We start from the raw sequence: 72,089 nt of genomic DNA, 5'->3' as shown, positions 1-72,089 counted from the left end.
AGTGCATATGTGTTCCAAATTACACTTCTAATCATTTTTGTGGTTTTCGTTTTACTTTTACTATTATCAACTACAAATGGTAAATGCAACTAGATTAAGCTAAGAGTTAATGCTACGGGTTGTTCAAATGGTTTAAAAGGCACTAGGTAAGTGACTTTCGCCTAGGTGATCAATTTACGGGTAATTGAATCTAAGACACGATTGACACAATTGGGGAGTATGATATAACCGTTGCATGGTATTACCCACTCTACACCTCTCGGTGGTTCGAGTGATTTTGCCCGAATTGACTTTCTCAAGACCAATTAGGTATGCAAATTTGCACAAGCAACTACGGTTCAAGTTGGGTATTACTCTCTCGAGGTTTAACCCTTTAATTAGGGCTATCAATCTCTTGAGTACGCCCCAATTCCTTGTTGGACCAATTTCGGAAACTTAGGTTCTCTTTCTCAAGAAGAGCCTTAGTCAACTAAACACAAACTAGTGTTTACAACCACTAATTCAGCAATTAACCATGAAATTGGCCCAAATATCAAACACCCATAGTTAATCTAGCCCTAAAATATAAGACCCATCAATTACCCACACTAGGGTTGAGCCACAACCCTAGATTATGGATCTAGCTACTCATAATTAAAGAAGAAAAGCAAGAAATAGATGAAGAACAACTCATATTAATTCATCACTAAGGTAAATAACAAGATTCAATGATGAAAAGTAGATAAAATTGCCCAAAATAGCTAAGAATCTCGAACCCACGAGCACAACTGCTTAATTACAAAATCTGATACCCTAAAAATGGGAAAAGAAGCTATTTATACTAAGCTGAAATTCTGAACAAAAATGCCCCTGCAGGGTTAGTGCGGACCGCACAAAATGGTGTGTGGCTGCACTAGGGCTCTGAACTTGAAAATACAGCTCTCTGAACTTGGGCAATGCGGACCGCACATAATGGACTGCGGCCGCATAGGCTTCAATCCTCAAATCTGGCACCTCTCTGATCTTGGGTTCTGCGGACTGCATTAAATCAAGTGTGGCTGCATTGCCTTCAGTGCAGACCGCACAAAACCTAGTGCGGCCGCATTGCCTTCAGTGCAGACCGCACAAAACCTAGTGCGGCCGCATTGCCTTCAGTGCAGACCGCACAAAACCTAGTGCGGCCGCATTTCATCTTTGCCTGGAAATCAACCTCTCTGAATCTCCTAGTGCAGACCGCACAGAATGGTGTGCGGCTGCACTGGGCCTGCTTTGACTAAGCTTGTCTTGTCTTGGCACTCATGCAAGTTTCACTCCTTTTGAGCTGATTTTTGACATCTTGTCACTTTGTTGATCAAACCTGCAATCAAGCACAACTTGTGAGCCTTTTGGGAATATTTTGTACAAATTTCTAATCAAAACTTAAGCAAGAAGGAGTATAAAGTGTATTAAAATCCCTAGTTATCAGTGCTCCACTTCCTCGACACCTTCATTAAGTTGCTCCCTCTACTCAATAACCTCACCAGGTTGCTCCCCCTGCTCGGCAACCTCGTCGGTTGTACTTTCTGCACTTGTGGGATTGTTAGAAGTAGAAGAAATAGTAACAAGGTTAGGAATTATAACATATTTGCTTTTGATGACCTTCTTCTTTACAAGATCCCACAATTTGTACCCGAACTCTTCATCTCCATATCCGATAAATATGCAGGGAACAGATTTATCATCCAGCTTTGTTCTCTGCTCTTTTGGTTCATGTGCAAAAGCTCTACAACCGAACACCTTCAGATGCGAGTAGGACACCTCCTTGTTGGTCCAAACTCTCTCTGGGATGTCAAATGCCAACGGAACTAATGGACTCCTATTGATCAGGTAACAGGTTGTCTGAACTGCTTCACCCTAGAATGACTTAGGCAATTTAGCCATTCTGAGCATGTTTCTCACCTTCTCCACAATGGTGTTCATCCTCTCGGCTACGCAATTGTATTGTGGGGTTCCAGGAACTGTCTTTTCATGTCTAATCCCATGACTTGAATAGTACACTTCAAATTCCATTGAAGTGTACTCACCTACATTGTCACTTTGGAGACGCTTTAGCTTTCGACTCGTCTCCCTTTGTACTAGAGCATGAAACTTCTGGAAAACTTGAAACACCTGATCTTCGGTTTTCAAAATATAAACCCATAATTTTCGTGAAGCATCATCAATAAAAGTAACAAAATATTTGTTACCTCCCATTGATTCAATTTTCATTGGGCCACAAATATCAGAATATACTAAATCAAGTATATTCAATTTTCTTTCAGACAATGTCTGAAATGAGACTCTATGATGCTTACCAAATAAACAGTAGTCACAAGGTTTTACTATTGTACCTTTGGCATAAGAAATGAGTGATTTCTTGGCAAGAATTTGCAATCCCTTCTCGCTCATATGACCCATTCTTTTGTGCCACAAATCTGCAGAAATCTCATCTTGTGCCGCGTTCAATTCACCTTGGCATATTTCTGCATTTGTTATGTACAACGTGCCACGAGCAACTCCCTTTGCAATCACCAATGATCCCTTAGTGAGTCTCCACTTTTGATTTACAAAATAGTTCTCGTATCCATCTCGGTCTAAAGCAATTCCCGAGATCAAGTTCATCCGCAAATCATGTACATGCCGCACATCCTTTAGAACCAATGTGCATCCGACATTTGTCTTGATACAAATGTAAATAATCCCCGCAATCTTTGAGTAACTTGTGTTAGTCATTCTCACTGTGCTGAAATCACCTGCTACATATCTACAAAAAAGATCTCTTACCGGTGTGGCATGGTAAGATGCCACTGTGTCAATCACCCATTCCGACTCTGGACCTGACAGGTGCATGCATTCCTCTTCCTTATTTATAAAGAGGACAACATTATCATTGTTTTGCACCATGGCGTCTGTGTTGTCGTCATTCTTCTGGCCACTGGTTTCACCTTTGCCCTTCCTTGGATTTGGGCAATCTCTTTTGAAGTGACCTGGTTGATCACAGTTGTAGCAATTTCTGGCTCTTGATTTGGATCGGTTCTTTGACTTCCCACGAGCTCCGGATCTACCATAGTTGCTCGAACTCTTTTGATAACTCTTGCCTCTACCTTCTGTGATGAGAGTCTATCCTTGATTTTTAGGCTTCTTTCTCATCTTCTCATTGAGTAAAATAGCCGATGTGACATCTTTCAACTCAATAGTAGTCTTACCGTGCAGGATAGTTGTTGCCAAATTATTGTACGAAGATGGCAACGAGTTCAATAGTAAGATGGCTTTATCTTCTTCCTCGATTTTCACTCCTAGGTTGGCAAGTTGTGTGATTAGTCCGTTAAACACATTTAAATGTGACAAAAAATTCGTACATTCACCCATGTGCAGGGCGTATAACTGCTTCTTCAGGTACAATTTATTTGTCAGTGTTTTGGACATGTATAGGCTTTCCAAGCTTGTCCAAATTCCACGTGCAGTCTCTTCATCAATGATGTTATTTATCACATCATTTGATAAGTGCAACCTGACTGCACTAGCAGCTCTTTCATCAAAGTCAGCCCAATCCTTAGCTTTTATGGTATCGGGCTTTTTGGCATCAACATCTAGTACCTTGTGTAATCCTTATTGGATGAGCAGATCCCTCATGCTTCTTTTCCATGTTGAGAAACCGTTATCTCCGTTGAATTTTTCTACTCGTACTTTACTCCGGATATTTTTATTTTTCACCGAGTATAGTACTACAGATAGTAAATAGTATTTCAGTGAATGAGCAGAACCTGTGCTCTGATACCAGTTGTTGGAAATAAACCCCCTACAAAAATAATATTCACGGTAAAAAAATGGAATAATAATGTAGTACCGAGATACGGTAATTAACAAGAATAAAAGAATAACAATGACACCAAATTTTTACGTGGAAAACCCTTTTGAATAAGGGAAAAAACCACGGCCTTGAGAAGAGCAACTGATATCACTATAGCAATGAATTTTATACTTTGTAGGTCCGAGTAAAATACTTAAAAGACCACTACAACACTTAAAAGAAATAACCCTCTTTTGATATTCTCACCTCACTACAATATCACCCACTCTCTATTTTTTCACAGACTATTTTCTTATACCCTGTCTGTGAAACTTCACTCTTTCTTTCTAACTCTCAGATATATTTTTCCTCTTAGATTGGTGTGTCAAAAATGAGAGCTGAAGCTCTCCTTTTATAGGCAGAATCTCGTCTACTATGCTTGACATTTTTCTTCGTACGCCTGCCATATTTAACAAATGCAGAAGGGAAACATGGACTGCTAATCAAGGAAGAAAATTTTCTTCCTTGATTTATGGGATGGACCCCACAAATATTTTCTTCCTTGATTTATGGGATGAGCCCCACAGTTGACGTTAACAGAAAAGGCTCAATAGTATAGCGCACGACTAATCCAAAGATAAATCGTACTTATCAATCGCAAGCTTCGTAGGCCAACTGAAGACCGAATAAAGTAGTGCAAGCCCACCTGAGATCTATCCAAGACTTGGTTGATGGCTACTTCCAATTCAAGTGTCACTTTATCTTAACACAATGGGTGAATGCAATTTATGCGGCAAGGGGTGAATGCGATTGATAATCGCAAACAGTGATGCGATTTATGTTGAATGTGATTTGTACATCGCTATTTCTGAATAATTACAATTGAAGAATTGTACATCGCTATTTCTGAATAATTGCAATTGAAGAATTGTACATCGCTATTTCTGAATAATTGCAATTAAAGAATGCATTTTATAAATCGCAACTATTTGAACACGTTTTATAAAAAGCAATTAAGGAATAATCGGTGAACGCGATTTATAAATCACACTTAGCAATACAATTATAAATGTCAATGGATGAAAGCGATTTATAAATCGCAATTACGAAATGCGATTGAAAATCGTAGTTACCCATCAGTCAAGACAGGGGCAATTAACGTCAAAATGAGATAAATAGGAAACATACTCACGACATGATATGTGATGATCCTAATTTTGCTTTCCATTGTACAGATAATCTTAAACCAGACATGGAAATATCCCTCCAATTATCCTCTCTTTATCATTAATCTTGAGTTTTATCTTGCTGTTCTTGTTTCAAGTGCTACTACTTTTATATTTGGCCATTTGGAAACATCATTCTTCTTGGTGCTAAGCTTTTCTTAGTCTTCCCCATGTCAGCTTGACTTGACATATCACTCGTGCTAGAGAACTTGAGAAATCAAAGCCAATGAGTCTTGAATTATGCTGTCTAAAGTAGACTACTTTTAAAATTGGGAAACTAGAAGTATACAACATTTTGAACACAAACTAATTAAGTATACAACATTAGTTAAGGTATCTAAATTAAAAGACATGGCAACTTTAAGCGGCTCTCTATGTATTTAACCTAAATTTGAATGTTGGTTACATACTTCACTCCAAATGGCACTTGAAAGTATGTCATTAGAAATTTCATCTCAAATCTAAAAAAAAAAAAAAAATCGTCCAAGTGAACCCTTAAATGAAACTGAACAAACAGTGTCTTCTCAATTTAAATTTGAGTAATATTGTAAGACAATAGTAAAAAAAGCCATACCATTTTTATATTGAAAACTTAAGTTGAGACGCTGCAAGCGAGCGAAGAAGCATTTTTTAACTAGAAAATATATGCATATATATATAGATATATATACTAGATGTCGTTGGTCCGTGCTAGCACGAGCCCAATAAATTGTCTTGCACTACCTTTGATCCAAAATGTCTTTGAAAGTTAGGATTTTACACAGATAGACAGTCAATTCACTAATTACCTCTCCCACATAAAATAAAAATAAAAATAAAAAAATTCTCCCACTTAATTTACATATATTATACACTAATTATACATTATTATACTTATTGTACATGAATTACGCATATATTATTAATTCCTGAATTTTTTTGTTTAAGCGAATTGGTTAGTGACTATTTAGATTAATTCTTCTCCTTAAATTTTTGCACTCGTGTAGAAATTCAATTAATAACATTACTAATAAGATTATTTGACATAATCGTTATTTATCTCTCTTAGTAAATTCAACCAAGCATGGACAAATGATTGTTATATCCTTTATTAGACAACATATGTAACTTTAAAAACAAATTAATATCTTCTTAATTTGTACCTTTTAAATATTTTGAATTGTTAATTATTATGACTTATAATACTTATATGTAATTTTTGAATTGTTAATTATTATGACTTATAATACCTTTACGTAATTTTTAAATATATAGTTTTTATTTTAAAAAAATTAAAAAATTTATAAGTTTGTAAAACTGTTTTTGGAGTTTTTTAAATTTTTGAAAAATTCCAAAATTCATCTTGAAGTGAAAATTAAAAATTTTATGGCTAAACTCCGATTTCAAAATATATAACTCACGCTGCGTTTCTTTTTCATGTCAATAAAGGAAACCAGTATAAAATTTTGAGTTTTTTCCTTTTTAATTAGACAACACACAAGTCCGTTCAAATTTCAAAATATTCATAACTTGAGCACCTAATCTTAACTTTGACGATAAAAAGTGTGAAATTTAATGATAAAATTGTTATGAATTATTGGATTTACCTCCCTTTGACTATTAAATTTGGTATTGATTATAAAGTAAAGATTGATGTTTTTTCCTATTATACCAAAACAAATACATGCTATTTTATAAAAGGAATTTTTACCTCCTATAACAAAGGTACCTTATTTATTTTAAATAAATACCATTTAAAAAAAATTATATTCTATAGATACCTTTTAATGTTTATAGCAAAATATCTAATTTTGGTTACCTCCTACCCCTAAGCCACTAAATACGCTATTTAGTTACACTATTTTCTTTCTCTCTCTACTTTGATACATCCCATTCTCTTCCCCCATCCCATTAAGATTTCCGCTCTCCTCCTCCTTCTAACGGCATCTTCTCTTTGATTCACTTTATCTAGGGTTTTTGATTGCTCTAGGTTTTGATATTTGTAGTGTAATTTTTCCTGAGTATATATTTTCTTCTTTGATCGTTTTGGGGGTCTTTTAATTGTTCTATCGGGCTACGATGAACTGATTCTTTGGTTTTTAGTATTTGAATTCTTCTATTAATTCAATTACTTATGGCAATCAAAAACCCTAGATCAAGAAGAATAAGGATATGGTCAAATTCAAGGTTCGCTGCTCCAAGTACCTCTACACACTTTGTGTGTCCGACTTTGAGAAGGCCAACAAGTTGAAGCAGTCACTTCCTCCAGGTTTGAGCGTGCTGTCACACCTCCTTTTTACCTACACCCCCGGAAGGGATGTAATATAAGGGAGTTTTTTCAATTAAAGGACAATCGAAACGGGATTTGTTTATTTAGAGATTCAGAGTCGCCACTTGGGATAATTTATGGTGTCCCAAGTCACTGGTTAAATCCCAAATCGAGGAAAAGATTGACTCCGTTTTTACAGTCCGCGAACCAGAAATCCGGGTAAGGAATTCTGTTAACCCTGGAGAAGGTATTAGGCATTCCCGAGTTCCGTGGTTCTAGCACAGTCGCTCAACTATTATAATTGGCCTATTATCTGATTTTAGTACATGTTTTAGCCTATGGTGCAATTTTAACTTTATTAGCCGTTTTTAATTATTTTTAAGAAAAATTGCAACGTCATTTAAAATATGTCTTGAACCACGTCACATAAATGCACCCGTGGTCCTTGACATACTTTAACATCGTTGAGATTTGGATTTGGGTCACATAAATGCGCACCCGAATTTAGGAAAGTAACTTTATTAAAATATCGCACCTAAAGCAACTACGCGTTTTTAACTTTGCGAGGGCCATGGAAATTTACTAAATGGAACGCCTCGAATTTTAAATAATTTTAAAGACATAATTAAAGAGGGCTACGCGATTTGTCATTTTACTTGGCGCGGCGCGCCTCGATTCCATTTTTAAGAGGTTATTCAAACTATAGCTTGAAGGGCCATGAGTTATGAGATATCTAATTATGACTCACCTCCAATCTATTTGATGGGCTTAATTAATTAACACTAGATATAGTTAAAGGTTCCATTCAAACTAACTAGGAAGGCTTATGTGAGGGAAACTTAATTCATTACATAACGGGCTTGGGCCAACCCAATTTGATACAAGAAAACACTTTCCGAACTGGGCCTCAAAGTGAGCCCAAATTCTGAGCCTTGCAGCTGTTGAGTCAAGAACCAATCATCGAATCCCTACCCCATTTGAGGCAGTCAGTGAATTCAACATGAGCCAAGGAAGGGACTGGTGCCTGTACAAGCAAGCTTGGGAGTCATTTTAACTCATCATTAACCAGTTAGATAACACCCAAATATGATCCGATCATGGAAGCACTCGTGATTTCCAATTCCAATTACTAACAATAGGCGATGGAATTTAACAACTTCAGTCTCATAACATCACAGTTAATCATATTGCTCCTGTATAGAGGCTACCATATCTAGTGATTTTAGTCATTCAATCATCTAATTAAGTGGGTTGTTGCTTAAAGTTATATGCAGAACTTCATCGTTGATTCAACTAAATGAACATGATGTTTAAGCTTTCAAGCAGATTCGAAACTAACTGTCATGACAAAGTCTATTTATACATCATTGGTTTTCAAGTTACCGAGCATTCGACCCAAATTGAACCTCATGTCTATTTCAAATCAGACTCACCCGCAAGGAGCATTGTCATTGGCCAATACACAAACATGAATATATACAAACTAAAGTTTTCAAATAAAGACAAAATTAAGCTCCTACAATAAGAACAAATGGCCAACATGCTTCAAGTCTTCCAGATTTTTATATCACAAGGTTTTTACATTGAGAAGAGTTAAATAAGTACCTGAGATCACAAATAAGAGAGGGTAAGAAGATCAGCAACGCAATAACAAAGAGTAAGGGTTAGCAGCAAAGCAGATCAACAGAATCGACCATCAGCTCCAAAAATCGAATTTCAAACCCAGAAGTTGAAATAAACAACCAGAAACCAATTCGACCCAAACAATGGACTAGGAAAACTTCAACCCAAGCTGATTTTAATCCATTTCTAAGGTCGACTAGTCAGGATTTGTTGTATCATCAGGAAAACTTCAGAAATTAGCCAAAGAATGGAACAGTACCTTTTCTGAGTTTTTTTCGTCTAGAATTTTCAGAGATTTTTTAGCCCTTCCCAGTTTCTTGGGTCTGTATTTTAGCTCTTGAATCCCTGTCTTGAAAGGCAAGATAGAGATGCCTTTATAGGCAAGGCATTAGGGCAGGCCTTAAGAGTTCATTTTTGCCCTTTGGTCCCTTTTTAATTTTTATTTTAGCTTAAACACCCCTAGTTTAAATTCTTTTTTTGCAAAATAGTCCCTTCCCCAGCTTCTCAGAAGCTTCCCAAACAGTTACACCCTAGATTCCCTAAACCAATTAGCTAATTTACCCCTTAACCCTTTGAAAATTACTTCAGAAATCCAAACGGGTCAAATTGACCCAAAGATATAGACCAAATTAAATGGGCTACATTTTCGAGATGGGTCAACAACAAACTAAAGCCCAATTCGTACATTAACATCCCTAAATTCTATGAGCTTCTGAGAGACAAAACCATCCAAGTACTGGAACAATTTTCAAAACTAAAACCCTAAACTAAATTACTACTAACTGACACAAATAGAGGGAATTAACTGAACTACTAGATGATTAACTAATTAAGAAAGTATCCCGAACTAATCATGCATGAATAACAAAACTCCGGAACAACTAAACAAAACCAAGAAGAGGAGATGAAGCAGAAACACAAAAGAAAAGATAAATAAATAAACAAAACGAACAAAGAAGATACCTAACACCAGCCAGGAGCCGATTCGACAAACTTTGAAGGGCTTTTCAAATTCCTGACCGGAATAGCCCTTAATCGTGTGTTTTCATGTGAAAATACGTGAATAAAGCCCATTACAGTCTAAAATATTCAACACACTCGTTGATTTGGACTTTGGGATTTTAGGGTTCTTCTTTTCAGATCAAGATTCGAGAAGTTCTGGGTTGATTCGAGGCAAACGGAGTGGGGATTTTGAATGAGGGGCTCTTGATGGTCATGCGGTGTTATTTTGGGAGTGGTTGGGGGTGGCGCCGCCACCGGATGGTGGGGGGATTCTGGGGCGGCTACTAGGGTTTGGCGGGCAGGATGCTGAGGATGGGGGTTGGGAACGATGAAATGAAGGGGGGTAGGGTGGCGTTTGGACATATATATATTAAAACTCCCCCTAGTTCTGATCTGTTGGATTAGGCAATATCAACGGCCCAGATCAATCTTGATGAAACAGTGTCGTTTCGCTTGGGGGGGAATCCAGACCAGGTCAGGCGTGGGTTGGGCCGGGTATTGGGTGGTTATTACTTGGGGTGGGGCAATAAAATCGGGTTTGAGCCCAGATTTCTTTCATTCTTTCTTTTTCCTTTTTCAATTGACAATTCTTTACTTTTCCCAAAATCAAAATAAATCCTAAATTAATTAATAATAATTTTTTCAAACTAAATTAACCTACCCAAATAGATTAATCACTCATCATGGTACTTACATTAATTAATTAAATCCCTAATTTTAAAGAACAATTACACAATTCAAAATTAAAAAGTAAAAATGCAAAATGAATTATTTTTGTGATTTTCATTTTTTATAAAACAAACTAATTTGCTAATTAATCTAAAAAATGTAAAATTAAATCCTAAATGCAGATGCAACATATTTTTGTATTTTCATGAATTAAATGAAATAAACGTGCACAGACAAATGCAAATAATTAACAGAAAATGCCACGAAATTCAACAAAATTGCAAACACTGAAAGAAATTATGTTGTTTTGAATTTGTTGGAGTAATACATATAGGGCAAAAATCGCGTGCTCACGCGTGCAAGATCTTTGAAGATGGAAGGACTATTTGGCTACAAGGCGAAAATTAGGGTTTGTTCTTAAGCAAAGACGACGGAGTTTGGGGCTGAGCAACTTGATTTTCTGTTAATATATTTTAATGTATTTTCAACGTATCACACTGTATTTTCTTATATTTCATTGTATTCATTGTCTTTTTTTTCATTGTAATTCAATGTATCTCGCTGTATTCAGTGTATTTCATTGTATTCACTGTCTTTTTTATTGTATTTCAATATATCCCGTTGTATTCTATGTATTCATATATTTTTTTAATTAATATAATTTATGTATTCAGATGCATTATATAATTTCTCTGAAGATAGCTATATTTTTGGGATTTTTTCTAGTTGAGAATCTTTTTTATAAGCGAAAATACAAATTTTGTGTATTATAATTGAGTTTGTTGAGTTATATTAGGAGTCTATTATGTTAATTGATACATTTTCCGTTTAAAAACAGTATAATCCTCTTTTTCACGCCGTGAATACAGTCGAATACAGTAATATGTCCAGCTGTAATTCCATGTTTCACGCCATGAATACAGTCGAATACATTCGAATACAACAACTGATTAGCTGGACTTCCCTGATTCACGCCTATTTTTACTACTGTGTTCATGAATACAATAACTTAAATACATCAAATACATCATATAACCACAGAAAAAATATTTATAATCCGTAATATAGCAAATAATATCTATAGATGGCTAATTACTACTAAAAAATAGTGTTTTATGAAAATTTCTGTTTATAAAACCACAAAGCCCATGAGTTATAAAATTTAGAAGAAAGAAAAAGTGGCACGATGTTTAATTCGGTGAATGAACAGAAGAAAAGGGTTAGATGAAATTAAGAATTTGGCTATTACTAAGTAGGTCCCACAGGCCAGAGGATGTACTTTGTGAATGGGTGCAAGCCGTATAGTAAAAATTGCACGGACGCCTTATTTGGTCGCTCCCATTTAACCTATACCCATTTTTTTAAAAACTTTTAACTTGTACCCACTTTTTAAATAATTTCAGCCCTTTTCTCCTCCTCCTTCTCCTCCTTCGTTTTCTTCTTCTTTCTTATGTTGTTGTTGGTGTTGCTATGGAACTTCAGTTTACAGGATGTGTTTACCAAGAACTTATTTATGTGTATACGAAAGTGTACAGATATTCCTATTTATGTATATTAGCAGCCATTGTAGGACGGAAACTAGACTGAAAATTCTTTTGTATCAAGATATCAAGCTGTAAGTCTTCCCAAAGCCTCTCCTGGGTATTTTAGAAACCAACCATATTCTTTTAGAGTTAGTATCCGACTGGTTCCAATTAGTATTATTTATAACTTGTACCCTACATTATACTTATTGTGTTTTCTGAAAAAATATATATTCAGATCTTCTTTACAGTTTATGGTACATTATACATTATGCTTTCTCATGTAAACATGACAATGTCCGTGGTAACCCAAACCCCCAAAATCTTCACTACGTTAACTTGCTTGCGTAACTTGAAGCTGCTATTGGTTCCGGTTCTATTTTTCTCCAGTTACAAAATAAAAACTTCAGCTATAGACCTGAAGTTTCCAGTTACAACACAAAAACTTAAGTTCTAATTTCCAGTTACAACACAAAAACTTCAGCTCTATTTTCCAGTTACAATACAAAAACTCAGGCTCGACTACTAGAAGATGCACAAAAATCTTTAAATACCGAAAGAAGGCCTTGGTCGGCAAGACGGCAAGACAACGGCCAGCTGCTTCCAATTTCAAGAAACAATGCAATAGAGCTCACCAAAAGAAAATAGCTGCGTGCGCTTATTCCCTCTTATTAATAGTTAGAATATGTTGTGGGGTGGGGGGTGTGGGGGTGGAGAGAGAGATTTGACCGCTATAAGAAAGGTGGTAGAGTAATTGATGTTAAACGCGCGATAATTAATATAGTAAAATTGACAACTTGTTGTCATCTCAAGACAGTTTGGCCGAGTGGTCTAAGGCGCCAGATTTAGGCTCTGGTCCGAAAGGGCGTGGGTTCAAATCCCACAGCTGTCATTAAGTTGTAGTTTTTTTTCTTTTCCAAAACCTGATTTCTAATGTTAATTCTTTTCCATACTGTTTTGAATTATGATTTTTCATACTCCCTCCGTTTCGGTTTATGTGAACTCATTTGACTGGACACGGAATATATAAATTATTGCATAAAGGTAAATTGTTTCCAAATAGGGAAAGAGGTCATTCTTTTTTGCACGGACTAAAAAGGAAATAAGTTCACATAAATTGAAACGGAGGAAGTATTATAAAGCGACTAACCAAAGCTGATCTATCGTCCGTAAACAAAAAGGCAATACTTGTTTAAACAATAGATTCGTGATAAGAAGGGGACCAGAAACTTGTTCGCTCGCACTAAGTGTCATATGCTTATAATTTACGTGAAATTTTTTATAAGTTCAATCAATGCGTAGTTTCATTTGCACTGCAGTTGACCACATTGTTTCAGAGAATGACAAGAATGATTTAGATATATATTGGAGGAATACAGACATTTAATTGGGTATTTTAGATGCATTACTAAGTGTAAGATATTCATTATGTTACATAGTGTGTGTGTGAGTGTATTGGGAAAAATTGTATTTATATATGCAAGTGACATGTTGAGATACGTGGACTGGTCAAATAGTCAAAGAATTATAATTAGTCAAGAGGCACGGACAACAGTAGAAACGAGCAAAGGCAAAGGAAGAGGCACTGGAGGACATTTGAAGGATTCAGCGCCCGTACCTATTTAAATCATTTATCAAAAGGAATGGATCTGACCATAATAAAGAGCGCAGATACGGAATTCGACAGGCATTAAATACTGGATACGCTAGAGAATTTGTATTGATTACAATGATTGTGTAACGTAGCATTTAATGTCTTTAATTATTCATAATAGCCTCATTATGATTTGGAGGAAACGCATATCTTCAAGATACCTATAAAAGGGAGGTATCTGGTCACTTGTAAAGGGGTGACACAATCGGAATATACTTTGATTTACTTGTTTTTCTCCTGATTACACTCTGGTTACTCTAAATTACTTTCTTCTACATATTCTTTTGATTATCAGTAACCCGCGTTCTTCTAAATTCTAATTTTGACTGAAATTTTTTTTTTGATTAAACAAATTGGTTCCGTTACCCGGAATCTGATAATCTATTTTCTTTTCACTTGACCTTCCTTGTTACATCAATTATGTCAAATAACAATGATAACACCCGAGGAAATCAAGAGAACCAACAAAGTCAGAGAGGCCCACAGAATATTAACATTCAAGTTCCAACTCTGCAGGACTCTCCACGACAATCTCGTGAGGGTACTCCTAATGGATCTCAAATAAACGAGTATGCTCAATTTGAAAATGTTGAAGTCGTTGATGAAGCTTTGCAGAAATTAATTATTGCTCAGGTCAACAAAGTTGTTGAGGCGCTTGTTAACCAGTTACCTGTTGCAACACCCACACCTTCTCCAAATAATAACACGATAGAAAACCCTCGTTCCGGGCTTGTTAACTCAGGCAGCGGTGGAACTCCCAGTAAACCGCAAGAGAGAGAACCAGGTAATGCAATTAATTCTGATTTACAAAATTTAGTACTAACCCTGCAGAGACAGCTCAAGGAGCAAAGTGAACGCATAGAGCAGATAAGCGGGGTATCGCCCATAATCAAAGGGGTAGACATGGACAGATATTCGCAACAACCCTGAAAGCCAAGTGCTGCCCCACTCCCAATTCTAAAAAAGTTCAAAATGCCTGATATTCCAAAGTATGATGGAACAACAGACCGACGAGACCACGTGACTGCATTCACAACGGGCATAAAAGGCAATGATTTGACTAACCAGGAGATCGAATCGGTATTAGTCAAGAAATCTGGTGAAACACTCACCAAAGGAGCACTAACATGGTATTCCCTTTTACCTGAAAATTCTATAAACTCTTTTGCTGAGCTTGCAGATTCTTTCATCAAGGCACACTCGGGAGCCCAAAAAGTGGAAAAAAGAATGGAGGATATTTTCAAAATTAAGCAAGGAGATTCAGAATTGCTTAGAGAATTCGTGGACAGATTTCAACGCGAAAGAATGACATTGCCGCGTGTACCTGATAACTAGGCAGCTATAACTTTCACAAACAATTTGAATGAAAAAAGCTCGGAAGCTACAAGGAGACTCAAGGAAAGCCTTCGAGAATTCTCAGCTACAACGTGGAATGATGTTTATAACAGGTGTAGCACGAAGTTGAGGATTGAGGAAGATACTGTTCCCCGATCTCAAAAAGAAGAAAGTATATGTTTAAGACGTGTAGAGAACAAAAAAAGATCCGGTAAAAACAGGTACGAGCCCTATATGGGACCTGCGGGGAAAGACTCGCGGTTAAAACAGGATAATCAAAGGCATGATCACAGATCAAGAAACAGAGAATCAGGTTCTTCATCAAGATTTAGGAACGAGCGAAACAACTATGAGTCACGGGATGATGATAGAAATTTAAAAGCGAGATTCGGAGGTTACAACTTCAACGTCAGCACCTCCGAGCTCGTAGCTGTTTTGAAAAGCATGGGAGATAAGGTTCGATGGCCAAAGGAAATGAGATCGAATCCAAACAGGCGCAACCCTGACCATTGGTGCGAGTTCCATAATGATCACGGGCATAAAACAGCAGATTGCAGATTTTTACAAAGTGAAGTTGATCATTTATTAAAACAAGGATATCTTACTGAGTTGTTCAGCGAGAAAGGCAAGCAAGCTTACATGAAGAACAGACAGAAGCCTCCAAAGCCACATTTTCCCAAAAAAACTGTTAACGTTATAAGTGGGGGTGAAGACATCAATGGTGTGTCATATATTGCAGCTAACAAAACTTCCAAAGTAACTATTACCCAAGGGAAATGGGTGCGGCATGTTCTAGAAGAAGGAAATATTATATTCAATGATGCAGATACAGATGGCGTATTAATCCCTCATAATGATGCACTGGTAATATCTTTAATTGTGCATGATACTAGTGTGAAACGAGTTTTGATTGATCTAGGTAGTTCCGTGAACATTATTTTGCTAATAGTGCTACGTGAGATGCAAGCTGAAGATGGAGTAATACCAAAGGCGCATACTCTATCTGGATTTGATAATTCCAGTGTCGTCACAAAAGGAGAGGTAACACTCACCACTTTTGCTGAAGGAGTCGTCAAAGATACAAAGTTCCAGGTAGTAGACATGGAGATATCTTACAACATGATTCTGGGGAGACCATGGATCCATGAAATGGATGTTGTTCCTTCAACCTTACATCAAGTTATCAAATTTCCATCGCCATGGGGAATTTGTCAAATTCGCGGAGATCAACATACGTCCAGGGCTATTAACTCTGTTGCAGATACAAGCACGAGAAGTGGAGGCAAATAGCAATCACAGAAGGCAGTTGAGGACATCACAACACAAACCTCAACTGAACAAACCCGAACAGATGTAGACTCAAGGCCTGATACCATTCAAGAACCAGAAGAGAATGAAGATATCAAAACAACGATAGAGGAATTAGAACCTGTCGTGTTATTCGCTCAATGGCCTGATAAAAAAGTCTATGTCGGAGCTAATCTTGACCAAGGAATGAAAGGTAAGTTACTTGAATTTTTGAAAACTAACATGGGCTGCTTTTCTTGGTCCCACTCCGACATGACAGGAATACCACCGGAGGTGATGACTCATAAACTAAATGAAGATCCGTCATATCCTCCTGTGATGCAAAAGAAAAGAAAGCAGGGAACTTTCAAGAATCAGGTGATTCAAGAAGAAGTCCAAAAATTGCTAAAAATTGGTTCCATTCGAGAGGTAAAATATCCTAACTGGTTAGCCAATACTGTTGTGGTTCCAAAGAAAAACGGTAAGTGGCGGGTTTGTGTAGATTATACATATCTTAACAAAGCCTGCCCTAAAGATTCTTTTCCACTACCACACATAGATCAGTTGATTGATGCAACTGCAGGTCACGAATTGTTAAGTTTTTTAGATGCATATTCAGGTTATAATCAGATTAAAATGGATCCGGCAGATGAAGAAAAAACTCCATTCATAACAGACAGGGGGACTTATTGTTATAAAGTAATGCCCTTTGGTCTAAAGAATGCATGTGCAACGTATCAGAGGTTAGTTACCAAAATGCTTCAGGAATATTTAGGAAAGACAATAGAGGTATATATAGATGATATGCTTGTTAAAACTTAGTACTCAAAAAATCACATATCATACTTATCTGACACATTTTTAATTTTGCGTAAATTTAATATGAAGTTAAATCCCGAAAAATGTGCATTTGGCATTGCATCAGGCAAGTTTTTGGGTTTTCTTGTTTCTAACCGTGAAATTGAAGTAAATCCTGCACAGATTAAAGCCATTGAGGAAATCCCTGACATACTTTCAAACAAGAAAGAAGTTCAAAGATTAACAGGGAGAATTGCGGCCTTGGGAAGATTCATCTCTAAATCATCAGAGAAGTGTTTTAAATTCTTCTTAGCTCTTAAGAAGCAAGATCATTTTGAATGGAATGAGGAATGTCAACAAGCACTTAGGAATTTGAAAACGTACTTATCAAATTCACATTTGTTGGCAAAACCAAAGGCTAGGGAAAAGCTACTCCTCTACCTTGCTGTTTCGGAGGTGGTGGTAAGTGCTGTTTTGATCCGAGAAGAGCAAGGTAAACAATCACCTATCTATTACGTAAGTAAATCTTTGTTAGATGCAGAGACGAGGTATCCTCAGTTAGAAAAACTTGCACTTGCGTTAATCATGGCATCTAGAAAGTTAAGACCTTACTTTTAGTGTCATCATATCGTTGTGGTAACTACCTACCCTTTACGTAACATATTACATAAGCATGAGTTATCAGGTAGGTTAGCTAAGTGGGCAATAGAGTTAAGTGAATAAGAAATTGCATACCAACCTAGAACTGCTATAAAATCACAAGTATTAGCTGATTTCGTGGCTGATTTTAGTCAGGGAATACAGTTAGAAGCAAAAAAAGAATTACAGGTGTTCAATGGAGCTAACCCAGGAACCTGGACTTTATTCACTGATGGCTCATCTAACGTGAGAGGAGCAGGTTTGGGGTAGTATTGGTACCACCTACGGGTGAAACCATTCGGCGAGCTATTAAATGTCATTCCATAACTAACAATGAGGCAGAATATGAGGCTATGATTGCAGGTTTAGAACTGGCACTGGAACTTGGCATAAATCAGATTATAATCAAGAGTGATTCAGCTTGTAGTTAATCAAATGCTGGGGACTTATATAGCCAAGGAAGCAAGGATGCAGTAGTACTTGGAAAAGGTACGGGAATTGATAAAATAATTTCAAGATTGGAAAATTAGACAAATACCCAAGGACGAAAATCTTGAAGCAGACGCCCTGACAAATCTCGCATCTATGGCTGACGTGGCAAACGATGCAAATGCCTCAGTAATACATTTATTTCATTCAATTCTTGATCCTGATGCGAATGAGGTAAATTTTAATAACTTAACCTGGGATTGGAGGAACAGAATTGTTGCTTTTTTGCAGTATGGAACCGTCCCTGATGACAAGAAAAGGGTTTATGCGCTTCGAAGGCAGGCCGCTCGGTACTGCTTAAAACAAGGCAATCTATATCGTAAAATGTTCGGTGGACCCTTAGCAAGATGCCTTGGACCTTCGCAAACAGAATATGTAATGAGAGAAATACACGTGGGTCATTGCGGGAATCACGCAGGTGGAAGATCACTAGTAAGAACCTTAATTAGGGCAGGTTATTACTGGCCTAAAATGAAAGAGGAGGCAGAAAGTTTAGTGGCCAAATGTGATAAATGCCAGAGGTACGGTAACAATATGCATATACCTGCGGAATTATTACATCCGGTAATTGCGCCATGGCCATTTATGAAATAGGGAATGGATATCGTAGGTCCATTACCGCAAGCAAAAGGACAGGTAAAATTTTTGCTTGTTCTCACTGATTATTTTACTAAATGGGTAGAGGCAGGTGCATTCAAATAGGTGCGAAAAAAGGAAGTCAGAGACTTTATTTGGTGGAATATCATATGTCGATTCGGCGTACCAAAGGAGATCGTATGTGATAATGGTCCTCAGTTTATTGCAGCTCAAATCACGGAATTTTTTCAAAGCTGGCAAATTAAAAGGATTACGTCAACACCTTATCATCCGGTGGGTAATGGACAGGCAGAATCAACGATCAAAGTTATTATCAACAATTTAAAGAAACGACTAGAGGAATCAAAAGGAAACTGGCCTGAAGTGTTACCTGGAGTTTTATGGGCATATCGCACAACTGCAAAAACAAGTACAGGTGAAACACCGTTCTCATTGGTTTATGGAGCTGAGGCTTTAATTCCAGTTGAGATAGGGGAACCAAGTACACGGTTCACACAGACGACACAAGAATCTAATGACGAGGAGATGCGGGTCAACCTAAATTTACTCGAGGGGCGGAGAAAAGTTGTTTTAATAAGAATGGCAGCACAAAAGCAAGTCATAGAACGATACTACAATAGAAAAACGCGCCTCAAGTTCTTCAAGATTGGGGACTTCGTGCTTAAAAAGGTTTTTCAGTCTACAAAGGTAGCTAACACAGGGAAATTAAGTCCAACATGGGAAAGACCCTACATAGTGCGTGATGTTGCAGGAAAAGGAGCATATGAACTGGAGACAATGGATGTCAAGATACTACCTTCGCATTGGAATGCTGTTCATTTAAAGAGATACTAATTCTAAGGAAAACCCACGGTCAGGTATAACCATTTTAAATTTCATTCTTAAATTTTTAAAATTTTACTAACGATTTTAGATGATAGGCAAAATGCTAACCCTTACTAAATGATGAGTCACGATCTGTAAGGCACATGGAGTAACTTAAAATTCCTGGCCTAAGGTTACAATTATTCTGATAGAAATGCAAACGGGTTATGCAATCTTCATCTATAATTGTCCCTCTGAGTCCCGTATGTTTTTCCTTTTCAGGAAACGGACCAAACGAGAGAAACTATCAAGTGCTCGAGGTTTCACATTTCAACACTCAAACACTTGGGAGACTATATAATATACACGGACATAGGCAAAGCAGATTAAGGTAAAATCAAGCCTGAAAGAGTGAAGTACATAGTAAAAGTTATAAATCCACAAGCTAAGGCCAAAGAAAAACCTCACTATAGTTAGGGCAAAGGATGTATACTAAAACGGGTTATAAGGAAAAACCTCGTATCTATTATTCTTCTTTTGAATCTGTTACAAGAAAAATAGTTACGAGAAAGTTATAGATGTAATTCAAATACATGTAAAGTTTTATTCGGAACTAGACAAGGTTCAAAAATAAAATCTTGTCAAAGTTATTTTAGAGAAACATTTGTATTCCTATTTCTTTTGTCGTATGATAATACCATTATGAAGTTGATACGTCTTCTTCATTAAGTATTGGAATATAAAAGGGCCCTCTTTTATAAAACTCATGTTTAAATTAATCATGAGGTTAACAGAAACATTAAAAACGAAAATGCAAATTATTCTGTAAGTCCTTAAAAAGAAAGGCGAGAATAAAGCAAGCAGAAGTTTAAGATAAAAAACTTCTTAATATGTAAAAAAATCTAAGACTAAGTTCGAACTTAGTCATAAAACTACGAAATTGATTAGATTGCCCCATTAAAAGACTTGGGGACTGACGTTTCTAAAATCAACCCTCAAATGAAGTTAAGGGTTTGATTACAATCTTCCAAAATCAAAACAAAAATAAAATCATTTGAATGATTAAAACTGGTCACTGAGAAGTTTGTGGTATTGAGGCAAGAGCGTCGATAGCAGCATGCTCAATTTGGGCAGGTGCATCAGCAGGCACGGCTTCAACTTGGCTTGCAGCAATGGGCTCGATCGGGTTTGAAATAGTCATGATACCCGTATCAGCTTCAACATTCATGAGAGCTTCAGCCAATGGAACTTCATCCACGGGAGAAGGGAGGTCCTGAGTTTATTGAGCCTTTTCAATGGTTTCGTTGATTTTAGCTAACTCCAACTCCAGGTTAAAGTTTTCTTGGCCAGTTTCAAGTAGGGTATCACGGCGGGAATTCAAAAAAGCCCAACTTGCTTCAACAACAGATTTTTCTTCAAGAATCTCATAATCCTTTTTCCAAGCAGTGATCTCATTTTTTAGCTCTTCATTTTCAGCCAAGGCGGAGCTGTGAGAAGCTTGAAGAGAGGTGTGGGAGCATTCTAAAGCACGCACATTATCAGCAAATATTCTGAGGTCTTCCTGTGCTTGAGTCAAATTTTGCACAAGCTCCCCAGCGTAAACTTCCTTTTGGTTTAAAAGAGCCTTTAATTCTCTGATCTCTTCACTAGCTTTAGATAGTTGCTCTGAGATGGAGGACTCGAGACGCTCTTTGTCTTTCTCTGCTTGGTGTGAAGAAGCTTTTGTAACCGCCAATTCTGAAGTTAAAGCCCGTACTCGCTGCTCTAAGGTATTTTTGCTCTCTTGTAAGCTCTCTATATCAAGCTGAGCACTCTCAAATTGCCCCTTCCAATTGGTTGCTTCCAATTGAGAGTCGCGTGCTATCTTCTCCAAAGGGGCAAATATTTTCATCAATTCTGTGTCGATAAGATTGGCCTAAAAAGAGAAGAAATAAGAATCCCAAAGAGGCTCCAACCATACATCCGCCTGACCTAAAGGCTGTCCTCATTCGGAATTTCAATAGTTACCCGCCTCATAGCGACACTTCTACTTGAAGAGTCCGTTTCAGTATGATGAACTATAGGAGGGGGAATAGTCAAAGGAGGAGCCAGAGAAGAGGTAAGAGTAGTAGAAGAAGGAACAGAAATAGCTGGGGCCGGTAAAGAAGGAATCACAGGCACAGGTAATGAAAAAGACGATAAAGGTACTTTGTCTAAAACAGGCCCGACTTCTTCACGACCAAATCCACTGACGAAAAGTTGGTCGATAGACTCACGAGTATAATGGGGAGTGACGTCATCATCAAGAATTATTATTGGGGTTTCAACAGGTTCGGTAAGAGAAACCGAAACTTCAGCTTCGTCATCGGAAACGATGCGTCTCCTAACTCGTGGCCTCGTTACCAAGGAACTCTCATTTTCCTCTTCTTTAGAATTTTCCTCTTCAGCAGCCTTCCTTTTCGCAGAAGAGGAATCCAAGACTATTTCTCGGGCTCTCTCTAAAGAGATACGGGTTCCCGAAGGAGTACGAGTCCCCAAAGAGACACGAGAGGCTGCAACTGCTTCAGTAGTAACCCCTCGAATAGCAAATCCTGACAAAAAGAAGGATAAAAGTTAAAACAATAAAAGAGAATAAAGGCACGAAAAGAACAAAATGTGAACTCTTACCTTGAGTCATTACCTTCCAACCAAAGCGGTTAGAAAGTGTTTTCCAAGATCTACCGTCCATTGGCGCGATCTTCAGCAATTTATCTACCCAACCACGGAAATTGGGAACATCCCCCACAACACCCATGGTTGCTAAAAAAAGGGGGGGAGGTAAAATTAGAAAAACTGATAAACTTGAAAGAAGAAGGTACGAGAGGGATAAAAGACCTACGTGCAAAATTCCACTTCTCAGGGAAGGGAACATTATTTTTACCCACTAAACCAACAGTGAGGGCAACAACAAATCGCGCATACCAGCCACGATTCTTGTCATCTTCAGGGCTCACCAAAATCCTCTTACTCCTGGCTACTAGTGTAAAAATACCATTACGAAAAAACCTAGGTGAGTAAAGATGAATCAAGTGAGGGAAAATAAAAGGAGCTTCAGCTTTAGTGGCTAAATGCCTCAAACAGGCAACAACCCTCCATATGATTGGGCCAATTTGACCCAAGCAGACATTGAAGAAACGGCAAAATTCAAGAATGACTGGGTCGATTGCTGGTCTAAACCCTAAAGTAAAAGGGTAAATGTAAACAAAAGAGAACCCAGTTAAATAGGAAGTAATTCTCTTATTCGGATTAGGGATAATAATGGAAAAATCATTACTCCAATGACAGTCCTTACGAACCACAGAAGTCAAAACCTCTGTAATTTGAGTATGGTAAGCATCAACACGATCTAAACCTGGTTTCTAAGAGATTCCATGTCATGGTAAAAAGACAATTCTTAAGGGACTATCTCATCTACTAAAAGTTCGCGTAAAGGATCAGAATGATCTTTACCCCTAGAAGAAGATTTGTGAGAAAGAGAACCTCTGGTTCTAGAGGAAGGACCAGAACCAGAAGAAGGCATAGACGAACCACCTCGAGTAGATCCTAAACTACGAAGTCTACCTCCCCTTCTGTGCCTAACAGGGGCATTGGGGAAGGAGTCAGTAATGGAAACTCTCTCAAGGTTAGGGCTTGGAGAAGACATATCGAAGAGGAATGATCTAAGGAAGAAGTAAACAGAGATTTGGAGAAATAAGTGTTCAATAAGCTTTATGTGATAAAGAACAAGGAAAAAAAATTATATTTATACCGATAAGTAACCGCCAAAGGCAAAAGTGCGGAGGTGGAAAGATCATAATTATGATAATTGGCACTTCATTAGTAGTGGAACCGTAAAAACCTTGAAAAAGACTGCAAAAACTGCAGAGCCAATGAAAATTGATACGTGTACGAAATATTAAATGGAAGTGACAATTGATGCGTCAATTTTATCATAGCATTAATAGTGACAAAAATTCTCGTTTAATGAAATCCATTTCCCAAATATTCAATTGATGAATAAATGGAAAGTGTGGGGGGGGGGACTATCTGTATTGGAAAAAATTGCATTTATATATGCAAGTGACATGTTGAGACACGTGGACTGGTCAAATAGTCAAAGAATTATAATTAGTCAAGAGGCACGGGCAGCAGTAGAAACGAGCAAAGGCAAGGAAAGAGGCACTGGAGGACATTTGAAGGATTCAGCGCCCGTACCTATTTAAATCATTTATCAAAAGGAATGGATCTTGTAAGCACGTGATTTTTGCCCTATATGAGAATTACTCCCAAAAAATTCAAAAAATAAAATAATTTTTCTTGGTGTGCAATTTTTGTGATATTTTGTGTAACTATTTGTATGTTTGTCTATGCATGTTTATTTGTTAAATTAATAAAAAAATACAAAAATAGGCATCTTTTGCATTTTTAGCATTTAATGTCCAAATGAACAATTTTATGCTTAATTATTACTTAATTGTGTGTTAATTGTTATTGGAAGTTAATTTGCGCTTTTATAACTTAATTTAGTTCTTAATAATAATTTAAGTACTTTTATAATTTAGTTTTAGAAAAATAAAAGAAGAAAAGAGAACAAAAATACAAAGAAAAATCGGATTGGGCCACTTCTTCAATTTCAAACCACAGGCCCAAATAATTGCCCAACTTTCCCCATGACCCGGTCCGTTTCAAACCGGGTCGACCCGGTCCGCTCCATTAACCCAACACCCCATCTTCATTTTTGTCCAACACAAAACAAAACCAAAAAAATAAAAAATAAAAGGTGAATTATCACTATTAATAGTTTTATTTTTTGTTTTTTTTATATAAAAAAAAATCCGAAAATATTTTATTTTATTTTTTTTTTTTTATTTTTTTTAAAAAAACATATATAATAATTTCGGGAATGATTTTAAAAAAAAAGTAAAAGAATGTAGAAAATTTAAAAAAATAAAAATAAAAAGTTTAAAAAAAAAATTAAAAGTAAAAGAAGGTTGGAATTAAAAAATAAATATAAAGGTATCTGAAAATTTAAAAAAATTTAAAGTAATTGAAAGTAGCATTTTTAAAAGAAAAAGAAAAGATAGTGGTTTGTTTTTTAAAGAAAAGTTAAATAAAGTGAGATTCTCTTTTAAAAAAAATAAAAAGTGGGATTTTAAATAAGATAAAGTAATTAAAGTTGGAATTTTAAAAATAAAAGTAAATAAAGGTGGGATTTCTTTTTCTAAAAAAATAAAAGCAATTTGTAAGTGGGATTTCTTTTAATTAAAAAAATAATAAAATAATAAAAAACAAATCTGAAAATTTCGAAAATTTTGCTATAAATAGAAGAGAAAATTTAGGAAGAAGGGTGGAAAAAAAGAGAGGAAAAACTAGATAGAGAGAAGAAAAAAAGAGGGGGCGGAGTGAGAAGTATACACCCGATATACATTCTGGATACACTGAATATACAGGGGCAGAATTCATTTTGGAGAGTTTTGAAGTTGAAAAAGAATAGTTACTGCTTCATTGCCTCGCTTAAGATCTGAAATAGTCAGAACCTTCCTACCTTTTACTTCTTCACTATACTTGGAGTCGTTTATAGTCTCCTGGGTTTTCTGTTATTCCTACTGTTACTGGTCTATTCCTGTGTTGTTGGACTGTCGTTGTTGTGCTGCATTGTTACTACTGTTGCTGCTTCTCATCTTCATCTTCTCTTGTTTTCCAATACCAGGTACACGAATGTAATACTAGTTATTGCAAGCTAAAAATGTGGAAGCATGAATACATATGAAGAATCGAATTTTGAAGTTTTAATTTCGCTTTTTCTCTGTTCCTTTTATTGATTGTATTTAGGCTATTTTATGTATTATTGAATAATAATTGGAATAAGAGAAAATAACATAAGTTAGTCTTTAATGAATCGGCTTGGCAAAACGGGTTAATTCACTAGCTACGAAGGTTCTAAGATTATCAACAGTAGGTTAATCGTGAACAAGTACTTAAACTTAGCTAAGACATGAATTTGAACTAAATTTCGTGAATTAGGTATTAAGGCATGATTTGAGTTCAAACAAAATTAGAAGAACGTTTAAGTCTAATAAACTTTCTATTAAGCTTTAGTAATTATGGTTAAATCCAGTTTCAAATGGTTGTGAATAATTAATTCCAATAGTTTTTTTTATATATAACAATGCGAGCTTCAATCTAACTATATTTGATTCTTTTGAATATTAGTTGTCGAATTTTTATTTTATTTATAATTTCGAATTTTTTTTAGTAAAATTCTTGTTCATCAATATTTGTATTAATATAGCAATTAGTATGCCATGCTTTCTTAAAAAAAAAAAAAAAAAAACTCGTAATTAATTAGGATTTTCTTTATTTATTTTAGAGACTAATTTTAATAGAAAAGATGTAGTCGCTTTAGGATTTGTCCATTTAAAATAAATGAGATGAGCCTCGCCTAGTAAAATGTATAGATTGCGGGGCCCTCACAAATGTATGTGTTAATTACTTAGAACTCGGGATCGGCCGCTTAGCGAACTTCACGGCCTTTTCTCAAAATAACCATGCGCTAGTCGCTTTAGGCGCGTATTTAATAATGTTATCTCCTTAAACTCGGGTGCACATTTATGTGACCCAAATCCAAATTTCAACCGAGTCGAGATATGCCAAACAACTACGGGTGCATTGATGTAACGTGGTTCGAGATATGTTTCCACGACGTTGCAATTCTCGTAAAATAATAACAATAAGTAAGAAATCGGTAAAAAGATAAAATTTTGCACATAAGTTCATATTTGTATAAAATCAAATAATCAAGCCGAATATAACAGTTGAGCGACCGTGCTAGAACCACGGAACTCGGGAATGCCTAACACCTTCTCCCGGGTTAACAGAATTCCTTATCCGGATTTCTGGTGCGCATATTGTAATATGGAGTCATTCTTTTCCTCGATTCGGGATTAAAATTGGTGACTTGGGACACCCTAAATCTCTCAAGTGGCGACTCTGAAATAAATAAACAAATCCCGTTTCGATTGTCCTTTAATTGGAAAAAAACTCCCGTGCACCCTCGCGGGTGCGGAAAAAGGAGGTGCGACAGCTCTGGCGACTCTGCTGGGGACTAGACCCAGAACCACTGGTTCAGGGTTCAAGAATTCGAGCTTAAAATAACTGTTATAGTTGGCTTTATTTATTATCTGATTTTTACATGATATATGCTTAATGTGCTAAATGATGCTTTTACCGCTTTAATATTATCTGAATTGTGTATATAAAACTGCTACGAAACCCTTCTTCTTTCTGAGTCTTCTAAATTTATGGTGTACACGTGCGCGTGGCCCACCTTTCTGTTAGAAGTCATACCAAATAAGACGAAGTTGGGACAAGTAACTAGGCCGGGCAGACTTTCGTGCTCCCGGTACGTTGCCCCCATTTCGGCTCAAGCTGTCCACTTGGGTAAGCCAGGGTTAGAACAATATGCCTCAGGTTTTTCACTTAGAATAACTCAGCTACATGCCGGATCCCTAGTAGGAACGTTTGTTTGCATCACGTGCATTTGACTTTGGAGGCTCAACATAGGGGTTGGGTCTGTCTAGGACAGGTGTACCAAAAATGAAAATGACCATCCTGATGCATTTTACTTGCTCCTACTTGCGAATTTATTTGATTCGGACTTGTGTGTTGACTGTCTTTTGAATATCAAGAACAATATTTTGAAATGAAAAAAGAAATAGCGGTTAGGGAATTGATTGTTTATTTTTGAAAAAAAAAAACTCAATGCCTAAATATTGTCAAACCTCTACCGAAATTTCGAGAAAATGAAAAAAAATGTTTTATTAGTTTGTTTTACTAAAAGCAAAGAAAAAAAAGTCGTTGTTCTGTCTTATTTTTTTTAAAAAAAATATATATAAAAAATATATAAAAAGGAAAATAGTTTGTCTTCCCCTGAAAATGACAATGAAAAAGAGTCTTACTTTTAAAATAGTTTTATTTATTTGTTTCTGAAAAATTCAAAATGAAAATGAAAAGAGTCGTGCTTTGAAAGTGGTTTTGTTATTTGTTGCTGAAAAAGAAAAAAAATCCTGATTTAAAATAGTTCGGTTAATTAGCCCGAACTACGCGGGTTTGATTCTCACCGGATGTGAGATACGTAGGCAACCCTCATCGGGTCCAACCCCCTTTTTGCTAAAATAAGCCAAAAACCAATAAATAAATAAAAACGTGTCAAAATTTTAATTTTGTCATAAATAAGTCGGGCAGTGTCCAGCCTCCCCTTTTGCTAAAAAATAGCCAAAAAAAATATGTCAAATTTTAATTTTGTCATAAAGAAGTCGGGTGACGCTGTTTTATCAAGGCATAGCCGAATGTTCCCGAAAGGGACGCCGGAAGGCTGACTTTGCATAAACAGCCACCTTTGGGTCATTTTTTAAAAATTTGGTCCAGTTGACCCACACAGCCTTAAAAAATCTTCGTCCCCAAGGCGCTGAAGGGCCGTGTTGCAACACCTGGTTTTTATTGTAATTTGAAAAAAAAAACAAAGAGTCGGCGGTCAGGTGAATACCGTTTGAATTTTGTCATAATAAGCCGAGCCAGCTTCGGCCGCGTCTTAAACCGTTCTTGCCGAAATAGCCTCAGAGTATCTTTCAGTTGTCGAAAGGCTATTTTCGTAAAAGAATGGACAAGTGTGTAAAGTGTCATAAAATAATCCTCTCCGGCCTCAAAATTTGGAAGGGGCCACATTTGCAAAAATAACCGTTTGGTTGCATTTGTCAAATGGAGAAAGGAAGCTGGCCGTTTGTTTTGGAGTTTGTAAAACTTTTGATTATAATATGTGGGTCGTTTGATTTTCAAGTTTGCAGGTCATTTTTAAACATTTGAATCCCAATATGAAAATTGAAAAAATAATAATTAGTATTGCTTATCTTTTACTGGTCCGAACTACGCAAGGTCTGATTCATGCGGGGCCATGATACGTAGGCAATCTCTATAAGATTCGACCACCACAATAAAATATATATAAGAAAATAGAATAAAATAAAAGTGAATAAAATTTTCAAGAAAGCTGGGACGACACAAGCAGTCGAGCAAATGCATAATAGAAAGGGGATATTTGTCTAGGAGCATTGCATCTCAACGTGTAATTATATATGTGTTAAATTCTCAAAACTAACAAGTTTGTTCATTTTCAGAATTCAAGCAGTTAGTTTCTTTAAAGAGTATACTGGCATATTATCATTATCACACGAGATCAAAAGGACCAATACCCGAAAGTATGTCTATCCCAGATGTTGACACAGGTATTGAGCTAGAGGAGATGGATGTCGGGAAAATGAAAGAAGAGATGTTTAAACTCAAGCAGCAAATGGCTGAGATGTACCAAGCCTGGTCTACAGGACAGTTACCCCCATCTTACCCAACTAACCCTGCTCCATCAATGACCCAAACTCAGGATAATATTACCACTGAATTATCCCCAAATTTCCCCATTTACCAACACTACCGAGGAACCACCTCTCAGACACCGCAGTCTCCACCTCCGAAACCAGTTTCATACTTTCCTCCACCTGTGACTCCTGTTTTCGTAGCACCTCCCCCGGCTACATTCCACAAATCTCCTAGTGAAGCCTACATTCCAGGCCCAGGACACCCAATATTACCCCCCGGAGCCCACCCTCAAAGCCTCCGAAATCCATTCAACTACTCCTCGTTTTGACCTCCCAACCGAAAGTGACAAGCCAGCCAAAAATGCTGAACAAGAAGAGATGTTCAGGAAGGTCAAAAGTCTAGAACAATATTTCTGAGACATGAGAGGGTTAGGTGGGCAAGTCAGTGTAGCATACAAGGATTTGTGCTTGTTCCCAAATGTACAATTACCAGTTGGCTTCAAGATGCCTAAATTTGACCTATACAATGGGCACGGCGATCCAGTAGCCCACTTAAGGGGTTTCTGCAGCAAGATGCGAGGAGCTGGGGGAAAGGACGAATTATTGATGGCTTACTTCAGTCAAAGTTTAAGCGGATCAGCTTTGGAGTGGTATACACGCCAGGACCATGGGAGATGGTACACCTGGGATGACCTAGCACAGGCATTCGCACACCATTTCCAATACAATCTGGAAATCATCCCAGATCGACTATCTTTGACAAAATTTGAGAAGAAACACAATGAAAGTTTCAGAGAGTATGGCTTCCGGTGGAGAGAACAGGCAGCAAGAGTGGATCCTCCTATGAAGGAGAGTGAAATGGTAGACTACTTCCTCCAAGCCTTGGAACCAACTTACTATGCCCATTTGGTTTCAGCGGTAGGGAAATCATTCAACGAGGTAGTGAAGATGGGAGGTATGGTGGAAGAAGGCCTCAAGACAAATAAAATTATGAGCTATTCAGCAATTAAGGCAGCTACTCAAGCTATTCAAGGCGGGGTAGGAGAAATCGGAAGAAAGAAGAGAGAGGAAGCAGCGGTAGTTGATTCAGGAATTTGGTCGGGACCCAGAGGTTCACCGCCTTACTATAATCAACAACGACCTCGCCAATCAACTTACCACCACAATTCATCCCAACACTACTATCACCCTTCGGAGCCTCATTCTTCCATTAACCAAGCCCAAACATACACTCAGCCTCCGGTTCGCTCACAATGGCGCGCGCCGGCTCCCCAGAACACACATACACCATTGCAAAACACCTATTCACCACCAAGAGCCTACAAGAACCCTCCAGGGGCAGGTTTCCGGGGAAATCAGGCTTTCAGAAATGAAAGAATACAAAGAACATTCACTGAGTTGGGGGAAACCTATACTGCCGTGTTCCACAAATTAAGGCAGTTAGGCTTGTTGAGTCCTGTTGAGCCCAGATTGCCAAATCCCCTTCCCAAAAATATGGACCACTCGGTAAGCTGTGAGTATTGTTCGGGGGCTCCCGGACATGATACCGAGAAATGTTGGAAGTTGAAACATGCAGTACAGAATCTTATTGACACCAACAAGATTGAGGTTCAGACACTAGAGGCACCCAACATCAATCAGAACCCGTTGCCGGCACACCTTGAAACCCACATGATTGAGCTAATGCACGAAGGAGGGAAGCTAAAGAAACCCTCACAAATAGTGATGATGATCCGTGTCGGTTCAAAAGAAATGTTAACCAGTGGGAAAACGGTGGTATAGTTGGAAAAGGTGGATGACAAGCCAGTTATGGTGTTGGGAAAAGGGTCCAACAAGGCAGATGTGCAGTTTGTAGGGTTGAAAGCAAAAATCAACAATTGAATGGCTACTCCTCTTCCTATACGAAGGGAGTCTTGGTAGTGGGCTCTGATTTTCTTTTTTTTATTGTCTGGATTATTCCAGGGTTGTAATCCAGATCTTTCTTGTGCTCGCCAAAGTGTGAAACCTTGCTATCCCGTATTTTAATAAAGTGAAAGTTTTTTTCCTCATTCCTTATTTTGTTTTAATTTTTCTTCTTATTTTTCTCTTCTGAACAGTTCTCTTTCTACTGGTTCTAATGACATGGCATGCACGACGGATCTTCAACCTAGTCTAAAAAAATCAATCTGATTTCGAACTTATAGTACAAGATTGTGATGATAAGTCGGAATACGATAAGGATGAAGCCTTCGAAGAAATTAACAGAGAGTTGAGCCAATTTGAAAAAAAGAGCCCAACTCAAATGACACGGAAGCCGTCAATCTAGGGGATGCGGATGACATCAGGGAAGCTAAGATAAGCATCCACATGGAACCAAACATCAGGGAAGAACTAATCAAAGCACTTACTGAATTCAAAACATTTTGCATGGTCATACGACGACATGCCGGGCTTAAGCACCAATCTAGTGGTTCAAAAATTGCCCACTGACCCGGCATTACCCCCCGTCCAGCAAAATTGAGGAAGTTCAAAACCAACGTGAGTGGGAAGATTAAGGAAGAAGTGACCAAACAGCTGAATACTAAGGTTATTCGGGCCGCTCGATATCCTGATTGGTGGGCTAATGTGGTGCCAATGAAAAAAAAAAGAAGAAGACGGAAAATCCGAGGTGTGTGTTGATTATCGCAATCTAAACAGAGCAAGCCCGATGACGCTTTATGATCAACAGATATCGAAGGAAAATGCGTCGACATGGCTATCAATTCTGACGCAGTTAAGAGATATTATGATTTCTTGTAATTATAATTGTTGTTTGTTTGTACTTAGCATTTATCAGAGAATGAAATGACGGAGGCAATTCTTTCTTCTATCCAAACACTTTGACCTTTGCTTCCCCTTTTGAGCCTTATTTACTCTTTCATACCCCTCTTTTGGAATCAGTAATGAAAACGAAAAAAAAGTAATGATAATAAGAACAAAAGAAAAGTCAAAAAAAAAACAAAGGAATGGGAACTACGTTTGACCTGATTCCTCAAAGAAGGATACGTAGGCGCCTCACGGCTCGGTCATAGTGTAACATAGTGTGCATAAGGTAACATAGTGTGACAAAATAAAAATCCCCGAGCAAGAAAAACTGGGGCAGAAGTTGGCGCTTGTAATTTTGTCAAGAAAGTTTGATTCCAAGAGTTGTACTATTTTACCCTTAAAAATTATTTTTGAACTTTGGATACCCCCTTCTACTTTCAGCCATACACAAAAACCCCTATTGATGTCCAAAAAAGACCTCCCGATCAGTATCTGAGAAGTGCTAAGTCAATTCAAATGGAAGTCGGGAATAACACTCTGATCCCCAGCAAAGAAGAAGATCATAAGCTGAAAATGAATTGATAGCCGAAAGAATCCCCAACAGAGAGAGTCATATCGGCAGCACTCCAATCCTCAGCTGAAAAATAAAATAAAATGAGAAAGTCTTATCGGTGAAAACCTTCAGAGGCACCATAAGGCGACGGGAGTTGAGAGAAATGAGAGAGTCTTATTAGTGAAAACCCCTCGAAGGGCACTATGAGGCGACAAGACAAGATTGGCGGGAAGGATCCGCATTTGGCAAAGAGTTGAGTGCCTGTTTATCCCCAGCAACATGAGGCCGTCTGGAAGGTTGATTGATACAAATAGACTGGGTTGATTAATCCGGAATGCGCGACATGATCGTTGGAATCGGTTATATCATTCAGATAAGTTCTTTTCTTTCCTTTTCCCTAGCATTTGTTCAGAAAGACTTCTTCTTTTTCTATTTTTTGAAATTCTTCACTTTTTCATTTCTTGGTTTAAAGATTTTACCTCCCCAACAGTTTGTTTTTGAAAAGGATTTTCAGAGTTTACTACCAGTTGCCAAAATGATGCAAAGCAAAAGGCGAATACAATAGGCCAAAGATAAGGCGATAAAGTGAAAAGAAGTTGGTCGCAAACACAGAGTGGGGAAGGAAGAAAAGGAAAATTCATCCCCAGCAAGTTTTGATAGCGTAATGAAGCACAGAGCGGGGAAGAGGGAAAGGGAAAAACCATCCCCAGCAGGAGTGGCACGACCACTCACCATGTGTTAAAACTAACAAATTTTCTTTGATTTGAAGCAGGAAAAGGAAATCTTGTTAATGGCGAAAAAACATGCCACAAGGAAAAGCACCAACACTGGGGCAGAAAATTTTCTGCCATTTGTCGAAAATTTTCTCGAAGGAACGAGGAAATCAATTCAAGTTTTAAGAGATAGCAAGACAACACGATTCTAAGAAAGACAGTCGGAGGTAAGACAATTCCAAATTTTTGAAGATGGGTTCATCCGCCCTCGAATAGGATATTCTGGGTTCATCCGCCCTCGAATAGGATATTCTGGGTTCATCCGCCCTCGAATAGGATATTCTGGGTTCATCCGCCCTCGAATAGGATATTCTGGGTTCATCCGCCCTCGAATAGGATATTCTGGGTTCATCCGCCCTCGAATAGGATATTCTGGGTTCATCCGCCCTCGAATAGGATATTCTGGGTTCATCCGCCCTCGAATAGGATATTCTGGGTTCATCCGCCCTCGAATAGGATATTCTGGGTTCATCCGCCCTCGAATAGGATATTCTGGGTTCATCCACCCTCGAATAGGATATTCTGGGTTCATCCGCCCTCGAATAGGATATTCTGGGTTCATCCGCCCTCGAATAGGATATTCTGGGTTCATCCGCCCTCGAATAGGATATTCTGGGTTCATCCGCCCTCGAATAGGATATTCTGGGTTCATCCGCCCTCGAATAGGATATTCTGGGTTCATCCGCCCTCGAATAGGATATTCTGGATTCATCCGCCCTCGAATAGGATATTCTGGGTTCATCCGCCCTCGAATAGGATATTCTGGGTTCATCCGCCCTCGAATAGGATATTCTGGGTTCATCCGCCCTCGAATAGGATATTCTGGGTTCATCCGCCCTCGAATAGGATATTCTGGGTTCATCCGCCCTCGAATAGGATATTCTGGGTTCATCCGCCCTCGAATAGGATATTCTGGGTTCATCCGCCCTCGAATAGGATATTCTGGGTTCATCCGCCCTCGAATAGGATATTCTGGGTTCATCCGCCCTCGAATAGGATATTCTGGGTTCATCCGCCCTCGAATAGGATATTCTGGGTTCATCCGCCCTCGAATAGGATATTTTGGGTTCATCCGCCCTCGAATAGGATATTTTGGGTTCATCCGCCCTCGAATAGGATATTTTGGGTTCATCCGCCCTCGAATAGGATATTTTGGGTTCATCCGCCCTCAAATAGGATATTTTGGGTTCATCCGCCCTCGAATAGGATATTTTGGGTTCATCCGCCCTCGAATAGGATATTTTGGGTTCATCCGCCCTCGAATAGGATTTTATTTTCAAAGTTGTTGTTGATGTCAGGCGCCCACCTTGTATAACGAGAGGAATACTTTTCAGTCATCACATTTCATGCCAGGCGCCCACCTGTATAACGAGAGGAATACATTCAGTCTTTACATTTCAAGCGTTGAAGTTGGGAGCCCGCCCAGATAACAGAGGCATACATTTCAGCATTAATTTTCAAGTATTGAAGTTGGGAGCCCGCCCATACAACAGAGGCACACATTTCAAGATCAAGTCAGAGGACAATAAAACAGAGGGTTACAATAGGAATCCCCAACAGGAAATAATAAAAATCTCCAACACCGGGAAGCAAAAGGATGCAACAAGAGGTCCCAGCACAAACTCAAGTGCATGTGTCAAAAGGAAGAAAAGCATCTGAAGAAAAGCACCGGAGGAAACACAAGCTGACAAGAAAGCAAGGCAACAAGAACAAATTTTAGTCTAGCCTAGCTTCTTGTTTTCTTTTAAACACGGTGTAACAAGGAGATCGGTAAGCAGTGATAACAGCATGCAACAGCAGTAACATTGCAGTCTCACGGTAGTCCCAGCTACCAAAACTTCCCGAACTACATTGACCTGATTCCTGTTTAGCCCAGGATATGTAGGAAACCTTTGAAGCAAAGGTTCGGTCAAATCTTTTTCAAAAAAAAAAAATGCTTCACACGGAGTACTCGGATGGGCAAAAATCGCTCGCTTTATCTTTGCACGAAAACCCTTCGTGTCTTCGGGCAAAGAGGGGCAGCTGTAAGCACGTGATTTTTGCCCTATATGAGAATTACTCCCAAAAAATTCAAAAAATAAAATAATTTTTCTTGGTGTGCAATTTTTGTGATATTTTGTGTAACTATTTGTATGTTTGTCTATGCATGTTTATTTGTTAAATTAATAAAAAAAATACAAAAATAGGCATCTTTTGCATTTTTAGCATTTAATGTCCAAATGAACAATTTTATGCTTAATTATTACTTAATTGTGCGTTAATTGTTATTGGAAGTTAATTTGCGCTTTTATAACTTAATTTAGTTCTTAATAATAATTTAAGTACTTTTATAATTTAGTTTTAGAAAAATAAAAGAAGAAAAGAGAACAAAAATACAAAGAAAAATCGGATTGGGCCACTTCTTCAATTTCAAACCACAGGCCCAAATAATTGCCCAACTTTCCCCATGACCCGGTCCGTTTCAAACCGGGTCGACCCGGTCCGCTCCATTAACCCAACACCCCATCTTCATTTTTGTCCAACACAAAACAAAACCAAAAAAATAAAAAATAAAAGGTGAATTATCACTATTAATAGTTTTATTTTTTGTTTTTTTTATATATAAGAAAAATCGAAAAATATTTTTTTTTATTTTTTTTATTTTTATTTTTTTTTTAAAAAAAACATATATAATAATTTCGGGAATGATTTTAAAAAAAAAGTAAAAGAATGTAGAAAATTTAAAAAAATAAAAATAAAAAGTTTTAAAAAAAAATTTAAAAGTAAAAGAAGGTTGGAATTAAAAAATAAATATAAAGGTATCTGAAAATTTAAAAAAATTTAAAGTAATTGAAAGTAGCATTTTTAAAAGAAAAAGAAAAGATAGTGGTTTGTTTTTTAAAGAAAAGTTAAATAAAGTGAGATTCTCTTTTAAAAAAAATAAAAAGTGGGATTTTAAATAAGATAAAGTAATTAAAGTTGGAATTTTAAAAATAAAAGTAAATAAAGGTGGGATTTCTTTTTCTAAAAAAATAAAAGCAATTTGTAAGTGGGATTTCTTTTAATTAAAAAAATAAAAAAATAAAAAAAATCTGAAAATTTCGAAAATTTTGCTATAAATAGAAGAGAAAATTTAGGAAGAAGGGGTGGAAAAAAAAGAGGAAAAACTAGATAGAGAGAAGAAAAAAAGAGGGGGCGGAGTTAGAAGTATACACTCGATATACATTCTGGATACACTGAATATACAGGGGCAGAATTCATTTTGGAGAGTTTTGAAGTTGAAAAAGAATAGTTACTGTTTCATTGCCTCGCTTAGTATCTGAAATAGTCAGAACCTTCCTGCCTTTTACTTCTTCTCTATACTTGGAGTCGTTTATAGTCTCCTGGGTTTTCTGCTATTCCTACTGTTACTGGTCTATTCCTGTGTTGCTGGACTGTCGTTGCTGTGCTGCATTGTTACTACTGTTGCTGCTTCTCATCTTCATCTTCTCTTGTTTTCCAATACCAGGTACACGAATGTAATACTAGTTATTGCAAGCTAAAAATGTGGAAGCATGAATACATATGAAGAATCGAATTTTGAAGTTTTAATTTCGCTTTTTCTCTGTTCCTTTTATTGATTGTATTTAGGCTATTTTATGTATTATTGAATAATAATTGGAATAAGAGAAAATAACATAAGTTAGTCTTTAATGAATCGGCTTGGCAAAACGGGTTAATTCACTAGCTACGAAGGTTCTAAGATTATCAACAGTAGGTTAATCGTGAACAAGTACTTAAACTTAGCTAAGACATGAATTTGAACTAAATTTCGTGAATTAGGTATTAAGGCATGATTTGAGTTCAAACAAAATTAGAAGAACGTTTAAGTCTAATAAACTTTCTATTAAGCTTTAGTAATTATGGTTAAATCCAGTTTCAAATGGTTGTGAATAATTAATTCCAATAGTTTTTTTTATATATATAACAATGCGAGCTTCAATCTAACTATATTTGATTCTTTTGAATATTAGTTGTCGAATTTTTATTTTATTTATAATTTCGAATTTTTTTAGTAAAATTCTTGTTCATCAATATTTGTATTAATATAGCAATTAGTATGCCATGCTTTCTTAAAAAAAAAAAAAAAAAAAACTCGTAATTAATTAGGATTTTCTTTATTTATTTTAGAGACTAATTTTAATAGAAAAGATGTAGTCGCTTTAGGATTTGTCCATTTAAAATAAATGAGATGAGCCTCGCCTAGTAAAATGTATAGATTGCGGGGCCCTCACAAATGTATGTGTTAATTACTTAGAACTCGGGATCGGCCGCTTAGCGAACTTCACGGCCTTTTCTCAAAATAACCATGCGCTAGTCGCTTTAGGCGCGTATTTAATAATGTTATCTCCTTAAACTCGGGTGCACATTTATGTGACCCAAATCCAAATTTCAACCGAGTCGAGATATGCCAAACAACTACGGGTGCATTGATGTAACGTGGTTCGAGATATGTTTCCACGACGTTGCAATTCTCGTAAAATAATAACAATAAGTAAGAAATCGGTAAAAAGATAAAATTTTGCACATAAGTTCATATTTGTATAAAATCAGATAATCAAGCCGAATATAACAGTTGAGCGACCGTGCTAGAACCACGGAACTCGGGAATGCCTAACACCTTCTCCCGGGTTAACAGAATTCCTTATCCGGATTTCTGGTGCGCAGATTGTAATATGGAGTCATTCTTTTCCTCGATTCGGGATTAAAATTGGTGACTTGGGACACCCTAAATCTCTCAAGTGGCGACTCTGAAATAAATAAACAAATCCCGTTTCGATTGTCCTTTAATTGGAAAAAAACTCCCTTGCACCCTCGCGGGTGCGGAAAAAGGAGGTGCGACAGATCTGACCATAATAAAGAGCGCAGATACGGAATTCGACAGGCATTAAATACTGGATACGTTAGAGAATTTGTATTGATTACAATGATTGTGTAACGTAGCATTCAATGTCTTTAATTACTCATAATAGCCTTATTATGATTTGGAGAAAACGCATATATTCAAGATACCTATAAAAGGGAGGTATCTGATTACTTGTAAACACGGGATACTATTAGAATACACTTTGATTCACTTATTTTTCTCCTGATTATACTCTGGTTATTCTAAATTATTTTCTTCTACATATTCTTTTGATTATCAGTAACCCGCGTTCTTCTAAATTCTAACTTTGACTGAAATTCTATTTTTAATAGGTAATAATAAATATATTTTTCTTAATATGTCGAAGAAATTATTTTTTATTCTCGCGTTATCATTGTACTATTATGCTTAGCAACAATTTAAGTCGGATACATGTCCCTATGTAATTTTTTAACGCTCAAAAAAGGTAGAAGAAGAAAGTAGAAATACACAATATCATTTATCTGGACAATCTCAAGCTATCAACTTTCATGGCTATCCTATCGGAGTCGGAACCAAATGAACACCCAATTTCAGTCCTTCAAAAAGTCGAATGAGGCATGTTTATGAGGTTTTGTCATTTTGGAATCAATTCCTTATAAATGAAATATCGACGTGTCTGAAGCTCATATGTAAAATTCATTTTTTCATATATAAGTATTGAAATACTAATTAACGAAAATCACGACAATCGATATGAATAATTAAAATAACCTAAAAAAGTTCTTTATAGTTTGATCAGGAAGAAGAAAGTTCATTCATTACCTCTCAATATGAGCCGCCCAGAAATTACCTAAAAGCAGCTTATTTGCAAGCCTTCACTATTTAATCCTCTTGCACTCCACAAAAATCCTATGTGTGTTTAAGTTGCTTGGTCATATTGAATTTTTACAACCCCAATTTCAAATCTTAGTTTAAAATTTAAATTTTTATTAAAGTAAAAGAAATTACTCACATGCAACACTTCAGAAATGTGTGATATTAGATGTGTTGGATAGCATATAGGTGTTCATAACACGCAACGGAAGGAAATAACAATCCTAGACAGAACCTTTCGTGTTTAAAATTTATTTACATGTCAAAGATCGGATCTAAGACGTACCTGATGAAGAGAGTCTTGTTTCAAAAAATTTCCAAACTGGAGAGTTTCCAGTCAATTTGGATCAAAATAAAGCCTTAGATAGCTGATATCTTGTTGTCCTGCTTTGGGTACCAAACATCTTCTTAAGATGTTCAATGATTGCAGTTGGATCCATATCCTGATGTTTTACCTGGAGCTCAGAACTCATAGAAGCGAGAATGATGCATTTGGTAGTAAGACATTCTTCCAAGTATTTCTCATAAATCTTGGTGGAATCATCATCATTCTCATCTTGGACTTCCTTGGCAGGCTTATCGATCACATTAATGAAAATTTTGAAAAATAACTTTTTGGAGTTTTTTAAATTTTTGAAAAATTCCAAAAATTTTATGGCCAAATACTAATTTCGAAAAAAATAAAAAAAATTCGAAAAAAATTCATGGGCAAACGGGCTCTAAGGTTAAATCATTTGATTTGGCAAAAACATCTGATGAGAGGGGCAAGAGTACACGTATCAGAACTAGAGGGGGCACTTACTGTCAAAAGGAAACAAAAGGAGGGGTCATTCCAATATATCAGAAAAGCTCATTCCCCAAACCCTAAATATATAAACAGAGGACAGCCATTTCCTCAGCTTTAACCACAAACTAGGGTTATTCGCTAGCTGTTTCAGTATCTCTTGAGCTTCTCCTTACCAATCCCAGCCGAAGCCATGGTATTATTTCTCTCCATTTTCGATTATTATTTAGCTTGATTTATTATACAAAAATATAATCATCAATATATTTTGTTTTAATTTGGTTGTGTAGTCGAGGAGAAAGACTAGGGAGCCAAAGGAAGAGACAGTAACACTTGGACCAGCAACGAGGGAGGGTGAATTGGTGTTCGGTGTTGCTCACATTTTTGCCTCTTTCAACGATACTTTTATTGTGAGTTGTTTTTGATGGTTCTTATGAGATTATAGAAATTGAATTTATGATTTTCGTGTGTTTGTGCTGAATATTTATTTTACATGTTAAAATGCAGCATGTGACTGATTTGTCTGGAAGAGAAACTATGGTTCGCATTACTGGTATGCTTTAATGTGACATTTGTTCCTGGTAGTTGCTGATAGTATTAGTTACATTTTTTGTTGTTAGGTATATCATTTGAAGTTGTCAATTTTCATTGTTTAGTAGTTATATGGATAGACGTAGATGATTTTGTTCAGCATCTAGCATCCTCTTGTTTTTGCTCTATGTATTTATCTATTTTAATTTTTTCACTGTAGGTGTAGGTTGGAGAATCTTATAGCAATAGAATGTCGAGAATCTCTAGTGCTAGGGAACCATTTATTTGTCGAAAACAACAAATAATTGTTATTGGAATGAAATTGTTTTAGGTGAAGGGAACTGAAAATTTGAGGTTACTTATAGGCAGTGTTGTAAAAGACAAAGCTTATTTCGAAGAAGTCTGTGCTTCCCTCAATGACGCCATTGAAGAACAGACTTTCTTTGATCTTAACATTGGGAATTTGGATTGCATTTTTGGATGCGAAAACAAGTTATGTTGAATGTACTTTGATATTAAAATCATGTTTGTCTAACAGCTTTTTCGTAAATTGTGTGCTTCACTTCAAGTGCACTTTACTTCTCGCTTTTCGCTTCAAGCTACATGTACATTGTCGTTTGCATCTCAATTTATTATACACCATGGTTGCAGGTGGAATGAAGGTAAAGGCTGATAGAGATGAATCTTCTCCATATGCTGCCATGCTTGCAGCTCAGGATGTGTCACAGCGATGCAAGGTAGTGTGTTGTGTAGTTTTGATAATGTGTTATATCGTAAATTCTACTTAACCGTTAAGTCCATCAGATATATAGGTGTGTAGTTCATATCTTCATTTGGGAAACTGCATTATACACCCATTTTCATTAAAGAAATGAGGACTTTTTGCCAAGATGGTATTGACTTATGTACCTAGATTGAATGCTGGCTTCTATTTAAAAAAGTCATGAATTGGAGTTGCTGTATCTAGTTCACTGAACCTGGATTTGCATTCCGTATATGTGCAAAGGTTGGTGTTTCTTTTGCTGCTGCATGACCAGTAAAATGTATGCCAGATTAATCAGATAGTTTTTCTAGCAATCAAGAGTCTTGAGACCTTTATGGAGCTTATGATTGCCTCCATTCTAGTTGAAGATTTTCCTGAGAGTGTCGTAAAGCTCATGACTTGGTTCCGCCGACTAATCAAACAATGATACTATTATATACAAGATGGCCTCGTACTCCCCCTTCTCTCTTTCCCGATCTTTTGGAGGAAAGATGGTTTGGAAGATTGTTTAGGGCCATGTTTGCATGAATTATACTTGTGTTCTAGGAGAAGATCCACTTCTGAATTGATGTGATGTGCATCTTCAATTTCCATACACTTTTACCACTAACAATCATATAATGGTTGATCCTTGGGCTACGTAAAAGATGCTTACTTTAGATTCATTTAAGCCTTAAGGTTTTTAAAAGGTGGTCAATAGTTTTGTTAGATGGTATTTCCTGTTAGCTATGTAATTTATTTAGAGTCCAAGTATGACAATACTAAGTTAATTGACGACTGAAGCTCTTGTATCCTTCCATCTTTCGTTGATTTGGTATAATGTTTACAATTTAATGGAATTATTCACTAATTTTTTATCTACAGGAACTTGGAATTAATGCTCTTCACATTAAGCTTCGGGCTACAGGAGGCAACAAGACTAAGACTCCTGGTCCTGGTGCCCAGTCTGCTCTTAGGGCTTTGGCTCGATCTGGCATGAAAATTGGACGTATAGGTACATATTTGTTATAATGTTGTGATTATTGTGCTCTGGTAATTGTCTGTGTGCATTACTATTATTGTAAAATATAGTGGTCATTGCTTCCTGATCTTGTGTTTCCTGGAATTTTAGTCTGTCTCAACTTAGCTATATTATATTATCATGTGCTAGCTATGATGCTCGGTCTCTTCAAAAAAAATGTTGCAAGACCGTGTTGGATCCTCCAAAAGTATAGTGTATTTTGGAAGATCCGCCACGGGTGCAACAGTATTTTTGGAGAGTCCGAGCATGCATAGACTCTTAGTTTAACTGTTTCCATGGATTATGGTAAATCACACATTGAACTCATTTTTGTTGTATCATTGTTATGTTGAGGAAAATTCATTTAGAGATTCACATTGCATTTTTTCTGTGCAGAGGATGTGACTCCAATTCCCACAGATAGTACTCGCAGAAAGGGTGGTAGAAGGGGAAGGAGGCTGTGAAGATGGTTCGTTTCTGCAGCATACTGCAACTTGGAGGATTTTGTTGTTGAGGATGATCCTTTCAATTTCTATTTACAATTGATATCTAAATACTTTGTAGCTGAGACTTTTGGTTTCAAACCACCTTCATTTTGATCTGGCCAGCTTTGCGACATAATGAAGTTTTCTTGAATTTGGCTTCGTCGATGTTAGTAGGTTGAATGGTCAAACATATGTAGACCTTTCTTAATGTGTTGGTTAAAGCTTAATTTCATCAAATTTAAAGTTAAGTCTGTACGGCTGTCCCTATAAGTGTTGTGACACTGTTTGATGCATCATCCTCTGTTCACTTTCAGTCCATTATCGGTTCAGTTTTCTTTCCTTTTCTGTCTGTAAATTGAGGAGAGAGTAAGTGAAGAAAGATATTAGAAGAGCAAACTAGCACCAAAGGGTGTCAATAAAGTAGGTGCATATGTTGGGCATTAGAATTCAAGTTCTAGTGATTTTTTTCATTTGTCTAAGCTTGTGTTGGGGAGAGTTTTTGATGCTTGTGTTTGTGTAAGATAGGGATACTCAATGGTATAGTTGAGGTGCTAGGACATTTCTTTCGTTCGTCTGAGTTTGGGTGCATAGAATTATACAATACTTGTGTTGGTGGAATATGGTACATACTCTGATAGAATATTTGAGGTGCACGTGAGCTTGTTCAACACCAAACTCAATGAAACATTTTGTAGCAAATTATATTTTAAGAAAACTGTTTCCAAAAGAAAAAAAATAGTTTTTTTTCTCGTACAAAACACAAATTGTATCAAACTTTGGGAGATAAAAAATCAGAAATCATATTTAGATGGAGAGAGCTAAGAATAAAGTTCCAATTGGATAGATTTTATTCGTTTTTCAAGCAGAACTACTCCTTTCTCTGTCTCCGAGCAGAAGTAACTGTGCATGATTTCCAAAAAAGAAACTGAAAAAAGAGTGAGCAATGTAGTGTATGCATAGCAGAGGTGGAGTTAGTATGCTAGATTAGGGGTTTGTTTGGCCGACCTAGTAATTTTGGTCCAAATCTTGTATTTGTTCGAATGAATCTATTAAAATTGTACGAATTATTAATTTAAAACTCAATAACTTTAAAAAACTAGAAAACTAAAAACCAATAAACTTCAAATATCGGTTTCGCCTCTGATGTATAGTACATCCGTGTGGATGGATGAAGCTAGCTTACCACAAATTGAAACAATAATTTAGTCTTTGCGACGCCTAAAGTTTCGACCTAGTGATCAATAAAAGCAACAACAACAACAAACTCAGTGTAGTCCTACAAGTGGGGTTTGGGAAGGGTAGAGTATACTGAGATCTTACCCCTACCTTTAAAAGGCAAAGAGGCCATTTCCGGTAGACCCTCGGCTCCGGAAGAAAAAAGGGGAGGGGCAATAACAAGCAAACTAATATGACAACTGAAGTGAAAATACAAAACTAACAATAAAATAATGCAATAAGAAAATCGAAACAAGACAACAACACGTAATAACAACAATCTATAGATAAAAAAATATACAATTGACACTAAGTGATGTATCAAATCTACTGTTACAAACAAGGACAACACTCGACTACTCAACCCTCTACCTTTATTCTCAACCTCCACACATTCCTATCCATGCTCATGTCCTCAGTCAGCTAGAGAAACGTCATATCTCGCCTAATCACCTCTCCCAAATACTTTCTTCGGTCCGCCTCTACCTCTTCGTTGGCCCTCCAACGCTAGCCTCTGACACCTTCTCATTGGAGCATCAGTACCTCTCCTCTTAGCATGATAGAACCATCTAAATCTCACCTCCCGCATTTTATCCTTCATATGGTTCACGCCCACCTTGTCTCGGATAACTTCATTTCTAATTCTATCTAACCTGGTATACCCGCACATCCATCTCAACATCCTTATTTCAGCCACCTTCATCTTTTCTACACGGGAGTTCTTGATTGGCCAACACTGTTAGAAAAATAATTTTGATAACTCAAAAAGAAATATTCTATAATTATGTCTAGATTCATTTTCTTACTATGATATTAAAAAGTCATTATTATAGTAATTATTTAAATATATTTGTAACAAAAACTTAGTTTAATTTTGAAATCAATTGGGACAAAATAATTCTGAATATTGAATGCTAATTTGAAGGTTACTGCTGAAAATTCAATTGGCAATTTAAGAGCCTTAATGGCCGTGGTTTCTAACGCTTTCTTGCCAACAATCAGATGTCCTTTTGGGATTTCATATAAGTATATATTTGTTTATTTGGAGGATGAAGAAAAAAAAAGTGTGAACAAAGTAAAAAAACTTTTCTTCCCTTTTCTTTAGTGCTGGGTTTTCTTCTCATAAATCTTTGTTGTTTCTGCTCCTAGTTATACTAGAAGAGCTTGTTGAATCCTGCGGGATATGCCAAATATTATTTATCTCGGTGTGAGCGAAATATCCTTAAGGACAGTGTCTTCGACACGCCTCAAGCTAAACCTTTTATTCTCCATAATCATCCAATTTCTCCAATAATCTTAAGGATATTTACCACTTTATTCTTATGGCGAATGCCGATAAAGTATATTATTCACGTTGATGTTTTCTGCATCGTTTTTGTTGTATTCGTACTTTTGGGCCTCAAAATTGGATTCTGTTGGACTTTAAACACGGTAGCTTGTTCCACTTTACATGTTTTTGTGTGACTTAATATTTAACTATCAGTTACGCGTAATTGGACTAATACCAAATTTATGTCATTTCATGCTTATTCTCGAGAATATAACAAGCAGATAAACTTTGACCTCAAGATGATTCATATAATGTCATTTCAATTTTAGATGTGTTTATAACTGTACATTATTTGCTGATATGAATTTGTATTTATAATTTTGTATCTATATTTTGCATAGTGAAAGATGCTGCACTAATTTTGTAGTTCTCTTGATCTAGAGTGTTTTAAATATTCTCTTTTAACATATTGAAGAGGCAATATAATATTAGTTATTTCGGTAATTGTGGAATTTCCTAACATGTCAAAAGGACAATTTGTTATGTTGCTTGAGATCATGAGAATAAATGGTATTTACATTTATATACTATTTAAAGGTTAGTGACCTTTTGCCATGAATTTGATATCTCTCGTCATACATATTTTTCTAATTCGGAGATAAAATATTTTGGGTGAAGCTATATTATTAACTTGTTATTTATAAAGCAGAACTCTTTATGAGTTGTGAAAAGGTTATCTCCTTAACCTGAAATTTTCGAAAAATATGGGGGACCATGGTGTCCAGAGTTATATAGCCTGATCCTAAGAAGAAGAAAAATGAGAAAAAATTATTTATTAATGCTATAATAAAGCATTACAAAATTGAAATTTTTTGCGGCAAAAAATTTGTATTGGAAGATAAAAAATATGTTGTATTTTTGACTTTAAAAAGTTATGTTGCTTCGAGGGAAGAAATCGTTGAATTATGACCCGTTTCCTACAGATTTGAGATATTTCTGTAGAAGTTAAAATTTCTTTCATATTTAGAAAATTTTACTTTGGTACTTGATATTGGAAGATACAAAAAAAAAAAAAAATCTTACGTGTTGAAAAATATTTCAAAAGGCACTTGCAAGGAAATCAAGTTTCATTTCAATTGAGATGATTTTATGCCTTATTTGAGAAATATTATGAGTTAGTATTTTGTGTGTGGACTTTCCACTGTATTAGAAGGATACAGTGATGATATTGAATCTCTGATTCAGATGAGAAAAGCTCGATAGTGATTGTGTGATCACCTTTTGGTGGGGGTTATGATATTAAAATTGCCTGGTAGTGAGGCTAATTAAGCAACCTCTTGGTGAGTTAAACCGACAATAATTATATCGATGAATTGTGATTGCCAAGGTGCACTAACCATTGTAAGAAAATAAATCTTTCAATGGGAAGAATAGACACATTCTCTTGAGATATAATGTGATAAAGCAATTGCTTAGAGATGAGAATTTTATACATATTATGTGTAGTCAAAAGAGGATTTGGCCGATCCTTTGACTTATAAGTGAAACATCGAGGGGTTGAGACTTTTGCCAATTTGAGATATATCAACAATGATGGTAACCCAACTTATGTGATTGGAGATCTCATGAAGTAAGTTCATATGGGTAATAACAAGTCATTAGTTGATCAAATGTGCACTATTAAATTATGTCTCTTCCTATGATGTGTGTATATAATGCATGACTGCCAAGAATGTGAGGTTGAGTTATTATACTCTTAATCCAATAATCCATAGCCTTTTTATAGGTGGTGTATTGTGCTGCAGAATACACTTGATGGATGGACCTATACGAGTGTGGAGTGGGGATGCTCCTATGAAATTTGTGGCGAAATTTCTAGAGCACTTATGAAAACCAAGTACGCGCATGACCTATTAGCGCAAAATCGTGACAAACAACAAAGTGTGTGCGAGTAGAATGTGATAGATAAAACACTAAACTTACAAAAGAATTCTTGGTTCATAGAAGTCCTAAACTTCACCAATTGTTTTGTAAGTTTAATCTTATTTTATCTAGGTCTGATTCATAGTTCAAGAGATACCAGATTCGACGCATTATGTTCATTTGTGAAAACCCAGCGAAACTTTTTATTTTACTCTATTACTTAATATTCTTTTTGAGTTATGTGGGGGATTGTTAGAAAAATAATTTTGGTAACTCAAAAAGAAATATTCTAAAATTATGTCTAGATTCATTTTCTTACTATGATATTAATAAGTCATTATTATAGTAATTATTTAAATATATTTGTAACAAAGACTTAGTTTAATTTTGAAATCAATTGGGACAAAATAATTCTGAATATTGAATGCTAATTTGAAGGTTACTGTTGAAAATTCAATTGGCAATTTAAGAGCCTTAATGGCCTTGGTTTCTAACGTTTTCTTGCCAATAATCAGATGTCCTTTTTGGATTTCATATATAAGTATATGTTTTTTTATTTGGAGGATGAAGAGAAAAAAAATGTGAACAAAGTTAAAAAACTTTGCTTCCGTTTTCTTTAGTGCTGAGTTTTCTTCTCATAAATCTTTGTTGTTTCTGCTCCTAATTATACTAGAAGAGCTTGTTGAATCCTGGGAAATACGCCTAATATTATTCATCTCGGTGTGGGCAAAATATCCTTAAGGATAGTGTCTTTGACACGCCTCAAGCTAAACCTTTTATTCTCCATAATCATCCAATTTTTCTAACAAACACTCCATCCCATACTCTGACCACCGCTTTATAGAACTTACATTTAAGTTTTGGTGGCACATTCTTATCACACAAAACATCGGAAGCGAGCCTCCATTTCATCTATCCCGACCCAATACGGTATGTGACATCCTCGTCGATCTCCTCATTCCCTTATATAACAGACCCAAGGTACTTGAAACATTCTATACTAGGAATGACTTGTGAATCAAGCTGCACATAATTCGTCCACTTCCTAAGTCACACTACTGAACTTGCACTCCAAGTATTCTGTTTTGGTCATGTTTAACTTGAAACCTTTAGACTCTAGGTTTGCCTCCAAACCTCTAACCTATCGTTAACACCACCTCGCGTCTCGTCAATCAGTGCAATGTCATCTGCAAATAACATGCACCACAGTACCTCCCCTCAAATATGTCGCGCCAACGCATCGATCGCAGTGATCAATAAAAGCAAACCTTAAAAATCATAGTTCAAATCTCAATACTATAAAAAGTACTAATATGTGATTAGTTTTTTGATACATATATTAGCGAGCACGTAAATAATTCATGTGTGTGCAAGCTGATTCGGACACCATAATTATTTTAAAAAGGCGAAATATCAGACAAACACCTCAGCTGATCCCTTTACCATTTTGATACTTCAAGTGGCTTTTAGGTGTATCATGTAAATAACTGAATACAACAGACCATATGCGTGAATCTCACTTGCCAATGACACGTCAAACGAACAAATTAAAGACTGACATATATAATTTGTGTTAAAAAGCTTGACATCTGTAATTAAACAAAAAGAAAAGGAAAAACATTTTAAAGAAAAAAGACTTTTTTCCTTACTTATAACTAGTCGAGTTTATCATCACTAAACAAATCCCAATTTCCCCCTTTTGTAGTATGCCTTTGTGTGCTGTTGTTGTCTGTCATCGTTGTCGCCCGATGCTGGGACGGGGTTTTTATTGGCAATTTTTAGTGCTTTAGTTGGGTCTTCTCGGTTCCTCTCTCTATTTGCAGTATTAAGGTATTAAAATCTTGAGGATGGTATGTTTGTTCATTTTCTTGAATGGTGGGGTTGGATTGGAATTGATTTGAATCTTTTTATTCTTGTATATGGGATTGTTTGATATGGTGAAGTGCTACTATAAGAAAGATTCTTTTTTCTGCATCCAAAAATCAAAAACTAGATCAGCGAAGGCTCTAGTTAAACTTCCGGCCACTGCTTTGGTGAAGGCTCCACAACTCCATTCTTTTCTCCCTCTATTTCTTCTATTTTCTCCTCAATTATAGGGAAATCGAGAACTCGGAAATCGAAAGGCTAAAAGAGTGACGCCAAATCCAATGGTCTTCAAGGTTATCCATGGCTGAACCTTGGTGGTTCATCGTGTAAAAGTGGAAATGAGCAGCTGCTGAACTCGATACGAGGAAGAACCTTGAATGTTATCCATGGCTAAACTCGTTGGGTGAAAAAGGTTGAGGAAAATATAATGATATAGTGTGGGACCCACATACAAAATTTAATTTAATTTTGAAAAAAAAAGAGAACAAATTTGATAGAAGCCTCACGTGCCCAAATCAAACTAAAATACACGTAACTTGCATGTCAGCATAAGCTGTCTACGCGATATACTTAAAAGCCACTCGAAGTGGCAAAATGATAGGGGAGTTAGTTAAGGTGTTTGTTTGATCTTGAGGACAACTTAAATAGGTCGTTTATGTATTTCGCCTTTAAAAAAAGAGAAATTTTCACAAAGCACTATCTTTTAGTAGTAATTAGCTATTTATAGATACTATTTATTATATTACGGATTGTAAATACGTTTGCTGTTGTTATAAGATGTATTAGATGTATTTAAGCTACTGTATTCATGAATACAGTAGCAAAAACAGGCATGAATCAGGGGAGTCCAGCTAATCAGCTGTTGTATTCGAGTGTATTCGACTGTATTCATGGCGTGAAACATGGGATTACAGCTGAATAGATTATTATATTCGACTGTATCCGACTGTATTCATGGCGTGAAACAGGGGATTACATTGTTTTTAAACGGAAAGTGAATCAATTAACATAATAGACTTCTAATAAAACTCAACAAACTCAATTATAACACACAAAATTTGCATTTCCAGTTATAAAAAAGATTCTCAACCGAAAAATACCTCAAAAACATAGCAATCTTCAGAGAAATTATATAATACATCTGAATACATAAATTATATTAATTAAAAAATATATAAATACATTTATGGCATATAGCGAGACAGTGAATACAATGGAATACATAGAATACAACGGGATACATTGAAATACAATGAAAAAAAGACAGTGAATACAATAAAATACAACGAGATACATTGAATTACAATGAAACAAATGACAATGAATACAATAAAATACATGAAAATACAGCGTGATACGTTGAAAATACATTGAAATATATTAACAGAAAATCAAGTTGGACAGCCCCAAACTCCGTCGTTTCTGTTAAAAAACAAACCCTAATTTCCGACAAATCCGTCGTCGAGCAAAAATCTGGAATCTCACTGTTCCCACACATTACCATTGTAGCAGAATTTGTATATTTGTTTGTGGTTTAATTACCGGCAGTGTAATTAAGAACCTCGAAACTCAAACCGGATGCAAAATCCGGTTTGAAGATCCTTTACCAAATTGCCACGAACGGGTTATAAACATCACTGGTGACTCAAATATAGATAAGAAAATAGGGATAAGATATAATAACAGTGACGAAGTTGAGGGGGTAATGGAAGTTTCTAGAGCACAAGAAGGTTTGATTCGAGTATACGAAAGGGTATTGCAGGTTGAAGGAAATGAAGGTGGCAGTTGGGTGTAGATTGCTTGCAATTAAAAGTTAAATTGAAAATCTCTGTTTGTGACTAATGGTAGGTAACGTGGGTGAGAGGAATTTTGAGATTGAGCATCGTATTTTTAAGAAATGGGGGAAGAGAATGACATGTATCAAAGTAGAGAGAAAAAGACAATAGTGTAACTAAATAGCGTATTTAATGATTTAGGGGTAGGAGACAACCAAAATTAGATATTTTGCTATAAACATTAAAAGCTATCTATAGAATATTATTTTTGAAATGAAACTTCATTATGGGCCTACTGTAAATATCTTTTCGGCCCAACTAACTTCACTCACCAGTATATAGGCTTAGGAATTCAGTATGTTGTTTTGGCCCATCAATGCTCTTCAAAAACCCTAAAACTGACGATTCTATAAATAATCTGTTTTCCATTCAACAATTCTTGGGGTTTAAGCTCCCCAAGGTAGCCGAATAGCGCTAGAAAATGAGCTTCTTCTTTGTTACAAAACCAAAGTAAGCTTCTTCTTTATTGCTTTAATTTTCATGTTGTCCAATTTGCTCTCTGCCCTTTGTTTTTCTCAAATTCATGTGAATATTGGGTGCCTATTTATTAAACCCATAGCAATTTGTTTGCTACAGGGGATGTTATAAGTACCCTTATAGTTATTGCCATTCTCAACTTAGTCAGCTGTGTTTTCTTTTGTTGCAGTTGATTATCATGACTGGTAAATTTTAAACTTTGTTTCTCAGAACTACGAGACTTTGATATAAATTATGTTCAGTGTTGTTTTTAGTATTTCTACTCTTTAATTGTATGTAATTAGATGTTTATATGCTCTGAGGAGGAGCTATGTATTATTTTCTCTCCTGCTTGTGAAGAGCAAAAGAGGGTGTTATTAGTTCCCAATATTTATTTCCATTCTTCACTTTGTCAGCTGTAATTATTCTTGCAGTTGATTTTCATGAATGATACAGTATTATTTTGCACCTTATAACAACAACAAAAAATACAAAGTAATACTACAAGTCGGGTCATGTCTGGGGAGGGTAGTGTGTACACAGCCTTACCCCTAACTTGTGAAAGCAGAGAGGTTGTTTTTGATAGATCCTCGGCTCAGGGGAGCAGTCACATCACTTGTTGGAAAAAAACAATGTTTATTATTTTGCACCTTAGATTGCAGATTAAATATTAGCGTTGATCTATTGCCGATTGTTTTTTAAACTACAAACAGTTGAATTTCGTGCTTTGTAAAAAAATTGGTAAAAATTTGTTGATACAAAGTTCATTAATGGAAAAATTCTACCTTTTAAAATATATTTTTTGAGTTATTGCACTTTAGGAATATACTGTTTATTCTAGATTAATTTTAATATTTTGCGCAGCCCTTAAGATCGCCTTCCACTATGCACCATGGAAGCGTTTTGAGTCATAGCTGCGCTACATTAACTGTATATACACACAGCCCTTTTTAATGTACTTGTACATATAAAGGGTGTGGTATATGCTGGAGATTTTCTTTAGGGTTTTCCTTTAGGAAGTTTCCTTTTGCCTCTCCTAATTATCTTTTGGTCATTTCCCTTTTTGGTTCTATCTTTCTCATATGGGATTATTGAACCAAAGATACTTTGAATGGCTCTAGTTGAGGTGGGGTGTACATTATAACATAATTTTTATTAGTATAGTTACTCTTTGAAATGGCAAGAATGATGAAAAAAATTAGATGTGCGAGAGGTGAATTCCTTTATGAGCTTAACATCGAGGCTTATTGATATTCTGACTTGCCTTTTGTGACCTGCCTTCTCCCTTGTAATTTATATGTTGTAGTGTGATTTATATGGTGTATCTTTGCCATATTGTTAGATTATAAAACGAAAGATACTTAGGATTGCTCAAGTAGATGGAGGGGGGGGGGGTACATTTTGTTGCAAGTTTTATTATTATGTATATTCCTTGTTATGGCAAGAATGAAGAAAAAAATTAGATGTGCGAGAGGTGAATTCCTTTTTGAGCTTAACATCGAGGCTTATTGATATTCGGACTTGCTTGAGTTTTTGGTTTCCTTATATTTTGGTTCTTTTTGCCTGTTTTTTGTTGTTGTTGTTGTATTGGAGGATGCGATACATGTTCGGTGGAATTTTTGAAGGATTCAAACAACATAACATTTTATTATATACCTTTTTTTTGATGACATTGCTCTTTAGTTATGGCAAGAATGATGAAAAAAATTAGATGTGCGAGTGTTGAATTCCTCTGTGAGCTTAACATCGAGGCTTATTGATATTCTGACTTGCCTTTATCGATTACTGCATTGTTTCAATTTACATGACATAGTCTGTCTTATAGGTGTATCTTTGCCATATTGTGGGATTATAGAACCAAAGATTCTTCGGTTTGCTCCAGTAGACGTGGGGAGGGAATCGGCAAATCTACTCATTTGTTATGGCAAGAATGAAGAAAAAAAAATTAGATGTGCGAGGGGTGTATTCCTCTATGAGCTTAACATCGAGGCATATTTATAGTCTGACTTGCCTTTATGGATTACTCCACTGTTTCAATTTGCTTGCCGTAGTCTGGCTTATAGGTACTTTGGATTGCTCTAGTAGATGCAGACTTTATTTGTAAATCTACTCTTTTGTTATGGCAAGAATGATGAAAAAAAATTAGATGTGCGAGGGGTGTATTCCTCTATGAGCTTAACATCGAGGCATATTTATAGTCTGACTTGCCTTTATGGATTATACTCCGCTATTTCAGTTTGCTTGCCATTGTCTGACTTATAGGTACTTTGGATTGCTCTAGTAGATGCAGGCTTTACTTGTAAATCTACTCTTTTGTTATGGCAAGAATGATGAAAAAAAATTAGATGTGCGATGGGTGTATTCCTCTATGAGCTTAACATCGAGGCATATTTATATTCTGACTTACCTTTATGGATTACTCCACTGTTTCAATTTGCTTGCTGTAGTCTGACTTATAGGTGCTTCGGATTGCTCTAGTAGATGGGGAAATGTACATTTTGTTGCAAGCTTTATTGGTAAATCTACTCTTTTGTTATGGCAAGGATGATGAAAACAAATTAGATGTGTAAGGGGTGTATTCCTCTATGAGCTTAACATCGAGGCATATTTATATTCCAACGTGCCTTTATGGATTACTCCTCTGTTTCAATCTGCTTGCCGTGGTCTGACTTATAGGTACTTCGGATGGGGGGATGCACATTTTATTGCAAGCTTTTTTGGTTAAACTACTCTTTTGTTAAGACAAGAATGACTGAAAAATTAGATGTGCGAGGGGTGTATTCCTCTATGAGCTTAACATCGAGGCATATATATATTCCAACGTGCCTTTATGGATTACTCCTTTGTTTTAATTTGCTTGCCGTGGTGTGACTTATAGGTACTTTGGATTGCTCTAGTAGATGGGGAGATGTACATTTTATTCAAGCTTTATTGGTAAATCTACTCTTTTGTTATGGCAAGGATGATGAAAAAAAATTAGATGTGCGAGGGGTGAATTCCTCTATGAGCTTAACATCGAGGCTTATTGATATTCTGACTTGCCTTTATGAAATATCTTCTCCATTTTAATTTATATGGCATAATTTTCGTAGAGCATGAAGTATTTCAATGTATATGAGAATGTTGTTACTTTCAAATTTTTTACATAATCTTACCAATTTTGAAATGTTCCTTCAAGAATTAAACATCATTGTTAATCTTAATTTTTAGTTGTTTGACTTCTATATAAATCATATATATTTCTTGCTTGTCATTGGCAAGAATGATGAAAACTACTCTATTTGCAAGAGGTGCAAATGACTCTGTGAGCTCTAATAGTTATGCTAATGTATTCTGACTTGCCAATCTTGCCCTTGATGTGTTAGTTTATTCATTTATTTGGTTACAAAGTGAAGCCGTGTGGTCATGTTTTTAGCCAACATATCCTTTGGTATCGAAATGATTTTTGTAGACTTGTATTTCTACTACAACGTCACCGAGTGTTATCCCACAAGTGAGGTTTGGGGATGATGGGATGTACACAGACTTTACCCTGTGTGAAGGAGAGAGGTTGTTTCTAAAACTCCCTCGACTGTGGACTCTTGTTAGTAACAATATCGGAACTTGCAACTAAGAGTTGGAGGCTTTTGTTTGAATGGTTGTCGAAGGTTGGTGGAAGTGGCGGTTCAGTTCCATCAGCAACAAGACAGGAGCTTGCAATGCTAGGATGAGCTTCTTTATGCATTTGATTTTCACTTTTCTGATATGTAACTTGTATTTTCCCAGTAACTGTTATTTTGAAACCAAAATCTACAGAAAAGGGAGGGGGCCAAGTTTGAGGTCCATTAATTTTCATTGAATACAGGAAAAGGTTCAAGTAGTTCATAGCCCAAAGTCAAAAAAAGTTGAAGGTTTCAATGACTCTTTATTGTTCAAGAAATGATCCTGGGTTAAAGAATAAGAGAGTGACTAAAATCTTTTCTTGAAATTCTAAAAGCCAACATACTAGAAGATACTGTATGTCATGATTTTCAAAGAGAGCAGTCTGCTATTGTTAGTTGCTCATACATTCTTGAATATTTGTGTTCTTGTTACTCTTTTGGGTGCATTCAGAATGTAAGAAAATATTTTTTCACGAATTATATTTTACCTTGGAACATCTTTTAATCATTTTTGTGTATTTATTGAGTATAAAATTGATGGCATATGGTACTTTAAAACATGTAAGACAGTGCTTGAAGATGGAACAAACATCTATCTCTCGCCTTACTTCATCCACAAGATAGACTCTATGGTGCACCAGTAACTATTGCAGAGCTGAGGGATTGTTGTATACATAACCTCTTCCTGAATGAAATTCCATGGAAGGGTGACTATTACACTTGGACTAACAAACAAGCGGGAGATGATAGAATTTGCAGTCGATTGGATAGAACCTTGGGAAATGATGAATGGATGCTCCAATATAGTCGTGTTCAGAATGAGTATGGAGAAACATTTATCTTTGATCATGCTTCAATGATTCTAAACTTTCAATCCAGAGACTATAGTATCAAAGCTCCATTTAGATTCTTTAATGTGTGGGCTGATCATCCAAAGTTCATGCCTATTATAGAAAGAGTGGAGGATGCAGACTAATCAGGGGAGAGTGAAGAGCATTGGGGACAAGCTGAAATCACTCAGGCCGCAATTGAGACACCTGAATAATGTGGAATTTAAAGGAATAACCATGAAGATAGATCAAGAAAGGGCAGCTCTGAAAGTAATTACTATTCAGCTGGGGTGTACGAACAAGGGTACTTTGATAATTACAAGTTCATGTAGGGATAAATTGGTAAATTGGTCATCAATCTTTTCCAAGAAAATCGTGGTCAGTCTCTGTAATTTCTTCTCACTTTTTTCTTCTCTTTTGCTATTCCAGAATTTCTATGTTCATTTTTCAAATTATGCTCTTTCTATCGATGAGTTTTTTTTCTACAATCTTTATTTGTTACTGTAATTTATTTGATGATTACCATTTGCTGGGTATTAGTTAGTTTCTTATTCTTTTTGTTGGGTATCCGGTAATATTTCTGTTCCCTCGAATTATTTATTGTTTGATTTTGTTCATGCATGTCAATAATTTTTTGATTTGCTCATGCATGTTTGGGAATAGGTACCCAGTAACCCAGGTGCAAGCTTGTGCTGTAAATTCTATCTGTTATTGGAGTAGAGTCAAAATTCTTCTTTTTTCGTTTAATTAAAGAGCATCTAGGATCTATGAATCCTCCCTTATATTTTGATTTTTATTTTATTGATGTTTACTGTTATTTCATCAGTTTCTTCCCATTTTAAATTATAATTATGCACTATTGATGTTTTTTTTCATTTTTACTGAAAAGTGTAAGCTTGTCATTTTTGTTTGCTTTTGAAGCTACTAGGGAAAAGTTTAGGAATTTCTTTTTTCTTAGTGATGCAGTCGTTGATCTGTAGTTGTACGTATCCTCATTATCTGTAATAATCTTCATTGTTGGATGAGTATTGAGATTTGTGCTAACATATAACTTGCAATAATCTTCTTACTGTTGGATGTAATAAATCATCCCTGATTCTGCTGAAAGTGAATGGTTTTTAAGTTGGTTTTCACGTGTGGTTTTTTGAAAAATTCAATTAGCAAAAACTATATTCGAATTGGTCAAAGGTTTGCTTAAGCTTCTCATTCTTTGAAAGATGTATTAGATGCATTAGAAAGATTGTGCGAAGAACTCCTGGATGGTGAATTTGGTATGTTTATGCTATTTCTTTAACTATTAAACTGCTTAAGGTACTGTCTTAGTGAAATTTTTTGTTCAACTGTATGATTTAGTTGTCAATGCAATTCATTTATCCGCACTATACTCTAATCTCCTCATATAACCAGTTTAAAAGATACAAATTAAGGAATATGTCCTTAGGCGTTGCAGTAGAGATATTAGCCCGTTTGGCCAAGCTTCTCAAGATAAAAAAAATGTTTTTTTTTTCCCAAAAGCATTTTTTTCCCCCTAATTTGAAGTGTTTGGCCAAGCTTATTTGGGAAAAAAATGTTTTTGGGAAGAAGCAGAAGCAGAAAAAAAGTAGCTTCTTTCCAAAAGCAGAAACATAAGCAGTTTTGGCTTTTCTTTTTACCTAAAATACTCTTAACAAAATATAGTATATACCAAAATAACCCTTAAACCTAATACTTAAGATATTAATTTATAAATATTTCTTTTTATTTTTAGGAAACTTTCTAATATATAGTGACTTTAGGGGTGAATGCTTTTATATTTGTTGAAGGAATTTTAATATATTTAACTTATATTAAAAGAATTAAGTACTTTTTAATTTTATTTTCATATTTTACTTAAATAAAATAATTTTTTTAATTATTGCATGTAATAACAAAAATTTGATATTATTTATTTACTTATAATATTAATTATTAAGTAAATTTATTCATGTCCTTATTCGTAATTTGACACTTAAAAGCACTTTCTAAAAAGCTTGGCCAAACACAAATTATTTCTCAAAAGTGCTTTTCAGACTGATTAGCCAAACATAAATTGATTCTCTCCAAAAGTACTTTTTTCAAAAGCACTTCTGAAAATAAGCTGATTTCTCCAGCTTGGCCAAACAGGTTAATAATCATAACTATCTGTCATGAGTTCTTTTCCTGAAAATACTATTTAAGTGTTATTTAATTATATGATAGGCCAAAAGAATGGCAAGACAGGTGACCAGCACTAAACTTAACTGGTCAGCATTTACAATTGCTTCCCAATTTGAGTTTCTTATAATTGATTGATATTTACTTGCTTATTGAAAGGTATTCCAAAAATTCTCTGTGATGTGGCTTTTGGAATGACAAAGGTCAGGCTACCAAGTTGCTCCTACCCATAAAAATTGATGATTCAAAGATGTGCTTAGGTTGTGTTTGAAGATGCTGACATTTTCTATTATTAGGTAGTTGGTTTTGGATATTATGTCTTAAGTTATTAGGTACTGTGCCTGTAATATTTTGAATATGATTCTACTTACAGTGTACTTATGTCTTTTGCATACATTGATGAACATATAAATCTTTTGGTTATGATTATTTATTTTGTACATGTACAGAGTTTTTCTTATGATTATGAAACGTAAAGCGCATTTCCTAAGAAAATTTGCCTCAAAAAACATGTTGGGTCCGACAGTTCTATGGCTTTATGTTATCGTGTCTCTGCACATGACGCACACAATAGCACTTTTTTACTTGTGTTCGTTCCTGCGTTTCTCACCTATGTGTAGTACAACTTCACTCATTTTATTACTATAGCAAATGCATCAACAGTACACTAACACCTTAGCAGCTTCAGAAAAGGAATTGCTGCTAAAATTGGAAAAATGGTCTTTAATAGAAGAAGGGGGTACTAAGACAGAAGTCAAGAATTACTTGGATTAAGCAAGGAGACTCGAATACAAAGTACTTCTCAGCTATAGCGAAGGAGAAGAAGCAGCAGAAACAGATTGTGGAAATAAATGCTTTGACAGGAGGCAAACTCACTGACAAAAATGCTATTAGAGAGGAAATAATGAGCTTCTATAAATCACTGATGGGCACAACAACATACTCTCTACCAGTTGTTAATAGGAAAATTATGAAGGACTTTGTTCTATTGCTGATGACAAGGCACCAAGAGTGGATGGATTTAATGCTTATTTTTATAAGCAAGCATGGAGTCATTAAACAAGATATAACTGAAGCTGTCGTACAATTCTTCAAATATGGTAAACTTTTTAGGCCTATCAACTGTACTTCAGTTACCTTGATCCCCAAGACTCATAATCCTGCTACTATAAAAGATTTTAGGCCTATAGCATGTTGCACTGTTCTTTACAAGATTATATCTAAAGTCTTAACTACAAGACTATAGAAAGTTATTGCAATTGTTATTAGTGAGGCACAATCAGGTTTTATCCCAGGTAGGAGAATTGCAGATAATATCATCATTGCACACGAGGTTATTAAAGCTTACACTAGGAAGAATCATGATCAAAGTCGATCTTCAGAAGGCATATGACTCAGTCGAATGGATCTACATTGAACAAGTACTGGAGGGTTTACAGTTCCCAAGAAAATTCATAAAATGGATCATGGAGTGTGTACAGACAGTGCATTACTCAATAGTCATAAATGGAGAACCAACAGAATCTTTTAATGCTGTCAGAGGTCTAAGACAAGGGGATCCCATCTCTCCTTTTTTGTTTGATGTGGTAATGGAATATCTAAGTAGAAATATGAATGATTTGGGAGAAGATAAGCTTTATGCATATCATCCAAAATGTGCAAGATTGAAGATCACACATCTAAGTTTTGCAGATGACTTACTCTTATTTGCCAGAGGTGACAAGATCTATTCAGAAGTTCCATGAAAGATTCTTAATATTCTCTAAAGATTCTGGCTTGCAAGCAAATCTAGCCAAAAGTAATGTCTATTTTGGAGGAGTCAGCAACTCAATATTGCAAGAGCTGGGATATGTATAGGGAGAACTTTCTTTTAAATATTTAGATGTCCCACTGTGATCCAAGAAACTCACCCTAATGCAATGGCAACCACTGATAGATAAAATTGTTGCAAGTATCTCTTCTTGGACTGCTAAGAAACTTTTATATGCAGGGCGGATTCAGTTGGTGAAATCAGTTCTTTTTGGCATATAAGCATATTGGTCTCAATTATTTCTATTACCTGCTAAGGTCATTAAAGTAATTGAGGCACATTGCAGAAGTTATGTGTGGAACAAATAGTATTACCAAAAGGGCTTTAGTATGATGGGACAAAATGTGCCTACCAAAAGCAATAGGTGGGTTGAATATGACAAATCTGAGATTGTGGAATAAATGTGCACTGACCTTTTGGGAACTCTATCAAAAACAAGACAAATTGTGGATTAGATGGATTTATAGTTATTATATAAAGCAGAGACAAGTAAACACTATTCCAATCCCACAACAAGCTAGTCGGATGGTGAGGAAATTGCTGGAAGCAAGAGGAGACTTTAGTCATATACAGGGCACCCCGCAAAAACAACATTCTATGATCAGATATTGTTACAAGCAACTCTTGGGAACTCAGTCTAGCTAGACCCAAGGCTGTATTTACCCTATGGGTATCACTACATGGGAACCTTAATACAACAAATAAACTTGCAAAATGGGGACTTAATATTGATCAGACTTGTGTTCTATGTCATACCACAACAGAAACAAGTGAGCATCTCTTCCATGAGTGCACTTTCTCTCAACAATTATGGGGAAGATTGATCTTATGGCTATAAGGACCAATACCTCTGTGAGCTAATGCCAATCAACAACAACAATGGCTTCACAACAATGTCAAAGGAAAATCTACCAAAGCTCACCTATTGAAGCAGGTGTACAGAAAAACTATATATGCAATATGGACTGAAGGGAACTCTAGGATATTTGAAAAAGTAGAAAAAAAGATGGATAGTTTGGCGTGAGAAATTGCTTGTGTATGTAATGTGAGAGCTTCTGTAAAGATTGGTTGCATACTTAACCATCTGCCTTTCTAGCAAACTATGATAAATAGGAGCAAGTCTAGTTTCCCAATTGGTGATTAATGAAAATAGTTAGTTATCAAAAAAAAAAAAATCTCTCTCTCTCAATCAAATGCCGCTAGAATTCTTTTTTCCAATTTTCTTGTCAAACGGTATGTCAACTAGGTAGACGCTCGCCAGCTAGGTCAGATTGGAGCAAGATTTTATGAGAACATATTCCCCATATTCGGGGACAAGGGGCGGAACGACCTCTCGATCTACTTACTGTAGCCCAGGAAGAAAAACGTCGTCTAGGCGTTCCCTGTTGCTCCGATCTCCCCTACGCCTAGGACGTTGTCTAGGCCGAGAGCCATAGTTAGTTGCTGTTTCCATTTGGTTGTTTCTTCCTCGTTGTTGATACCGGCAAGACCACTCCGTCCTAAGACGGATCAAAGAAGAGTGGGGAACCTCTCACTGGTTTTTGGAATTCGACATCAGGAAGTGTTTTCACACCATCGACCGACATCGACTCATCCCAATCTTTAAGGAAGAGATCGACGATCCCAAGTTCTTTTACCCCATTCAGAAAGTCTTCGCTCAATTAAACAAAATAAGAAAGATAAGAGTCACTATTTTGAAAGCAAAAACATATTATTCTCATAAAATTGATAATATAGGATATTTACAAGTTTGCTTTTGTCTACCCCGAGGGGTATCTCAATGACAGGCATAATAGAGTTGTAACATCATATCTAGTGAAAAACTCCTATGTCCATCAAATTCTCATATTTTCCCCCTTTTGTGATAGTTTCTTTCTCCTAACTTTTTATTCTATCTTAGCGTTACCCATACTCCATGCATCTAGAGTCTTAATTGTGATTGACTCCGTACCATTATTAAAGGCAAATAAATGTGCCTTGTTGGTAATCGCCAATGTTGGATAAACTCTTGATGTTATGCATGTTTTACCACCAGCACCAAAACTCTCCACCACTGAATTATCAATCTGTATACAAAAAATGACCAAAAAAAGTTAACAGGAGGACTAAATTAAATAGAGAGAATTTGACATATTTACATAAATTAATGAAAGAAAGATTACCAAACTCCTGAGGGACAACTTTTTGTCGGCTAAATCTACATCCACATATCCAGCAAATGAAGGTTTGTACATTGTTTCATTATACTTAAGAGTTGACCTGTTCAAAATAAACAAAATTGAATAAGATCCTTCCGTCAAAAATATTTAGTCGCTAGTCAAATATATATTGATCTAAAATTGTGCTTATAAAAAAGAGAAAATATACATACCTTGTGGCATCAGAGCACATGAGAACTTTGTAATTTTGTTGTGCTTTGAAAATTCTAAAGAAAACAGGTGTATATTCTTCTAAATTTTGAGAAGCTAATGTTGCAAGACCAAATGGCCCAAGCCCACCTTGAATAGTTGAACCCTTAATTGCACAAACATCTTGTGCATAAAGGTCTGCCCAACTTGGATCAAATGGCTCTGCCTTGTCCAAGCTTGAAAAAGAGAATGTCACTTCAATATCAGCCTGTCATTTTCAAACAAGTTAGATCGGCTATATTAAGTAGGCGTTATGGACAGAAAAATTATTATTTTTGAAAAAAAGTTAGTGTTTGGAGTTAAGTTGAAAAACAGTATTTGGAATTTGAAATTATACCTGGATATGCATTTTACTTGAAAAAATATTGCAATTTTGTAAGTGGGGAAAAAAATTAAAAAAATTGAAAAAGTGGTCGAAACCACGTTTTGATTTTTGCAAAACTCATTTTTTATTTTTTTTTCTTCTTTAAAAAACTTACAAAATTTCATGAACAAACACATTTTTGAAAAAAGAATTTTTTTTAATGGTTAAACGGGTCCTAAATCTCACCGATTAAGTTACTTTATATAAACTCATCCCGAACTACTATTATAAAATTAAAAATACAAAAATAATAAATAATATTTGAAGTTTTTTAAATTTTCTACTGATGCATAAGTCTCCAAGAAGGGAAAAAAGTACTATTTGAATTAAGAAAATAATAAAAAAAGTCAACCTGTGCAGGTGTGATTCCTTGAACTTCAACCATCTCCCCTTTGTTCAACTTCTTGTTGCTCAATTGAACCTTTTGTTTTCTTAGAGTTTCTAATTCTTCAACAGGCCATTGAACCAATTGTTTACCACTAGGGTCAAGCCATAATTTACGTGGAATTAATTGAATTCCAGCCCATCCTTTTTCCTTATCATCATCGGGCATAATATCCGATTCGTTAGCCCAACCCCAAGTAATTCTTCGATTTTTGCTAGGATCATAAAATGATTTAGATGCATAGAAATTTCCATAATCAAGTCTCAATCCCTTCCAACTATCGACCGAAGTGTTATCTGGAATATACCTATCTTTTTTAATATCGTACGTACCAACGGTATAGTACTCAAACCTAGTAAGATCCATACTATTTTTAAGTACGTACTTAGAATTTTCGTCATATTTATCTAAACCATTTGAACCTTGTAATGATACAGGGAAAAAATCAGGACATTCCCAATTTCCTGTATTAGCAGTTGAATGAAGTGGATGTTTAGCCTTAATCCATCTCATAAAATCTTTACTTCTATACATTATTGCCAGTCCTCTCTTTTTTCTTAAACTTCCCATGATAATTCTCCAATGACCATCTTTGCCCATCCAAGCTGTTGTCGGGTCACGAAATTGGGTCTTGTTGATACTGATATCCGGGACGATTAACGGGTTGTTATCGGGCTTGATCCATTCGCGAAGATATGGATCGGATAAGTTAGCCGGGACGGCGTAATTTTGGACTTGGGTTTTATTGGCATCAACTATTCCAGTGTACAAAATAATGGGCTTGTTACCAGGGAGAATTGTTGCTGAGCCAGACCATGTTCCATACTTGTCAAATGGTTTGGATGGATAAATTGCAGGCTCTAAATTAATCCAATTGATTAAATCTTCTGAGACTGAATGAGCCCAAACAATGTTGCCCCAAACTGATCCTTTTGGATTGTATTGATAGAATAAATGATAGTATCCATTGAAATACATTGGGGCTGAAAGAAATAACATGAAAATCATTAGCATAATTAGGAATAATTCATGGTTTTAATTTTAAATTAATAAAAATTAAGAAGTAGAAAAAGAAATATTTAACTCACCATTGGGGTCTATTGTAGGTTTGTTTGAAGGCATCGAGAGAGAACATGAAAAGGAAATAATTAGAAGAAATGATTAGTGAAGATAATTGAAATAATTAACATGCATATTGTCAAAAATTAAATATTGGAATATATATTCAAATTATTAACAAATGAAAGGTGAAATGTGGATATCTATACACTTTGACATGTAGAATAATTCATTATGTCTTACTCGGACTATATGTGCATGAAAATAATTTGATATATATATATATATATATATATATATATATATATATATATATATATATATATATATATATATATATATATATATATATATATATATAAAGAACAGAACCCATAGAGAGAACATGCCATGCATTTATAACACCATAACACAATCGATGGTGCTTTATTCATGGCGGACCTAGACTAGAGTACTCAACATGCTAGACAAAATTCACAATTTCTTACTCGGACTATATATGCGTGAACATAATTTAATTTTGATACATATATAAAGAACAGAACCCACAAAGAGAACATGCCATGCATCTATAACACCATATATAATACAATCAATGGTGCATTATTGACTAGACTCAAACATGTTAGACAAAATTTACTGCGTCTACTCGGACTATACATGCATGAGAAAAATTAATACATATATAAAGAACAGAACCCACAGAGCGAGCGAATCGTATGTACGTGCAGGGGCGGATCTAGCATGTCATCTACGAGTTCCCGTGAACCCAGTAACTTTTGTCCAAACAGTGTAAATGTGTGTTAAAAATTCATTAAATATCTACAAATATTTAAATGTGAATTCAGTTACTATTGAAAATTTACTCGAAGTCATTGCAAGAACCTATAAACATTAAATCCTGGATCCGCCTCTGTGTACGTACCATTGATCCAATGCTTTGGTGGTTGAAAATGATAACCAGTTCTGCCGATAGTTTTGATATTTACAGCACTTGTATCTTGTAGGTGGATAAAAACTTTGTGGGAAGCTAAAACGCCATTATTGGATAATAAAACTACAAAGAAGCAAACTAAGATAATTGGCAAAGCCCAACGAGAAGAGCTTTTATTATATAACTCCATTTTCTCTATCGGACTTTGACAGATATAGTATTTAATTTATATATTTAATTTTTTTTGTATTTTTTTATGTGGAGAAAGAAACTGGGGAATGAAGAAGAATGGAAAGTTTGAGGAGTATTTATAGAGAAAAAGAAGGGTGAAGTTTGTTAAAATTGAAAGATGGAGAGTTGATTTAGGATTTAATTAATTAAATGGATATGATAAATTTAATTTTTTTGGATAATATTTATCTAAAATAATTGAATTTAATGGAAGAGCGGTTGTTTTGGAAAATTTGCTTCTTCTTCTTTTCTCAACGAGTTTTTTACCATATTTTCCGAGAACGAGTCTTTTGCCAATTACTATCTTTTCTTTTTTACGTGGTATTTAAAAATAATGAATTCAAACAATAAAAAAAATTGGGAATTTTTTCAAATTAACTGACATTCAATAACTTTTAAATGGAGAATTAAGGATTCATATCATTAATTCCAACTTACTTGAGAGTAAGACATACTTGTTTTTTTTGTTTTGTTTTTATTTTTATTTTTATGGTAAGACATACTTGTTATTGTAACATAAATACAATAGCGTGGTATATTAATAGGAAATTCTTCCAAACCTGATGGGATATCATTAAGGAAGATATTACTAATTTTGTTCAAGCAGTCTTTAATGGTAGGAGGCTCACTAAATTCTTCTCTTATACTTGCCTAGTTCTTATTCCTAAAGTGGACTCTCCTAATAGTTTCTCGGATTTGAGACCTATTAGTTTGAGTAACTTTACGGCCAACCAGAAGGCTAAATCCTATTCTAAGGAAGCTTATTTCAGAAAATCAGAGTAGCTTTGTGAAATGAAGATTGATCAATGAAAATATTTTGCTAGCACAGGAGATTGCTCAAGGTGTGAACAAGAAGAACAAAGGAGGTAATGTTATAATAAAACTCGACATGGCAAAAGCATATAATTTCCTGGACCTTTCTGATGGCAGTTATGAGAAAATTTGGCTTCTCTGAAAACTGGATTGACATTATCTGGGGGCTCCTACAAGGGATCTGATACTCTATCATCATCAATGGGGCTAGAACTGATTTTTTCACATCTACTCAGGGCCTCAAACAAGGAGATCCTTTATCCCCTTCATTGTTTATTATTAGAGCTGAGGTTCTCTCTAGATCTCTTAATGAGCTGAATGACTTTATTAGCTTCACTCCTTTTAGCATGGATCAAAGAGGTCCAATGATCAATCATTTAGCTTATGCCGATGTATTGTTATATTATGTGGAGGAAATAACATGACTATCAAGCTTATCAAAAAGGTTATTGGCAAGTATAAAAAGGCTTTTGGGCAGAAAGTTAACAATGACCAGAGTTTCTTTATTACAATCCCTCACACTTGTGCCGCAAGAATCAATAGAATTAGAAATGCTACCGGTTATATGGATAAGTTCTTCCCCTTCACTTATCTGGGATGACCTATCTACTTTGGGAGGAAGACTAGCAATCTTTTTAAGGGTATGCTTTCTAGAATTATCAAAAAGTTTAATGGATGGAAAACCAATATGATGTCTTCTCGAGGAAGAATGATTTTGATTAAACATGTCCTGCAATCCCTCCCCACATACATCCTATATGATATGAATCCTCCTAAAGGAATTACTAGGCTCATGGAGAAACACTTTGCAAATTTCTTCTGCGGCATAAATGAAAGTAAGAACAAATATCATTGGTCTTCATGGAACAACCTTTGCCTCCCTAAGGATGAGGGAGGAACAAGTGTCAGGAAAATGAAGGATATCATAGATACGCTTAGCATTAAAAGGTGGTAGAGATTCAGAACTCAACCTTCCCTCTGAGCCAACTTTCTCAAGAGTAAATATTGCAAAAGAGCTCACCCGGTACACAAAAGGCCAAATCCAACTAACTCTCATATTTGGAGAAGCATGCTCAAAATCAGGGACAAAGCAAAAAATAACATTCGATGGGAAGTTCAGAAAGGTAATTGTAGTTTTTGGTGGGATAACTGGACATGCAAAGGTGCTTTAGCCAATCTTTATCAGGGAGGTGGGAGATCTACTAAATTAAAGGTGAAAGACTTCATGAATAATAGAGAATGGAATATTGGCAAACTGAATGAAACTCTCCCTGCTCATATCACTGATAATATTGCTCACCTGGAAATTAGGGATCCAAATGAGGACGATTTCCCTATTTGGATTATCTCTAATGACGGGAACTTTTCTTCTAACTCAGCATGGCACTCTATTAGATTCAAAAAACATAAGAATGATTTCATAAACAAAATCTGGCATAAGTCTATCCCATTCAAAATGTCTTTTATTACTTGGAGAATTTTCAAAAATATATTGCCATTTGATGATGTTATTTGCAGATTTGGTACTAACATTATTTTCAGATGTTCTTGTTGCTCTTTTGCGCAGGTTGAACAGTACAACATGTCTTCAATAGTAGTGAAGCTGCCAACTTCACATGGAATAATATCGGGAATGCACTTGGAATCAAACACCAACATGAACCTGTTATTGCTACCTTTAAGAGATGGTGGGAGACAAATACCAACAATAAAGTGCACAATCAAATTCTTCAAATATCTCCCACGTTCATATATTGGGAACTCTAGAAACAAAGGAATGCGTCTAGATATGGAAAATAGAAGAAATTTCAGCTGAACACTATGAGACGCCAAATCATTTGGACTTTGAAAGTTGCCATCACTAACATTGTTCCTGGTGATTATACTCAAATGGAATGGCCCCTATTATGTGATAAAATTGAGAGACTCAGACCACACCAAAAATGGATACAAGTTACATGAGAATTTTCTTTACCCGGTATTGTCAAGATTAACACGGATGGTAGTTTCTGCAAAGAAAATGGCAAGGCATGCATTGGAGGGGTGGTCAGGGATAGTCAAGGGGATCTGATTATGGCATTTTCTATTTCTATCAGCCGTGATAATGATACCATAGCAGAGGCTAAGACAGCAGAGTTTGGAGGAAAATGGTGTAATCAAAATGGATACTCTAATTTCTCTCTCGAACCGGATTCAAAGGTCATTGTAGATATACTAGCGGAAGAAGATACAAACAATGTTAAGATAAAAAAGGTGATAGACAGAACTTCCTTCATAGTTAAACAGACCAGAGCTACTGTCAGACATTGCTTCAGAGAAGGTAACCAAGTAGCGGATTGTCTTGCTAAATTGGCTACCACCATAAATCATAGAAGGGCGTTTCATTCATTCCAGCTGTAAGCACGTGATTGCAATAAATTGTTTACCCCCCCAACAGGTAAGTTGGGCGTTATCCCCAGCTGATAATATTTTACCCCCCCAACAGGTAAGTAAATAATTCCCCAACAGTGTTATCCCCAGCAGAGTCGCCAGAGCTGTCACACCTCCTTTTTCCGACCCCGCGAGGGTACAAGGAGTTTTTTCCAATTAAAGGACAATCAAAACGGGATTTATTTATTTATTTCAGAGTCGCCACTTGGGAGATTTAGGGTGTCCCAAGTCACCAATTTTAATCCCGAATCGAGGAAAAGAATGACTCCATATTACAGTATGCGTACCAGAAATCCGGATAAGGAATTCTGTTAACCCGGGAGAAGGTGTTAGGCATTCCCGAGTTCCGTGGTTCTAGCACGGTCGCTCAATTGTCATATTTAGCTTATTTATCTGATTTTAATACAATTATGAACCGGTGTGTCAATCTTAACTTTTTACCACTTTATTATTATTAATATTTTTTTTTAAAAAAAAATAAAAAATAAAAAATTAAAATTGTGAACATCGTTTAAAACATGTCTTTGGATTACGTCACATGAAATGCACCCGCAATCCAGAACACATTTTTATTCAATGTTTTAGGATTTAGATTTGGGTCGCATGAAATGCGCATCCGAGTTTAAGAAGGTAAAATTAATTAAATCGCGCCTAAAGAGTCTAGCGTATCATTATTTTGGGTAGGGCCGTGAAATTTGCTAAAACAGCTCCTCCCTAATTCTAAGCGATTAAATGTACATTTATTGAGGGCCCCGCAATCTATACATTTCATTAAGCGAGGCTCATCTCATTTATTTGGACAAATCTTAAAACGACTACATTTTTCTATAAAAATGAGTCTCTAAAATAAAGAAAGAAAATCCTAATTTATTACTAGCTTTTATTATTTTAAGAAGACATGACATGCTAATTGCTTGATTAATACAAATATTGATGAAAAAGGAATTTCACTCTTAATTTCGAAATTATAAATAAAATAAAAATTCAACAACTAATATTCAAAATAAACAAATATAGCTAGATTAAAACTCAGCATTGTTATTTTTTTTTAAAAAAAAATCCTTAAAAATCTTCGTCCCCGAGGCGTTGAAAGGCCGTGTTTGCAATATTGACTTTTCTAATTCGAAAAATGATAAAAAGAGTCATAAATAAGTCGGGTGATGCTGTTTTGTCAAAAATAGCCGAATGTTCCCGAGAGGGACGCCGGAAGGCTGACTTTGCATAAACAGCCACTTTTTTTGGGTCCTGTTTAGGATTTTGGTCTAGTTGACCCACACAGCCCTATAAATCTTCGTCCCCGAGGCGCTGAAGGGCCGTGTTTGCAACATCAGGTTTTTAGTATAATTTGAAAAGAAAAAAAAAAGTCAGCGGTCAGGTGAATACCGTTTGGATTTTTTTTAGTCAAAATAACCCGAGCCAACTTCGGCCGCGTCTTGAACCGTTCTTGCCGAAATAACCTTAGAGTATCTGTCAGTTGTCGAAAGGTTATTTTCGTAAAAGAATGGACAAGTGTGTAAAGTGTCATAAAATAATCCTCCCCGGCCTCAAATTCATGTGAAAGTCGGAAGGGGCCACATTTGCAAAAATAACCGTTTGGTTGCATTTGTCAAACGGGGAAAGAAATTGGCCATTTGTAAATCTTTTAATTAGAATATGTGGGTTGTTTGATTTTCCAGCTTGTAGGTCATCTTCAAACCTTTGAAACTCAGTTTGTTTTAACATGAAAATTGAAAAAAAAATGTTTAGCATTGTTTATCTTTTATTGGGTCCGAACTACGCTCGGTCTGATTCATGCGGGGTCATGATACGTAGGCAATCTCCATAAGATTCGACCACCACCAAAATAAAAAAAATATAAAAAAATATAATAATAAATAAATAAAAGAGAGTGTGGAAGATTTTCAGGGGGGCACAATTGTCTAACTGCTTAGGTACATTGTATCTCTGATACATGATTGTCTGTCCAATGCCCTAACACTAACGTGATGGCTTCCCTTTGATGTGTCCATATATAGAAAGTGGTTGGTTGTGGTAACTCCTCCCTGCAAAGCAAAATCAAAGGACAATGGCTCCGAACCGCAGAACCGAGTGGATCGGTACTGATGACCAACAACAATTGGTCGAACAGAACAACAGGTTGGTAGAAGAAGTGAAAATGCTGAGACAGCATGTGGCAGACATGTATCAGGCATGGATAACGGGAAAAGCACCACCCCCTCCACCGCCAAGCCTCTTGAACTCGGTCATTTCCCAAGCACCCAACACCATAATGGAAGATTCTCCATACTCTCCATCCCAACCCATTTATGGCAGCTTTCCCAGCTATCCGAGTAGCTCCATCACTCTTCAATGTTTCTCCGCTCCCCAACACCACTTCTTTCCCCGTGACCTCAAAAGCCATACCTCACTTCCCAGGTACCCGACTCCACGAAATGCTTACCCACCCATACAAGCCTACCAAAAGCCATCTGGATCAGGTTTCCGGCCCTGTCAACATGCAAGAATGAAGAGGTTGCTGAAACGAGAAAAGGCTCTCACCCCTATCGGGGTATCTTATGCCAGTCTGTTTGAAAGGCTAAGGCATGCTGGCTCGATTGAACCACTCCCCGCATGTACTCTAAATCCACTTGCAAGGAGCTTTGATCCGGCAGCGCGATGCGCCTACCACTCCAATGTCATAGGGCACAACATTGAGAGCTGTCATAGTTGGAGAAGGGAAGTAGAGAAAATGATCCGAGAAGGGCGGGTTATGATTAATAACAGTGACATGGAGCACTCGAACCCCCTCGAGAACTTGCCGACGGAGGTTGATGAGATTGAAGCTGGTAATGGTCTCGGCAGTATTGATGCAAAGTTCAGTGGCTAAAATGCCAATTTTGATAAAGTGGGAGGACGTTTCGTTCCTTGGTCAGCAAGAGAGAAGCTTGTGGTGGCTCATTTTGTTGTCATTTCTGTTGTTCGGATTATTAGGGTTATAAGTCGGATGTTGTCTTGTCCAGTTTGTTTTAGGATTTTGTTCTGGATTGTTTTGTTTGTTTTGTTATTTAAACCATTTCACCGGTAGTCTAATACAAAATCCGGTCTTTTATTATTTCCAGTCATCTTTTTGTTTAGTCCTTTTATCATTTTTGTTCAATGCCGATTCTAGGGACATGACATGCGCACCCAGTTTGGGCCTAGTCTTAAAAGTTAATCATAAAACCCTGAGAAGGTGATCAAAGCATTTAAAGGAAATAAGAACGGTTTGAGATTATTTGGAGCCCGAGTCATGTGGAACTGGGGCAAACACAAAGAAAACCGTTAAATAAAGATTCGCCTAAATTGGCATGAGGGTCGTTCATAATAAAAGAGAATGAGAGTGTCGCCCAACGGTGCTTTAGAAGTGACAAATGAACAAACATATGTTTAACATAATTGTCAAGCCCAGCACCGTCGGAAGAGACTATAAATCTATTGTTTGTTGTGTTGTTTGCATTTGGCATGTTTTGAAGACTGGAATGACGAAGGCATTTTGTTCTGCTACCTAAACACTTTATCCTTCGTTACCCCTTTTTGAGCCTTACTTATTTTTCTTTCATACCCCTCGTTCGGAATCAGTAAAAATGACTAGAAAACGCGAGCATGGCATGAAAACATGGGGAAAAAAAGAAGAAAAGAAAACAACAAAACGAAAAAGAAAAGAAAAGAGAAATGGTAACAAAAAAAAAAAATCAAATGAAAAAAGAGGAATTGGGAACTACGTTTGACCTGATTCCTCAAAGAGGATACGTAGGCGCTTCACGGCTCGGTCATAGTTTTGAAAAAATATAAATCAATCAAGTAAAATATCCCCAAGCAAGAAACTGGGGCAAAAGTTGCGTTTGTGGTAAATAAATCTAGTTCCGAAAGTTGTAACTAATAACCCAGAATTAATGCATTTTTGAGCCTTTAATACCCTTTTTTTTCTAGCCCTATCCAAAACCCACATTACGGTCCAAAGAAAGACCTT

The 72,089-nt window shown here is 36.1% G+C and overlaps 2 protein-coding genes, 1 long non-coding RNA gene and 9 other non-coding genes across 13 annotated transcripts; 11 read left to right on the top strand and 1 right to left on the bottom strand.

Annotated features, from left to right (window-relative positions):
• Positions 1–12,890: 12,890 nt before the first annotated feature.
• TRNAL-UAG (transfer RNA leucine (anticodon UAG)) lies at positions 12,891–12,970 on the top strand. Its single transcript has one exon. It is a non-coding gene; the product is annotated as a tRNA-Leu (tRNA).
• Positions 12,971–39,785: 26,815 nt separating this feature from the next.
• Positions 39,786–42,707, top strand: LOC104249946 (small ribosomal subunit protein uS11y). Its single transcript, XM_009806481.2, has 6 exons — positions 39,786–39,876; positions 39,971–40,090; positions 40,188–40,233; positions 40,863–40,948; positions 41,839–41,968; positions 42,371–42,707. Exons 1-6 carry the CDS (start codon positions 39,874–39,876, stop codon positions 42,436–42,438), a joined length of 453 nt encoding a protein of 150 aa, XP_009804783.1. The 5' UTR covers positions 39,786–39,873; the 3' UTR covers positions 42,439–42,707.
• Positions 42,708–50,915: 8,208 nt separating this feature from the next.
• LOC104249947 (uncharacterized) lies at positions 50,916–58,162 on the top strand. 2 transcript variants are annotated; one of them, XR_716886.2, is made up of 3 exons: positions 50,916–51,018; positions 52,850–55,873; positions 57,827–58,162. It is a non-coding gene; the product is annotated as an uncharacterized lncRNA (long non-coding RNA). The 2 variants fall into 2 exon arrangements; XR_716885.2 differs by lacking the exon at positions 50,916–51,018 and having other exon boundaries at positions 51,030–55,873.
• Positions 52,199–52,293, top strand: LOC138874245 (small nucleolar RNA Z266). The gene has a single exon (XR_011401289.1). It is a non-coding gene; the product is annotated as a small nucleolar RNA Z266 (small nucleolar RNA).
• On the top strand, positions 52,460–52,554 carry LOC138874251 (small nucleolar RNA Z266). The gene has a single exon (XR_011401295.1). It is a non-coding gene; the product is annotated as a small nucleolar RNA Z266 (small nucleolar RNA).
• On the top strand, positions 52,708–52,802 carry LOC138874248 (small nucleolar RNA Z266). Its single transcript, XR_011401292.1, has one exon. It is a non-coding gene; the product is annotated as a small nucleolar RNA Z266 (small nucleolar RNA).
• Positions 52,944–53,040, top strand: LOC138874247 (small nucleolar RNA Z266). The gene has a single exon (XR_011401291.1). It is a non-coding gene; the product is annotated as a small nucleolar RNA Z266 (small nucleolar RNA).
• LOC138874246 (small nucleolar RNA Z266) lies at positions 53,142–53,237 on the top strand. The gene has a single exon (XR_011401290.1). It is a non-coding gene; the product is annotated as a small nucleolar RNA Z266 (small nucleolar RNA).
• On the top strand, positions 53,341–53,436 carry LOC138874249 (small nucleolar RNA Z266). The gene has a single exon (XR_011401293.1). It is a non-coding gene; the product is annotated as a small nucleolar RNA Z266 (small nucleolar RNA).
• LOC138874252 (small nucleolar RNA Z266) lies at positions 53,558–53,653 on the top strand. The gene has a single exon (XR_011401296.1). It is a non-coding gene; the product is annotated as a small nucleolar RNA Z266 (small nucleolar RNA).
• Positions 53,976–54,071, top strand: LOC138874250 (small nucleolar RNA Z266). Its single transcript, XR_011401294.1, has one exon. It is a non-coding gene; the product is annotated as a small nucleolar RNA Z266 (small nucleolar RNA).
• Positions 58,163–61,167: 3,005 nt separating the features above from the next.
• On the bottom strand, positions 61,168–64,905 carry LOC104249948 (beta-fructofuranosidase, insoluble isoenzyme 1-like). Its single transcript, XM_009806482.2, has 6 exons — positions 64,619–64,905; positions 63,723–63,731; positions 62,602–63,617; positions 61,849–62,093; positions 61,640–61,736; positions 61,168–61,543 (listed from the first exon to the last, which is right to left on the bottom strand). Exons 1-6 carry the CDS (start codon positions 64,815–64,817, stop codon positions 61,364–61,366), a joined length of 1,746 nt encoding a protein of 581 aa, XP_009804784.1. The 5' UTR covers positions 64,818–64,905; the 3' UTR covers positions 61,168–61,363.
• Between the last annotated feature and the right edge of the window lie 7,184 nt (positions 64,906–72,089).

This window comes from Nicotiana sylvestris, chromosome 7 (assembly GCF_000393655.2).
Source record: "Nicotiana sylvestris chromosome 7, ASM39365v2, whole genome shotgun sequence".
Taxonomy (NCBI): Eukaryota; Viridiplantae; Streptophyta; class Magnoliopsida; order Solanales; family Solanaceae; genus Nicotiana; species Nicotiana sylvestris.
Note: the sequence above shows the minus strand (reverse complement) of the source record. Positions and strands in the feature narration are given on the sequence as shown.

What these genes read in the sequence shown, in the direction of transcription:
- LOC104249946 (XM_009806481.2), top strand. An exon ending in AACTATGGTTCGCATTACTG is followed by an intron (nt 40,234 to 40,862) that starts GTATGCTTTAAT and finishes CCATGGTTGCAG; the next exon opens with GTGGAATGAAGGTAAAGGCT. An exon ending in ATGTGTCACAGCGATGCAAG is followed by an intron (nt 40,949 to 41,838) that starts GTAGTGTGTTGT and finishes TTTTATCTACAG; the next exon opens with GAACTTGGAATTAATGCTCT.
- LOC104249948 (XM_009806482.2), bottom strand. Translation starts at nt 64,817, where the DNA reads ATGGAGTTATATAATAAAAGCTCTTCTCGTTGGGCTTTGCCAATTATC. An exon ending in AAGGAATCACACCTGCACAG is followed by an intron (nt 62,094 to 62,601) that starts GTTGACTTTTTT and finishes TGAAAATGACAG; the next exon opens with GCTGATATTGAAGTGACATT. An exon ending in ATGTGCTCTGATGCCACAAG is followed by an intron (nt 61,737 to 61,848) that starts GTATGTATATTT and finishes TATTTTGAACAG; the next exon opens with GTCAACTCTTAAGTATAATG.